The sequence below is a fragment of the Anomaloglossus baeobatrachus genome, chromosome 2 (assembly GCF_048569485.1).
Source record: "Anomaloglossus baeobatrachus isolate aAnoBae1 chromosome 2, aAnoBae1.hap1, whole genome shotgun sequence".
NCBI lineage: Eukaryota > Metazoa > Chordata > Amphibia > Anura > Aromobatidae > Anomaloglossus > Anomaloglossus baeobatrachus.
In genome coordinates this window covers 344416584-344488672 of record NC_134354.1, presented here as the reverse complement: position 1 = coordinate 344488672, position 72089 = coordinate 344416584, and the positions used below count along the sequence as shown (strand labels likewise).

The 72089-nt window shown below is 41.4% G+C and overlaps 17 non-coding genes across 17 annotated transcripts; all 17 read right to left on the bottom strand.

Moving 5' to 3' along the window:
• Positions 1-6168: 6168 nt before the first annotated feature.
• Positions 6169-6241, bottom strand: TRNAA-AGC (transfer RNA alanine (anticodon AGC)). Its single transcript has one exon. It is a non-coding gene; the product is annotated as a tRNA-Ala (tRNA).
• A 1648-nt stretch (positions 6242-7889) lies between these two features.
• TRNAI-AAU (transfer RNA isoleucine (anticodon AAU)) lies at positions 7890-7984 on the bottom strand. Its single transcript has 2 exons — positions 7948-7984; positions 7890-7925 (listed from the first exon to the last, which is right to left on the bottom strand). It is a non-coding gene; the product is annotated as a tRNA-Ile (tRNA).
• Positions 7985-20203: 12219 nt separating this feature from the next.
• TRNAV-GAC (transfer RNA valine (anticodon GAC)) lies at positions 20204-20276 on the bottom strand. The gene has a single exon. It is a non-coding gene; the product is annotated as a tRNA-Val (tRNA).
• A 653-nt stretch (positions 20277-20929) lies between these two features.
• On the bottom strand, positions 20930-21002 carry TRNAV-CAC (transfer RNA valine (anticodon CAC)). The gene has a single exon. It is a non-coding gene; the product is annotated as a tRNA-Val (tRNA).
• Positions 21003-52361: 31359 nt separating this feature from the next.
• TRNAV-CAC (transfer RNA valine (anticodon CAC)) lies at positions 52362-52434 on the bottom strand. Its single transcript has one exon. It is a non-coding gene; the product is annotated as a tRNA-Val (tRNA).
• A 171-nt stretch (positions 52435-52605) lies between these two features.
• TRNAV-AAC (transfer RNA valine (anticodon AAC)) lies at positions 52606-52678 on the bottom strand. The gene has a single exon. It is a non-coding gene; the product is annotated as a tRNA-Val (tRNA).
• A 3845-nt stretch (positions 52679-56523) lies between these two features.
• On the bottom strand, positions 56524-56596 carry TRNAV-CAC (transfer RNA valine (anticodon CAC)). The gene has a single exon. It is a non-coding gene; the product is annotated as a tRNA-Val (tRNA).
• A 1124-nt stretch (positions 56597-57720) lies between these two features.
• Positions 57721-57793, bottom strand: TRNAV-CAC (transfer RNA valine (anticodon CAC)). The gene has a single exon. It is a non-coding gene; the product is annotated as a tRNA-Val (tRNA).
• An 895-nt stretch (positions 57794-58688) lies between these two features.
• Positions 58689-58761, bottom strand: TRNAG-ACC (transfer RNA glycine (anticodon ACC)). Its single transcript has one exon. It is a non-coding gene; the product is annotated as a tRNA-Gly (tRNA).
• Positions 58762-58807: 46 nt separating this feature from the next.
• Positions 58808-58880, bottom strand: TRNAV-CAC (transfer RNA valine (anticodon CAC)). The gene has a single exon. It is a non-coding gene; the product is annotated as a tRNA-Val (tRNA).
• Positions 58881-59772: 892 nt separating this feature from the next.
• TRNAV-AAC (transfer RNA valine (anticodon AAC)) lies at positions 59773-59845 on the bottom strand. Its single transcript has one exon. It is a non-coding gene; the product is annotated as a tRNA-Val (tRNA).
• A 1016-nt stretch (positions 59846-60861) lies between these two features.
• Positions 60862-60934, bottom strand: TRNAV-CAC (transfer RNA valine (anticodon CAC)). The gene has a single exon. It is a non-coding gene; the product is annotated as a tRNA-Val (tRNA).
• A 2683-nt stretch (positions 60935-63617) lies between these two features.
• On the bottom strand, positions 63618-63690 carry TRNAV-CAC (transfer RNA valine (anticodon CAC)). Its single transcript has one exon. It is a non-coding gene; the product is annotated as a tRNA-Val (tRNA).
• Positions 63691-64692: 1002 nt separating this feature from the next.
• Positions 64693-64765, bottom strand: TRNAV-CAC (transfer RNA valine (anticodon CAC)). The gene has a single exon. It is a non-coding gene; the product is annotated as a tRNA-Val (tRNA).
• A 1012-nt stretch (positions 64766-65777) lies between these two features.
• TRNAV-CAC (transfer RNA valine (anticodon CAC)) lies at positions 65778-65850 on the bottom strand. The gene has a single exon. It is a non-coding gene; the product is annotated as a tRNA-Val (tRNA).
• Positions 65851-66852: 1002 nt separating this feature from the next.
• On the bottom strand, positions 66853-66925 carry TRNAV-CAC (transfer RNA valine (anticodon CAC)). The gene has a single exon. It is a non-coding gene; the product is annotated as a tRNA-Val (tRNA).
• Positions 66926-67936: 1011 nt separating this feature from the next.
• On the bottom strand, positions 67937-68009 carry TRNAV-CAC (transfer RNA valine (anticodon CAC)). Its single transcript has one exon. It is a non-coding gene; the product is annotated as a tRNA-Val (tRNA).
• Positions 68010-72089: the final 4080 nt, after the last annotated feature.

Sequence of the window (72089 nt, the reverse complement as noted above, 5' to 3'; positions counted from 1 at the left end):
AGGTAACCTGGGACTCGACGGGCCAGAGGCTGCAACACCGAATCAATCCATTGTCCAAGCCTCTCACCCACCGAGCTAATACCTGACATTATAGGCCGCATGGGAGGTGGATTTTCCCCTTTGTGTGTTTTAGGTAACCCGTATAAAATGGGTATTTTGGGGGTATCAACTTCTAAATATTCAGCATGTTTTTTACTATAACAACCAAGGGAGGCCCCTTCACTTATTAACTTGTGAATTTTTTTGTTGATGGTAAGGGTGGGATCGGTGGCAACAGGGGCATATGTATTATTATCTGATAACAAAAGATACATCCAATCAATATAATCAGTCTTATCCATTAGTACCACCGATCCCCCATTATCAGATTTTTTGATGATAATATTACTATTATTATTTAGTTGATGCAGTGCCTCCCTCTGCTGGACATTCAAGTTATTGAGATTGGTGTTTTTGCCCGAATCATGTAGTAATCTCAAATCCCTTTCCATATTTTTTTGAAAATCAACTATGGCTTCACATCTTTCATTTAAGGGATAAAAATCTGGATTGGGGACTCGAGCTGCAATATTGCTATCAAAGGGGGACTCTGGTTTGTGTTGATTATCTAGGTCTTCCAATGACAATAATGCAAGTTGTTCTCTAAAATTAAAATTTGCATACACATTTTCATGCTTAGCCTTATTAGTGTTTAATTGTGCATCAGCCTCTTCTTTATAACAGCATTACGAACAAATCTATTGATATCACACAATGTACCAAAAAAAAATCAAAATTGTTTGTTGGGGCAAAATTTAAACCTAGTGCAAGAAGTGCTCTTTGTGTTTCTGACACATTATGTGACGACAAATTAATGACATCAAAATTGGCATCTAGGTCTAAGTCCTTTTTGGACGTAGGGCATAACCTTTTGGATTTATGCTTCCTACCTCCTCTTCTGCATTTCTTTTGAAATTTTTCTGTTTTCTGTAGTAGTTTTTGAAGGTTGAAATGTTGATTCAACAGATGATTCATCAGTAGTGTATCCCATAGAAGTGTCCAGATCAGAGGAACCAAATGAGACTTTAGATTTCATTTTGGGAGTTTTTAGTATGGAGCGCAGGCTTTTCCATTTATTTGCATTCTCCCATCTGCCCCATTCATAGACTTGGTTAGATGAATAGTCATGTAAGTCCCTATTAAGCTTGCGTTTTTTCATGTGCATAATACTTGATTCAATTTTATCAACAGATTTTTGTATGCGATTAATAGTTTCCAGAAAATCTTCTTCCGAAACAGTAGATTTAAATGTAGATTTTGCTTCATCCAAACTTGTCTGGGTCTCTTTAAGTGTGATCTCTTCATGTTCGATAATTAGACCCATGAGCTTCAGAGAGCAAAAAGATAATAAAACATTCCATTTGGAGACAAATTCTTCAGAATAGACTGTGTTGGGAATTTTTTTCAGGCGTAAGCCCCTTGGAATAATAGACTTTTCAGCATAGTTCTTTAAGGTGGTTACATTCCACCAAATTCTATTTTCTTTTTCTGCCAATTTTTGCAATATTTTCACAGATTCATCGCTTGATGCAGAAATGGCAGGTGCATGCGTGTTTGTAGCACCAAATAGTAACTTAGCTTTATCTAGGCGTTGGCTACGGCCATTCATCTTACTGGTTAGATGAACAAAATGGGTTAAGTCCAGAAAGGTAACAACGTTGTATGCTCAATTAGTATGGAAAGCAAAGCCACAGGAGTCCCGAAAGGCAGAAAATAATCCAGTAATATATATCAGCTCACCGTGTGTAGGCACACTCCTGGTTGTCCCCTGGAGCACAGACAGGCACTGCCATAGCCTAGTATTGCAAATAAAAAAGAAAGGATGTCGAGCTCTTCAGGCAGAGAAACCAAGGTCTTTAATTCATCACGCAGATACAATGAAAAACATGACCAGCACTACACATTTCAGATGAAACACTTATTTCAACACCATGAAGAGATTGGTTTTACTGGGAATTGAACCTAGTACATTTTGCATGTTAAGCAGACGTAATGACTGCTACACTATGAAACCTGATGGAAAGTTACTGTGTATTGGCTAGCAGAGAAAAATTGTGACTGACAGGGCCTTTTTATTGCTGAAGAAAAGTGTTTTTGGTTAATGAAACATTTACAATTTTTATTACATATTTTACCAGTTTTATTCCTACAAAGGGATTTTGCTTAAATTCAAGTTTATATTGAATGTGTTACTTTTTTCTACATAGTTTAGTTGTTTGCTTTTGTATTTATGGGAACAATATATTTTGAAAAAAACAGGATTTTTATAATATGGGATTATGTTTTCTGCTAAAAGGTCAATAAAAAAGAAACCCAAAATCGTAGTTCTCTTGGTGATGGAAGCCAAAATGTATTGTCATTTGGCAATGAAACCAATAATTTCATATATTACAAGTCGATAGGAAATAACTTCAACTCCAAAAACGGATTGGTTTCACTAGGGAATAAACCCAGAATACTCTGCATGTGAAGCAGACTTGATGAACACCACACTAGAAAACCTGGGAAATCCTGCAAAGTAATGGCAATTAGAGACGAGTTTTGACTGCCAGGGGAAAAAAAAAAAATTATTTGTATTTCTGTTGGTGATGGAAGCCAAAACATCACACCATTCGGCAACAAAGCCAAGAACTTCATATTTTCTAGTTTGATAGGGTATTATTTCAACACCAAGAACAGATTGGTTTTACTGGGGATTGAACCAAGGACCTTCTGCATGTTAAACAGATGTGATGACCACTACACTATGAAACCTGATAAAAAGTTACTGTGTATTAGCTTGCAGAGCAGAATTGTGACTGACGGGGCCTTTCTATTGCTGAAGGAAAGTATTTTTGGTTAATGAAACATTTACAATTTTTATTACATATTTTACCAGTTTTATTCCTACAAATGGATTTTGCTTAAATTGAAGTTTACATTGAATGTGTTATTTTTTTTCTACATAGTTTAGTCGTTTGCTTTTGTATTTATGGGAACTATATATTTTAAAACAAACAGGATTTTTATAATATGGGATTATGTTTTCTGCTAAAATGGTCAATAAAATAGAAACCCAAAATCGTAGTTCTCTTGGTGATGGAAGCCAAAATGTATTGTCATTTGGCAACGAAACCAATAATTTCATATATTACAAGTCAATAGAAAATAACTTCAACTACGAAAACGGATAGGTTTCAGTGGGGATTGAACCCAGGACCTTCTGCATGTGAAGCAGACTTGAGGATCACCACACTAGAAAACCTGTGAAATACTGCAAAGTAATATCAATTAGAGATGAGTTTTGACTGCCAGGAAAAAAAAAAAAAAAATAATTCGTAGTTTTGTTGGTGTTGGAAGCCAAAACATCCCATCATTCGGCAACAAAGCCAAGAACTTCATATTTTGTAGTTTGATAGGTTATAATTTCAACATCAAGAACAGATTGGTTTTACAGGGGATAGAACCGAGGACCTTCTGCGTGTTAAACAGACGTGATGACCACTACACTATGAAACCTGATGGAAAGTTACTGTGTATTGCTTTGCAGAGCAGAATTGTGACTGACGGGGCCTTTTTATTGCTGAAGGAAAGTATTTTTGGTTAATGAAACATTTACAATTTTTATTACATATTTTACCAGTTTTATTCCTACAAACGGATTTTGCTTAAATTGAAGTTTACATTGAATGTGTTTTTTTTTCTACATAGTTTAGTCGTTTGCTTTTGTATTTATGGGAACCATATATTTTAAAACAAACAGGATTTTTATAATATGGGATTATGTTTTCTGCTAATTTCATATATTACAAGTCGATTGGAAATAACTTGAACTCCGAAAACGTATTGGTTTCAGTGGAGATTGAACCCAGTACGTTCTGCATGTGAAGCAGACTTGATGATCACCACACTAGAAAACCTGTGAAATCCTGCAAAGTAACATCAATTAGAGACGAGTTTTGACCGCCAGGAAAAAAAAAAATAAATAATTCGTAGTTCTGTTGTTGATGGAAGCCAAAACATTCTGTTATTTGGCAACAAAGCCAAGAACTTTATATATTGCAGGTTGATAGGGTATTATTTCAATACCAAGAACAGATGGGTTTAACTGGGGATTGAACCCAGGACCTTCTGTGTGTAAAGCAGACGTGATTACCACTACACTATGAAACATGACAAAAAATTATAGAGTGTTGGCTATCGGAGCAGAATTGTGACTGACGGGGCCTTTTTATTGCTGAAGAAAAGTGTTTTTGGTTAATGAAACATTTACAATTTTTATTACATATTTTACTAGTTTTATTCCTACAAATGGATTTTGCTTAAATTGAAGTTTACATTGAATGTGTTATTTTTTTCTACATAGTTTAGTCGTTTGCTTTTGTATTTATGGGAACTATATATTTTAAAACAAACAGGATTTTTATAATATGGGATTATGTTTTCTGCTGAAATGGTCAATAAAAAAGAAACCCAAAATCGTAGTTCTCTTGGTGATGGAAGCCAAAATGTATTGTCATTTGGCAACGAAACCAATAATATCATATATTACAAGTCAATAGGAAATAACTTCAACTCCGAAAACGGATAGGTTTCAGTGGGGATATAACCCAGGACCTTCTGCATGTGAAGCAGACTTGATGATCACCACACTAGAAAACCTGTGAAATACTGCAAAGTAATGTCAATTAGAGACGAGTTTTGACCGCCAGGAAAAAAAAAAAATAATTCGTAGTTCTGTTGGTGATGGAAGCCAAAACATCCCATCATTCGGCAACAAAGCCAAGAACTTCATATATTGTAATTGGATAGGGTATTATTTCAACACAAAGAACGGATTGGTTTCACTGGGGATTGAACCCAGGACTTTCTGCGTGTTAAGCAGATGTGATGCCCACTACACTATGAAACCTGATGAAAAGTTACTGTGTATTGCTTTGCAGAGCAGAATTGTGACTGACGGGGCCTTTTAATTGATGAAGGAAATTATTTTTGATTAATGAAACATTTACAATTTTTATTAAATATTTTACCAGTTTTATTCCTACAAAGGGATTTTGGTTAAATTAAAGTTTACATTGAATGTGTTATTTTTTTCTACATAGTTTAGTCGTTAGTTAGTTAGTTGATAGGAAATTACTTCAACACCGAAAACAGGTTGGTTTCACTGGGGATTGAACCCAGAACTTACTGCATGTGTAGCAGACTTGATGACAACCACACTAGAAAACCTGTAAAATGCTGCACAGTAATGGCGATTAGAGACGAGTTTTGACCGCCAGGGGAAAAAAAATAAATAATTCGTAGTACAGTTGGTGATGGAAGACAAAACATCCCATTATTCGTGAACAAAGCCAAGAAATTTTTATATTGCATGTTGATAGAGTATTACTTCAACACCAAGAACAGATAAGTTTCACTGGGGATTGAAACAGGACCTTCTGCATGCAAAGCACACATGATTACCACTACACTATGAAACCTAACAAAAAAATTATAGAGTATTGGCTATCGGAGCAAAATTGTGACTGACGGGGCCTTTATATTGCTGAAGAAAAGTATTTTTGGTAATGAAAAATTTACAATTTTTATTACATACTTTACCAGTTTTATTCCTACAAAGGTATATTGATTAAATTGAAGTTTACATTGAATGTGTTACTTTTTTCTACACAGTTTAGTCGTTTGCTTTTGTATTTATGGGAACTAAATATTTTGAAACAAAAAGGATTTTTATAATATGTGATTATGTTTTCTGCTAAATTGGTCAATAAAATAGAAACCCAAAATCGTAGTTCTCTTTGTGATGGAAGCCAATATGTATAGTCATTTGGCAACGAAACCAAGAATTTCATATACTACAGGTTGAGAGCAAATTACTTTAACACCGAAAAAAGATTGGTTTCACTGGGGATTGAACCCAGAACGTTTTGCATGTGAAGCAGACTTGATGACCACCACCCTTGAAAACCTGTGAAATCCTGCAAAGTAATGGTAATTAGAGACGAGTTTTGACCGCCAGGGGCAAAAAAAAAATAATTCATAGTTCTGTTGGTTATGGAAGCCAAAACATCCCGTCATTCGGCAACAAAGCCAAGAACTTCATATATTGTAGTTGGATGGGGTACTATTTCAACACCAAGAACAGATTGGATTCACTGGGGATTGAACTGAGGACATTCTGCATGCTAAGCAGATGTGATGACCACTACACTATGAACCCTGATAAAAAGTTACTGTGTATTGGCTAGCAGAGCAGAATTGTGACTGACGTGGCCTTTATATTGCTGAAGGAAAGTATTTTTGGTAATGAAACATTTACAATTTTTATTACATATTTTACCAGTTTTATTCCTACAAAGGGATATTGCTTAAATTGAAGTTTACATTGAATGTGTTACTTTTTTCTACACAGTTTAGTCGTTAGCTTTTGTATTTATGGGAACTATATATTTTGAAACAAACATGATTTTTATAATATGGGATTATGTTTTCTGTTAAAATGGACAATAAAAAAGAAACCCAAAATCGTAGTTCTCTTTGTGATGGAAGCCAAAATGTATTGTCATTTGGCAACGAAACCAAGAATTTTATATATTACAGGTTGATAGCAAATTACTTCAACAGCGAAAACGGCTTGTTTTTAGTAGGGATTGAACCCAGGACCTGCATGTTAAGCAGACGTGATGACCAGTACACTATGATACTTGATGGAAAATTACTATGTATTGGCAAGCAGAGAAGAATTGTGACTGACGGGGCCTTTTTATTGCTGAAGGAAAGTATTTTTGGTTAATGAAACATTTACAATTTTTATTACATATTTGACCAGTTTTATTTCTACAAAGGGATTTTGCTTAAATTGAAGTTTACATTGAATGTGTTACTTTTTTCCACAAAGTTTAGTCGTTTGCTTTTGTATTTATGGGAACTATATATTTTGAAACAAACAGGTTTTTTTATAATATTGGATTATGTTTTCTGCTAAAATGTTCAATAAAAAAGAAACCCAAAATCGTAGTTCTCCTTGTGATAGAAGCCAAAATGTATTGTCATTTGGCAACGAAACCAAGAATTTCATACTTTAAAGGTTGATAGGAAATGACTTTAACACCGAAAACAGATTGGTTTCACTGGGGATTGAACCCAGAACGTTCTGCATGTGATGCAGACTTGATGACCACCACACTTTAAAATCTGAGAAATCCTGCAAAGTAATGGCAATTAGAGACGAGTTTTGACTGCCAGGAAAAAAAAAATAATTCGTAGTTCTGTTGGTTATGGGAACCAAAACGTCCCGTCATTCAGCAACAAAGCCAAGAACTTTATGTATTGTAATTGCATAGGGTATTATTTCAACACCAAGAACAGATTTATTTCACTTGGGATTATACCCAGAACCTTCAGCGTGTTAAGCAGACGTGATGACCACTACACTTTGAAACCTGTGAAATTCTGCAAAGTAATGGAAATTAGAGACGAGTTTTGACCACCAGGGAAAAAAAAAAAATAATTCGTAGTTCTATTGGTAATGGAAGCCAAAACATCCCGTCATTCGGCAACAATGCCAAAAACTTCATATATTGTAGTTGGATAGGGTATTATTTCAACACCAAGAACAGATTGGTTTCACTGTGGATTGAATTAAGGAACTTCTGCGTGTTAAGCAGACATGATGATCACTACACTATGAAACCTGTGAAATCCTGCAAAGCAATGGCAATTGGAGACGAGTTTTGACCGCCAGGGGAAAAAAAAAATTCGTAGTTCTGTTGGTGATGGAAGCCAAAAGATCCTGTTATTCGACAACAAAGCCAAGAACTTCATATATTGCTGGTTGATAGGGTATTATTTCAACATTAAGACCAGATTGGTTTCACTGGGGATTGAACCCAGGACCTTCTGCATGTTAACTCAGGACCTTTTGCGTATTAAGCAGACGTGATGACCACTACACTTTGAAACCTGTGAAATCCTGCAAAGTAATGGCAATTAGAGACGAGTTTTGACCACCAGGGAAAAAAAATAATAATTCGTAGTTCTATTGGTGATGGAAGCCAAAACATCCCATCATTCGGCAACAATGCCAAGAACTTCATATATTGTAGTTGGATAGGGTATTATTTCAACACCAAGAACAGATTGGTTTCACTGGGGATTGAACCCAGGAACTTCTGCGTGTTAAGCAGACATGATGATCATTACACTATGAAACCTGTGAAATCCTGCAAAGCAATGGCAATTGGAGACGAGTTTTGACCGCCAGGGGAAAAAAAAATAATATGTAGTTCTGTTGATGATGGAAGCTAAAACATCTCATCATTCGGCAACAATGCCAAGAACTTCATATATTGTAGTTTGATAGGTTATTATTTCAACACCAAGAACAGATTGGTTTTACTGGGGATTGAACCCAGGACCTTCTGCATGTTAAGCAGACGTGATGACCACTACACTATGAAACCTGTGAAATCTTACAAAGCAATGGCAATTGGAGACGAGTTTTGACCGCCAGGGAAAAAAAAATAAATTCTTAGTTCTGTTGGTGATGGAAGCCAAAACATCCCATCATTCGGCAAGAAAGCCAAGAACTTCATATATTGTAGTTTGATAGGGTATTATTTCAACACCAAGAACAGATTGGTTTTACTGGGTTTTGAACCCAGGACCTTCTGCGCGTTATGGAGACGTGATGACCACTACACTATGAAACATGATGAAAAGTTACTGTGTATTGGCTAGCAGAGCAGAATTGTGACTGACGGGGCCTTTTTATTGCTGATGGAAAGTATTTTTGGTAATTAAACATTTACAATTTTTATTACATATTTTACCAGTTTTATTCCTACAAAGGGATATTGCTTAAATTGAAATTTACATTGAATGTGTTACTTTTTTCTACACAGGTTAGTCGTTTGCTTTTTTATTTATGGGAACTATATATTTTAAAACAAACAGGATTTTTATAATATGGGATTATGTTTTCTGCTAAAATGGTCAATAAAAAAGAAACCCAAAATCGTAGTTTTCTTTGTGATGGAAGCCAAAATGTATTGTCATTTGGCAACGAAACCAAGAATTTTTTGTATATTACTGGTTGATAGCAAATTACTTCAACAGCGAAAACAGCTTGTTTTTACTGGGGATTGAACCCAGGACCTTCTGTGTGTGAAGCAGACATGATTACCACTACACTATGAAACCTGCAAAATTCTGCAAAGTAATGGCACTTAGAGACGAGTTTTGACCACGAGGGGAAAAAAAAAATAATTCGTAGTTCTGTTGGTGATGGAAGCCAAAACAACCCATCATTCGGCAACAAAGCCAAGAACTTCATATATTGTAGTTTGATAGGGTATTATCTCAACACCAAGAACAGATTGGTTTTACTGGGTATTGAACCCAGGACCTTTTACATGTTAAGCAGACGTGATGACCACTACACTATGAAACCTGATGAAAAGTTGCTGTGTATTGGCTAGCAGAGCAGAATTGTCACTGACGGGGCCTTTTTATTGCTGATGGAAAGTATTTTTGGTAATGAAACATTTACAATTTTTATTACATATTTTACCAGTTTTATTCCTACAAAGGGATATTGCTTAAATTGAAGTTTACATTGAATGTGTTACTTTTTTCTACACAGTTTAGTCGTTTGCTTTTGTATTTATGGGAACTATATATTTTGAAACAAACAGGATTTTTATAATATGGGATTATGTTTTCTGCTAAAATGGTCAATAAAAAAGTAACTCAAATTCGTAGTTCTCTTTGTGATGGAAGCCAAAATGTATTGTCATTTGGCAACAAAACCAAGAATTTCATTTCTTACAGGTTGATAGGAAATTACTTCAACACCGAAAACAGGTTGGTTTCACTGGGGATTGAACCCAGAACTTACTGCATGTGAAGCAGACTTAATGACAACCACACTAGAAAACATATGAAATCCTGCACAGTAATGGCAATTTGAGACGAGTTTTGACTAGACTTGAGCGCGGTTCGTGGTTCGTGGTTCTCCAGTTCGCGGCTCGAGTGATTTTGGGGGCTGTCTTAGATCGATCTAGAACTCGAGCTTTTTGATAAAAGCTCGATAGTTCTAGATACGTTCGAGAACGGTTCTAGCAGCAAAAAAACCAGCTAATTCCTAGCTGGCTTTCCGCTGTAATAGTGTAAGTCACTCTGTGACTCACACTATTATGACATTTCAGTGTATAGTGTGCGGGAACAGCGCGTTCAGATCACTGCTAAATGGATAATGCCGATCGCCATTTTTTTTTTTTCCTTGTCTTCCTTCCCTAAGCGCGCGCGTGTAGTGGGGAGGGCCAGCATGTCAGCCAATCCCAGACACACACACAGCTAAGTGGACTTTTAGCCAGAGAAGCAACGGCATGTGTGATAGGATGTCCATGTCACATGTCCCTGCATTATAAAACCGGACATTTTCCTCCAGCACGCCATTATCTGCCTTCTGCGTCCTTGGTGTCAGACATCACTCTCGCAGCTCCTATCGCCGATACAGCTGTATACGCTCCATACACAGCGCTGGGCAGCATAGGGATAGCACTTTCTATCAGTCCTTTTAAGGGCTCATACCGGCAGGGTCAGAGCCATAGGTGACAGGTCCTGAAAACAGAGTTTAACAGCTACACAAGATGACAGCGTCTGTGTAGCTAAGGTCAGGGATTTCCTCGCTGCATTTCCCCATTAGGAGGGATAGAAAGGCTGGCTTCCTTTCCTCTACCCAGAGACCCACAACCCTGCCACTGTACCCTCCTGCCCTTTGCACACTCCAACTCATTGTTACTAAGCCATTATACTAGCAAACACTGATTGAACTTAGTGGCATCCTAAACGTGGCTATTGGACTTCTGTATAGTTCCAGTAGTGCACAGATATTTGCAGCACCTCTGCCTGCATTGCACACTCAAACTCATTGTTACTAATCCATTATACTAGCAAACACTGAGTGAACCTAGTGGCATCCTAAACGTGGCTATTGGATTTCTGTATAGTCCCACTAGTGCAAAGATATTTGCAGCACGTCGGCCTGCATTGCACACTCAAACTCATTGTTACTAAGCCATTATACTAGCAAATAATGAGTGAACTTAGTGGCATCCTAAACGTGGCTATTGGACTTCTGTATAGTCCCAGTAGTGCACAGATATTTGCAGCACCTCTGCCTGCATTGCACATTCAAACTCATTGTTACTAAGCCATTATACTAGCAAACACTGAGTGAACCTAGTGGCATCCTAAACGTGGCTATTGGACTTCTGTATAGTCCCAGTAGTGCACAGATATTTGCAGCACGTCTGCCTGCATTGCACACTCAAACTCATTGTTTCTAAGCCTTTATACTAGCAAACACTGAGTGAACCTAGTGGCATCCTAAACGTGGCTATTGGACTTCTGTATAGTCCCACTAGTGCAAAGATATTTGCAGCACGTCTGCCTGCATTGCACACTCAAACTCATTGTTACTAAGCCATTATACTAGCAAACACTGAGTGAACCTAGTGGCATCCTAAACGTGGCTATTGGACTTCTGTATAGTCCCACTAGTGCACAGATATTTGCAGCACGTCTGCCTGCATTGCACACTGAAACTCATTGTTACTAAGCCATTATACTAGCAAACTCTGAGTGAAACTAGTGGCATCCTAAACGTGGCTATTGGACTTCTGTATAGTCCCACTAGTGCAAAGATATTTGCAGCACGTCTGCCTGCATTGCACACTCAAACTCATTGTTACTAAGCCATTATACTAGCAAACAATGAGTGAACCTAGTGGCATCCTAAACGTGGCTATTGGACTTCTGTATAGTCCCACTAGTGTAAAGATATTTGCAGCACGTCTGCCTGCATTGCACACTCAAACTCATTTTTACTAAGCCATTATACTAGCAAACACTGAGTGAACCTAGTGGCATTCTAAACGTGGCTATTGGACTTCAGTATAGTCCCAGTAGTGCACAGATATTTGCAGCACGTCTGCCTGCATTGCACACTCAAACTCATTGTTACTAAGCCATTATACTAGCAATCACTGAGTGAACTTAGCGCCATCATAAAAGTGGCTTTTGGACTTCTGTATTGTCCCACTGGTGCAAAGATATTTGCAGCACGTCTGCCTGCATTGCACACTCAAACTCATTGTTACTAAGCCATTATACTAGCAAACACTGAGTGAACCTAGTGGCATCTTAAACGTGGCTATTGGACTTCTGTATAGTCTCACTAGTGCGAAGATATTTGCAGCACGTCTGCCTGCATTGCACACTCAAACTCATTCTTACTAAGCCATTATACTAGCAAACACTGAGTGAACCTAGTGGCATCCTAAACGTGGCTATTGGACTTCTGTATAGTCCCACTAGTGCAAAGATATTTGCAGCACGTCTGCCTGCATTGCACACTCAAACTCATTGTTACTTACTAAGACATTATAATACCAAAAATTGAGTAAACTTAGTGGCATACAAGAAGTGGCTGTTGTACTCAATTAGTGGCCCATTGGTGCAAATCTATGTGCAGCACCTGTGCAGGACACCCTCCTGCTCTGTTTTTAATAAGCTATAATGATAGCAAAATATACTGCCATTTAGTGGCATCATAGAACTGGATGTTGTATTCCATTATTGTCCCACTGGTGCCAAGCTATTTCTAGTACCTGTGCAGGACACCCTCCTGCCCTGTTTTTAATAAGCTATATTGATAGCAAAAAATACTGCCATTTAGTGGCATTATAGAACTGGATGTTGTATTCCATTATTGTCCCACTGGTGCCAAGCTATTTCTAGCACCTGTGCAGGACACCCTCATGCACATTTTGCTACGCTAATGTTATAGCAAACTCAGGGAATTCATTGCTGCATTTGATAATTCGGAGGGATAGAAAGTGAGGCTTTCTTTAGCTTTTCCTTCTGTTTATAGACAGCATCTCCAAGTCCACACCCGAAGAGCAATTTCTCCTCCACTTGTAAGTGTGGAGAGGCAGCTAGTGCGCATGCGTGTGCCGATTTACCCCAGCTGCAGCCTAACTACAGTGTTTCGCCTAGTGAGTATGCTCTGCCTGACTGTGCCATTCCTGACGCTAAGTCTTCATTTCGGGATACAGCGCATGCTCCCACACTTAGTGTGAAAAGCCTCTTTGCACAGGTACTTGCATTCCGTGCCGGGTCTAAGTCCTGTTTTGTGCCGAGACACCATGCTAAAGCTGATATTCTTTTTTCAGAGACTCTATTTCATGCAACTGACCATGCTCAGGCACTTACTGCATCAGAAACTAGGTCCGGTAATGAACTCTTTGGCCCTGCCCCTGATGTGGGGGGGCCCATATAGACCACAGGGCATCAGGTGTCCTGACGATGTGGCCAGGCCACTCCCAAATGGCTTGCAGAGGCCCGCCCCTATGCCTTGTCACCTCATTATTGATGGTCAGACGATGACTGGTGAGGTGTTTGTGTTGTGGCAGCCATGAGGTCATTATTGAAGTTGTGGTTCCAAATAGGACGCTAGTTATGCCACTCATGACGTGTCACTCTGCTTTTGTCTCCAGGAGGTGCATTGTGGTCCACCCTGGTTTGGGGCGGACCCAGGTTATAAAACGGACTGGAGCCAACAAGGAGGTGCGCAGTCTTCTATTATGCTCCGAAAGAGCACACCTCCATGTGTTGAACCCATTGCGGCTTTAGGCCAGAGGTAGGCAGGGATAGGGCGTCGATGCAGGCCGCCACCACAGTTGGTAACGCAGAACGGTTAAGACCAGCTCCTGTCCTTCAAGTCCTGCTTGTGCAGCCCAGTGGCATTAACAGGCCTGCTGCTGCTGATGCGCCTGCTGTCCACAGGTGTGGCCCCAATGCACACGGTCAGCGTACTCAATGGCCCCTGTGATGTAAACAGGGAGTTCCTGGGCTGGGTGGGCATGTGGACCCTGTGACGCTAACAGGGCTCCCAGTCTCAAGATCCGAGTGGCGTCTAACTCGGTTCAGGCAACTATTAGTTTCATAGCCACACAGATCTGTATCCTCCACCAAACCTTCCATTTGCCAACCTCTCCTTTTCCATCTGGGAGCACGGTGGACATTGACTGCTGATGGGGATATATACCTTTCTCTTTCTTTTCTTATTAATTTTCGTTATATACCGGTAACATAGTATATACCACCTTATCCAAATCTGCCAGTCCCACCGTAACAGATGGTGTTTCTTCATCAAATGTTACTTTTGCTTAACCACCAAACCCACTCACAAAAACTTTTTTCCCCTTTCCAACACACCTGTTCCCCTTTCCACCAGCATTTGTCCTTTTTCAACTCATTTGGTATATGACCAAAAGTGCAACTCTGCAGGGACACCGTACTCAATGCCATCTCAGCCCAGCAGCCAGCCCTCGGTCCCTCAGATGTGGACAAGTAAAAGCCCATTTCCTCCTATCCATGACAAAGCGTTGAGATTCACTCTGTGCAGCACTGGTGTTTACTGGAAAAGCAGATCGAAGAATCTGTACCACCTTCTGCAGATACTCCTGTATACGTGCGTCCCTTTCTATGGCTGATATTATTTCGCCAAATTTTGTCTTGTACCGGGGATCTAACAGTGTGGCAACCCAGTAGTTAGCATTACTTCGAATTCGTACAATCCGAGGGTCATGTTGTAGGTAGTGCAGCAAGAAGGCGCTCATGTGTCTTGTGCATCCAGGAGGACCAAGTCCTGGTTTATTGGTGGCAGAGAGGTGAGAATCGTGCCTCCTTCCTCTGCCCTCTCCCCCCAACCTCGCACAACCGAAATGTGAGCAAGCTCTCACTCATCTGCTGAGTCTTTCATGCCCATCGCAAGTTCGTCCTACATTTCTTCATGGGCTCCTGCACCTTCCTCAACAATTTTTGCTGATACTATGCGCCCTTGTTAATCCCTATCCCCCACCATGACTGCCGCCTAGGTGCCGCTCAACGTATGGACCTTGTACATCTTATTATGCCTTCTGCATATGACTCCTCCTGTACTTCCTCCCCTTCCTCTTGGACCAACACCTGACTCCGAATAATGCTTACAGTGTGCTCCATCTTGTAGATGACCAGAATTGTCACGCTGAGAATGGCATCGCTAGTGCTAAACATCTTCGTCGACATTTGTAAACTGTGTAGAAGGGTGCATAGGTCCTTGATCTCACACCACTCCAGCAGCGTGATCTGCACCACCTCTGGATCAAGTTAGCCCAGGGTATACATCATACCGTATTTCAGCAGGGCTCTGCGGTGCTTCCACAGACGCTGCAACATGAGCAGATTCCAATTCCTGCGTGTCGGAACATCGCATTTCCGGCGTTTAACCGCCAGACCCTAAGACTTCAGGAGCGATGAAAGTTGTTGAGCTGCTGGGTGCGAAGGATGAAAGTGAGCACATAGCAGCGTGCCCGCTGCACAAGGCCATGTAGGCCGGGATGGTATTTTAAAAATTGCTGGAGAATCAGATTCAACACGTGAGCCATACAAGGCACGTGTGTCACATTGCCCTGACGAAGGGCCGCAGACAGGTTTGCATCATTGCCGCACACGGCTGTTAAGTCACCAACGTAGTCCACTCAATCAATTTGTACTCCGGTCGCCAGGTGACAACGTGTTCCTTTCGTGCATAGTGCTGATGAGGGGAAAGGAGTCCATGCCTGCGGCGCAGGTGGACGCAGGTTATGGTCACCCACTGGGTTGCGTTACCTTGACAGATACAAAGCCACAGACTGAATGTAGGTGGTGGGTATCTCACAGATGAAGTACCATCATTCAGCTACAACCAATGGGAAGACACCACACCCTTTTTTAGGCCCCTACTGTCTGCAGACCACTGCCAGACAAAGCTATGAACCTTTTGTTACTATTACCCCCAGTTCAGTTTTATGAGTTTGTGTGCTTGTTACCTGACTACTTTTCCTGCTTGCTGTTTATGTACCTCGGTGGCCGATCCGCATTTCACCTCTGCTTGTTTTCTGATTAAATCCTGGCCATCCCATTCTGTTCCTCTTCCTCAATTAATGTTTTTGACCCTGCATGACTACTATTCTCTGGAACTGCAGCCTTCCACATGTATTGATCAACTTGGGCCCTTTGTAATTCCAAATCACTGTATAGGGGTTAAAGGGTTTCAGGGTTCTGGGTGTCCAGCTTGGTGAGTGGCTTGCCTCTAGCCTATCCTTTACAGCCCATCTGAGTGTGTCGATCCAGGCAGGCGTTACACCGTGCCCTCTGCAGAAGGCCATGTAGGCCGGGATAGTGTTTTAAAAATTGCTGGACAACCAGGTTCAACACGTGAGCCATACAAAGCACGTGTGCCACATTGCCCTGAAAAAGGGTCGCAGATTGGTTTGCATCATTGTCGCACCCGACCTTCCTTGGCTGCTGGTTGAGTGGAGACAACCATTGATGAAACTCGGTCTCACTCTCCAGAGCTAACCGTCCACAATTCCTCAGCGGTGTCTCACATTTCCCCTACATTTCAAAGTAAACATTTGACCGCCTGATGGCCTTGAGCTCTGCTGCCAGCATAGTAAGGAGGTGTCTGGGATTCCTTGGGCGCAGTTACAAGGAAGGGTGGACTGACCACACAGGGTTTGGGCCGAGGTGGAGGACCCACACGAGGTTGAGGAGGCAGAAGCAGTGGAGGAACTTGTACATACAGAGGAAGGATTGACACACAAGTCGTGGGGACGGCAAGACTTGTACAGCAAACCCTTCTCCATCTCTCACCATAGTTACCCAGTGCCCAGTCAGCAACATGTAACTCCCCTGTCCATGCTTACTGGTCCAAGTATCTGTGGTGAAATGCACCCTGTCACACACAGAGTTTCTCAAGGAATCGGTGAGGTTGTGTGCGATCTACTGTGGTAGCGCGGGCACGCCTTTCTTGGAGAAGGAGTGACGACTGGCCATCGGCTCTTGGGGCACTACAATGGGCATAAGGTCTCGAAAATCCTCGGTCTCAAAAGGGTGTAAAGGCAGCCTTTCTGTTGCCAACAAGTTGCAGATGATGAAACTCAACCTCTTAGGCATGTCATGCCCTTCGAAAATCATGTAAAACACAGCGAGGGGACTCCAACCACAGTCTCCCTCGTTTCCACTAATTGGGCCCCACACACCCCACTTGACTGGCATCACTTGATCCCCCTTTTCAAAATTAAAACGATGCTTTGCATGAAGCACTCTCAAAAATACGTGTGCCTTTCCCGTCCCCTGGATGACCCAGGGGAAGAAACGTCCTCTGAGAACCACGACTTGTTCATCTTGGTTCTTTTAGAAACACAGCGAGGGGACTCCAACCACAGTCTCACTCGTTGCCACTAATTGGGCCACACACACCCCACTTGACTGGCATCAGTTGACCCCCTTTTGAAAAAGAAAAAGATGCTTTGCATGAAGCACTCTCAAAAATACGCATGCCTTTCCCATCCCCTGGCTGACCCAGGGGAAGAAAAGTCCTCTGAGAGCCAAAACTTGTTCATCTTGGTTCTTTTAGAAAAACAGCGCGGGGACTCCAACCACAGTCGCCCTCGTTGCCACTAATTGGGCCACACACACCCCACTTGACTGGCATCAGTTGACCCCCCTTTTGAAAAAGAAAAAGATGCTTTGCATGAAGCACTCTCAAAAATACGCGTGCCTTTCCCATCCCCTGGCTAACCCAGGGGAAGAAAAGTCCTCTGAGAGCCATGACTTGTTCATCTTGGTTCTTTTAGAAACACAGCAAGGGCACGCCAACCACAGTCTCCCTCGTTGCCACTAATTGGGCCACACACACCCCACTTGACTGGCATCAGTTGACCCCCCTTTTGAAAAAGAAAAAGATGCTTTGCATGAAGCACTCTCAAAAATACGCGTGCCTTTCCCGTCCCCTGACTGACCCAGGGGAAGAAAAGTCCTCTGAGAGCCATGACTTGTTCATCTTGGTTCTTTTAGAAACACAGTGAGGGGACTCCAACCACAGTCTCCCTCGTTGCCACTAATTGGGCCACACACACCCCACTTGACTGGCATCAGTTGACCCCCCTTTTGAAAAAGAAAAAGATGCTTTGCATGAAGCACTCTCAAAAATACGTGTGCCTTTCCCATCCCCTGGATGACCCAGGGGAAGAAAAGTCCTCTGAGAACCACGACTTGTTCATCTTGGTTCTTTTAGAAACACAGCGAGGGGACTCCAACCACAGTCTCACTCGTTGCCACTAATTGGGCCACACACCCCACTTGACTGGCATCAGTTGACCCCCTTTTGAAAAAGAAAAAGATGCTTTGCATGAAGCACTCTCAAAAATACGCATGCCTTTCCCATCCCCTGGCTGACCCAGGGGAAGAAAAGTCCTCTGAGAGCCAAAACTTGTTCATCTTGGTTCTTTTAGAAACACAGCGAGGGGACTCCAACCACAGTCTCCCTTGTTGCCACTAATTGGGCCACACACACCCCACTTGACTGGCATCAGTTGACCCCGCTTTTGAAAAAGAAAAAGATGCTTTGCATGAAGCACTCTCAAAAATAAGCGTGCCTTTCCCATCCCCTGGCTAACCCAGGGGAAGAAAAGTCCTCTGAGAGCCATGACTTGTTCATCTTGGTTCTTTTAGAAACACAGCGAGGGGACGCCAACCACAGTCTCCCTCGTTGACACTAATTGGGCCACACACACCCCACTTGACTGGCATCAGTTGACCCCCCTTTTGAAAAAGAAAAAGATGCTTTGCATGAAGCACTCTCAAAAATAAGCGTGCCTTTCCCGTCCCTTGGGTGACCCAGGGGAAGAAAAGTCCTCTAAGAGCCATGTCCACATTGTCAGTGGACAGACACGTGTGCTTATCTGCCAGCAGACCTTCAGCAGCACTGAAGAAAGGTTCCGAGAGAACGCTGGCTGCAGGACACGACAAGATCCCCAAGGCGTACGTGGCAATCTCAGGCAATTTATCCAGATTGGAAGCCTAAAATGAGCAGGGCTCAAGTTGCACAGTAATGGCATCGATGTTTCCTTGCATATACTCATATATCTGTGTGTCCTCCTCTTTTTCCTTGTCCACCACTTTTGTTTTCGCATGAGTATATGTCCTTGTCACTTTCCCATGTGTTTGTTATGTGTTGTGAGTTGTTTGTCACCTTTTGGACACCATTGAGGGTGTTTTCTATGTGTTTTTATGTGTTTGTGAATGCCTGCCATTGTTTCCTATGCAGTTCGAGTTCGGTTCGTCGAACGTTCGACGAACCGAACTCGAACGGGAGCTCCATTCGGCGAACCGACCTCGAGCCGAACCACGACCGGTTCGCTCATCTCTAGTTTTGACCGCCAGGGGAAAAAAAAAAATAATTCGTAGTACTGTTGGTGATGGAAGACAAAACACCCCGTTATTCGTGAACAAAACCAAGAACTTTTTATATTGCAGGTTGATAGAGTATTACCTCAACACCAAGAACAGATAGGTTTCACTGGGGATTGAAGCAGGACCTTCTGCATGTAAAGCACACATGATAACCACTACACTATGAAACCTGACAAAAAATTATAGAGTATTGGCTATCGGAGCAAAATTGTGACTGACAGGGCCTTTTTATTGCTGAAGAAAAGTATTTTTGGTAATGAAAAATTTATAATTTTTATTCCATATTTTACCAGTTTTATTCCTACATAGGGATATTGCTTAAATTGAAGTTTACATTGAATGTGTTACTTTTTTCTACACAGTTTAGTCGTTTGCTTTTGTATTTATGGGAACTATATATTTTGAAACAAAAAGGATTTTTATAATATGGGATTATGTTTTCTGCTAAAATGGTCAATAAAAAAGAAACCCAAAATCGTAGTTCTCTTTGTGATGGAAGCCAAAATGTATTGTCATTAGGCAACGAAACCAAGAATTTTGTATATAAAAGATTGATAGCAAATTACTTCAACAGCAAAAACAGCTTGTTTTTACTGGGGACTGAACCCAGGACCTTCTGAGTGTGAAGCAGACGTGATGACTACTGCACTTTGAAGCATGTGAAATCCTGCAAAGTAATGGCAATTAGAGACGAGTTTTGACCACCAGGGGAAAAAAAAAATAATTCGTTGTTCTATTGGTGATGGAAGCCAAAACCTCACGTCATTCGGCAACTAAGCCAAGAACTTCATATATTGTAGTTCGATAGAGTATTATTTCAACTCTAAGAACAGATTGGTTTCACTGAGGATTGAACCCAGGACCTTCTGCGTGTCAAGCAAATGTGATGACCACTACACTTTGAAACCTGTGAAATCCTGCAAAGTAATGGCAATTAGAGACGAGTTTTGACCGCCAGGGGAAAAAAAAATAATTCGTAGTTCTGTTGGTTATGGAAACCAAAACATCCTGTTTTTCGGCAACAAAGCCAAGAACTTAATATATTGCAGGTTGATAGGGTATTATTTCAACACCAAGAACAGATTGCTTTTACTGGGGATAGAACCAGTGTTAAGCAGACGTGATGACTACTACACTATGAAATCTGACAGAATATTATAGAGTATTGGCTATCGGATCTGAATTGTAACTGATGGGGCCTTTTTATTGCTGAAGAAAAGTGTATTTGGTTAATGAAACATTTACAATTTTTATTACATATTTTACCAGTTTTATTCCTACAAAGGGATATTGCTTAAATTGAAGTTTACATTGAATGTGTTACTTTTTTCTACACAGTTTAGTCGTTTGCTTTTGTATTTATGGGAACTATATATTTTTAAACAAACAGGATTTTTATAATATGGGATTATGTTTTCTGCTAAAATGGACAATAAAAAAGAAACCCAAAATAGTAGTCCTCTTTGTGATGGAAGCCAAAATGTATTGTCATTTGGCAACGAAACCAAGAATTTTATATATTACAGGTTGATAGCAAATTACTTCAACAGCGAAAACAGATTGGTTTCACTGGGGATTGAACCCAGGACCTTCTGCGTGTGAAGCAGACGTGATGACCACTACACTATGAAACCTGTGAAATCCTGCAAAGCAATGGCAATTGAAAACGAGTTTTGACCGCCAGGGGAAAAAAATTATTAGTTCTGTTGGTGATGGAAGCCAAAACATCCCATCATTCGGCAACAAAGTCAAGAACTTCATATAGTGTAGTTTGATAGGGTATTATTTCAACACCAAGAACAGATTGCTTTTACTGGGGATTGAACCAGTGTTAAGCAGATGTGATGACTACTACACTATGAAACCTTCTGGAAAGTTACTGTGTATTGGCAAGCAGAGCAGAATTGTAACTGATGGGGCCTTTTTATTGCTGAAGAAAAGTGTTTTTGGTAATGAAACATTTACAATTTTTATTACATATTTTACCAGTTTTATTCCTACAAAGGGATATTGCTTAAATTGAAGTTTACATTGAATGTGTTACTTTTTTCTACACAGTTTAATCGTTTGCTTTTGTATTTATGGGAACTATAAATTTTGAAACAAACAGGATTGTTATAATATGGGATTATGTTTTCTGCTAAAATGTTCAATAAAAAAGAAACGCAAAATCGTAGTTCTCCTTGTGATAGAAGCCAAAATGTATTGTCATTTGGCAACGAAACCAAGAATTTCATACTTTACAGGTTGATAGGAAATTATTTCAACACCGAAAACAGATTGGTTTCACTGGGTATTGAACCCAGAATGTTCTGCATATGAAGCAGGCTTGATGACCACCACACTTTGAAACCTGTGATTCCTGCAAAGTAATGGCAATTAGAGACGAAATTTGACTGCCAGGAAAAAAAATAATTCGTAGTTCTGTTGGTGATGGAAGCCAAAACATCCCATCATTCTGCAACAAAGCCAAGAACTTCATATATTGTAGTTTGATAGGGTATTATTTCAACAACAAGAACAGACTGGTTTTACTGGGGATTAAACCCAGAACCTTCTACGTGTTAAGCAGACATGATGACCACTACACTATGAATCCTGATGAAAGGTTACTGTGTATTGGCTAGCAGAGCAGAATTGTGACTGACAGGGCCTTTTTATTGCTGAAGGAAAGTATTTTTGGTAATGAAACATTTCCAATTTTTATTACATATTTTACGAGTTTTATTCCTACAAAGGGATATTGCTTAAATTGAACTTTACATTGAATGTGTTACTTTTTTCTACACAGTTTAGTCGTTTGCTTTTGTATTTATGGGAACTATATATTTTAAAACAAACAGGTTTTTTTATAATATGGGATTATGTTTTCTGCTAAAATGTTCAATAAAAAAGAAACCCAAAATCGTAGTTCTTGTGATAGAAGCCAAAATGTATTGTCATTTGGCAACGAAACCAAGAATTTCATACTTTACAGATTGATAGGAAATTACTTCAACACCGAAAACAGCTTGGTTTAACTGGGTATTGAATCCAGAACGTTCTGCATATGAAGTAGACTTGATGACCACCACAATTTAAAACTTGTGAAATTCTGCAAAGTAATGGCAATTAGAGACGAGTTTTGACTGCCAGGAAAAAAAAAAAATTCGTAGTTCTGTTGGTTATGGAAGCTAAAACATCCCGTCATTCGGCAACAAAGCCAAGAACTTCATGTATTGTAGTTGGATAAGGTATTATTTCAACACCAAGAACAGACTGGTTTTACTGGGGATTAAACCCAGGACTTTCTGCGTGTTAAGCAGACGTGATGACCACTACACTATGAATCTTAATGAAAAGTTACTGTGTATTGGCTAGCAGAGCAGAATTGTGACTGACGGGGCCTTTTTATTGCTGAAGGAAAGTATTTTTGGTAATGAAACATTTACAATTTTTATTACATATTTTACCAGTTTTATTCCTACAAAGGGATATTGCTTAAATTGAAGTTTACATTGAATGTGTTACTTTTTTCTACACAGTTTAATCGTTTGCTTTTGTATTTATGGGAACTATAAATTTTGAAACAAACAGGATTGTTATAATATGGGATTATGTTTTCTGCTAAAATGTTCAATAAAAAAGAAACCCAAAATCGTAGTTCTCCTTGTGATAGAAGCCAAAATGTATTGTCATTTGGCAACGAAACCAAGAATTTCATACTTTACAGGTTCATAGGAAATTACTTGAACACCGAAAACAGATTGGTTTCACTGGGTATTAAACCCAGAACGTTCTGCATATGAAGCAGACTTGATGACCACCACACTTTAAAACCTGTGATTCCTGCAAAGTAATGGCAATTAGAGACGAAATTTGACTGCCAGGAAAAAAAAAAAAATTCGTAGTTCTGTTGGTTATGGAAGCTAAAACATCCCGTCATTCGGCAACAAAGCCAAGAACTTCATGTATTGCAGTTGGATAGGGTATTATTTTAACACCAAGAACAGACTGGTTTTACTGGGGATTAGAGTTGAGCGCGGTTCGTGGTTCGTGGTTCTCCAGTTCGCGGCTCGAGTGATTTTGGGGCATGTTCTAGATCGAACTAGAACTCGAGCTTTTTGCAAAAGCTCGATAGTTCTAGAAACGTTCGAGAACGGTTCTAGCAGCCAAAAAACAGCTAAATCCTAGCTTGGTTTCTGCTGTAATAGTGTAAGTCACTCTGTGAATCAAACTATTATCACATTTCAGTGTATAGTGTGCGTGAACAGCGCCTTCAGATCACTGCTGTTTCTATAATGGCGATCGCCATTTTTTTTTTTTTTTTTCTTGTCTTCCTTCCCTAAGCGCGCGCGTCTTGTGGGGCGGGCCAGCATGTCAGCCAATCACAGACACACACACACCTAAGTGGACTTTGAGCCAGAGAAGCAACGGCATGTGTGATAGGATCTGCATGTCACATGTCCCTGCATTATAAAACCGGACATTTTCTTCACGAACGCCATTATCTGCCTTCTGCGTCTTTGGTGTCAGACATCAGTGTCGCAGCTCCGTCCTCCTGAGTCCTATAGCCGATACAGCTGTATGCGCTGCATACACAGCGTTAGACAGCTTAGGGAGAGCACATTCTAGCAGTCCTTTTAAGGGCTCAAAGCGGCAGGGTCAGAGAGCCATAAGTGACAGGTCCTGCAAACAGCAACAGCGTCTGTGTAGCCCAGGTCAGGGATTTCCTCCCTGCATTTCACCATTAGGAGGGAATAGAAAGGCAGGCTTCCATTCCTCTACCCAGAGCACCACAATCCTGCCACTGTACCCTCTTGTCCTCTGCACACTCCAACTCATTCTAAGTAAGCCATTATACTAGCAAACACTCAGTGTACCTAGTGGCATCCTAAACGTGGCTATTGGACTTTGCTATAGTCCCACAAGTGCAAAGACATTAGCAGAGCACATCTGCCTGCATTGCACACTCCAAGTTTTTTAAACTAAGCAATTTTACTAGCAAACACTCAGTGTACCTAGTGGCATCCTATACGTGGCTATTGGACTTTGCTATAGTCCCACTAGTGCAAAGACATTTGCAGAGCACGTCTGCCTGCATTGCACACTACAACTTTTTTAAACTATGCAATTTTACTAGCAAACACTCAGTGTACCTAGTGGCATCCTATACGTGGCTATTGGACTTTGCTATAGTCCCACTAGTGCAAAGACATTTGCAGAGCACGTCTGCCTGCATTGCACACTACAACTTTTTTAAACTAAGCAATTTTACTAGCAAACACTCAGTGTACCTAGTGGCATCCTATACGTGGCTATTGGACTTTGCTATAGTCCCACTAGTGCCAAGACATTTGCAGAGCGCATCTGCCTGCGTTGCACACTCCAACTAATTATAACGAAGCCATTATACTAGCAAACACTCAGTGTACCTAGTGGCATCCTATACGTGGCTATTGGACTTTGCTATAGTCCCACTAGTGCAAAGACATTAGCAGAGCACATCTGCCTGCATTGCACACTCCAAGTTTTTTAAACTAAGCAATTTTACTAGCAAACACTCAGTGTACCTAGTGGCATCCTATACGTGGCTATTGGACTTTGCTATAGTCCTACTAGTGCAAAGACATTTGCAGAGCACGTCTGCCTGCATTGCACACTACAACTTTTTTAAACTAAGCAATTTTACTAGCAAACACTCAGTGTACCTAGTGGCATCCTATACGTGGCTATTGGACTTTGCTATAGTCCCACTAGTGCAAAGACATTTGCAGAGCACGTCTGCCTGCATTGCACACTACAACTTTTTTAAACTAATCAATTTTACTAGCAAACACTCAGTGTACCTAGTGGCATCCTAAACGTGGCTATTGGACTTTGCTATAGTCCCACTAGTGCAAAGACATTAGCAGAGCACATATGCCTGCATTGCACACTCCAAGTTTTTTAAACTAAGCAATTTTACTAGCAAACACTCAGTGTACCTAGTGGCATCCTATACGTGGCTATTGGACTTTGCTATAGTCCCACTAGTGCAAAGACATTTGCAGAGCACGTCTGCCTGCATTGCACACTACAACTTTTTTAAACTAAGCAATTTTACTAGCAAACACTCAGTGTACCTAGTGGCATCCTATACGTGGCTATTGGACTTTGCTATAGTCCCACCAGTGCAAAGACATTTGCAGAGCACGTCTGCCTGCATTGCACACTACAACTTTTTTAAACTAAGCAATTTTACTAGCAAACACTCAGTGTACCTAGTGGCATCCTATACGTGGCTATTGGACGTTGCTATAGTCCCACTAGTGCCAAGACATTTGCATAGCGCATCTGCCTGCGTTGCACACTCCAACTAATTATAACGAAGCCATTATACTAGCAAACACTCAGTGTACCTAGTGGCATCCTATACGTGGCTATTGGACTTTTGTCAATTCACAGTATTGGAACGTTATTTGCATGACATCTGCCTGCATTGCACACTCTAACTTTTTTAAACTCAGCCATTATACTAGCAAACACTCACTGTACCTAGTTGTATCCTAAACGTGGCTATTGTACTTTTGTCAATTCACAGTATTGGAACGTTATTTGCAGGACATCTGCCTGCATTGCACACTCAAACTTTTTTAAACTCAGCCATTATACTAGCAAACACTCACTGTACCTAGTTGTATCCTAAACGTGGCTATTGTACTTTTGTCAATTCACAGTATTGGAACGTTATTTGCAGGACATCTGCCTGCCTTGCACACTCAAACTTTTTTAAACTCAGCCATTATACTAGCAAACACTCACTGTACCTAGTTGTATCCTAAACGTGGCTATTGTACTTTTGTCAATTCACAGTATTGGAACGTTATTTGCAGGACATCTGCCTGCATTGCACACTCAAACTTTTTTAAACTCAGCCATTATACTAGCAAACACTCACTGTACCTAGTTGTATCCTAAACGTGGCTATTGTACTTTTGTCAATTCACAGTATTGGAACGTTATTTGCAGGACATCTGCCTGCCTTGCACACTCAAACTTTTTTAAACTCAGCCATTATACTAGCAAACACTCACTGTACCTAGTTGTATCCTAAACGTGGCTATTGTACTTTTGTCAATTCGCAGTATTGGAACGTTATTTGCAGGACATCTGCCTGCATTGCACACTCAAACTTTTTTAAACTCAGCCATTATACTAGCAAACACTCACTGTACCTAGTTGTATCCTAAACGTGGCTATTGTACTTTTGTCAATTCACAGTATTGGAACGTTATTTGCAGGACATCTGCCTGCCTTGCACACTCAAACTTTTTTAAACTCAGCCATTATACTAGCAAACACTCACTGTACCTAGTTGTATCCTAAACGTGGCTATTGTACTTTTGTCAATTCACAGTATTGGAACGTTATTTGCAGCACGTCTGCCTGCATTGCACACTCAAACTTTTTTAAACTCAGCCATTATACTAGCAAACACTCACTGTACCTAGTTGTATCCTAAACGTGGCTATTGTACTTTTGTCAATTCACAGTATTGGAACGTTATTTGCAGCACGTCTGCCTGCATTGCACACTCAAACTTTTTTAAACTCAGCCATTATACTAGCAAACACTCACTGTACCTAGTTGTATCGTAAACGTGGCTATTGTACTTTTGTCAATTCACAGTATTGGAACGTTATTTGCAGGACATCTGCCTGCCTTGCACACTCAAACTTTTTTAAACTCAGCCATTATACTAGCAAACACTCACTGTACCTAGTTGTATCCTAAACGTGGCTATTGTACTTTTGTCAATTCACAGTATTGGAACGTTATTTGCAGGACGTCTGCCTGCATTGCACACTCAAACTTTTTTAAACTCAGCCATTATACTAGCAAACACTCACTGTACCTAGTTGTATCCTAAACGTGGCTATTGTACTTTTGTCAATTCACAGTATTGGAACGTTATTTGCAGCACGTCTGCCTGCATTGCACACTCAAACTTTTTTAAACTCAGCCATTATACTAGCAAACACTCACTGTACCTAGTTGTATCCTAAACGTGGCTATTGTACTTTTGTCAATTCACAGTATTGGAACGTTATTTGCAGGACATCTGCCTGCCTTGCACACTCAAACTTTTTTAAACTCAGCCATTATACTAGCAAACACTCACTGTACCTAGTTGTATCCTAAACGTGGCTATTGTACTTTTGTCAATTCACAGTATTGGAACGTTATTTGCAGGACATCTGCCTGCATTGCACACTCAAACTTTTTTAAACTCAGCCATTATACTAGCAAACACTCACTGTACCTAGTTGTATCCTAAACGTGGCTATTGTACTTTTGTCAATTCACAGTATTGGAACGTTATTTGCAGGACATCTGCCTGCCTTGCACACTCAAACTTTTTTAAACTCAGCCATTATACTAGCAAACACTCACTCTACCTAGTTGTATCCTAAACGTGGCTATTGTACTTTTGTCAATTCACAGTATTGGAACGTTATTTGCAGGACATCTGCCTGCATTGCACACTCAAACTTTTTTAAACTCAGCCATTATACTAGCAAACACTCACTGTACCTAGTTGTATCCTAAACGTGGCTATTGTACTTTTGTCAATTCACAGTATTGGAATGTTATTTGCAGGACATCTGCCTGCCTTGCACACTCAAACTTTTTTAAACTCAGCCATTATACTAGCAAACACTCACTGTACCTAGTTGTATCCTAAACGTGGCTATTGTACTTTTGTCAATTCACAGTATTGGAACGTTATTTGCAGGACGTCTGCCTGCATTGCACACTCAAACTTTTTTAAACTCAGCCATTATACTAGCAAACACTCACTGTACCTAGTTGTATCCTAAACGTGGCTATTGTACTTTTGTCAATTCACAGTATTGGAACGTTATTAGCAGCACGTCTGCCTGCATTGCACACTCAAACTTTTTTAAACTCAGCCATTATACTAGCAAACACTCACTGTACCTAGTTGTATCCTAAACGTGGCTATTGTACTTTTGTCAATTCACAGTATTGGAACGTTATTTGCAGGACGTCTGCCTGCATTGCACACTCAAACTTTTTTAAACTCAGCCATTATACTAGCAAACACTCACTGTACCTAGTTGTATCCTAAACGTGGCTATTGTACTTTTGTCAATTCACAGTATTGGAACGTTATTTGCAGCACGTCTGCCTGCATTGCACACTCAAACTTTTTTAAACTCAGCCATTATACTAGCAAACACTCACTGTACCTAGTTGTATCCTAAACGTGGCTATTGTACTTTTGTCAATTCACAGTATTGGAACGTTATTTGCAGGACATCTGCCTGCATTGCACACTCAAACTTTTTTAAACTCAGCCATTATACTAGCAAACACTCACTGTACCTAGTTGTATCCTAAACGTGGCTATTGTACTTTTGTCAATTCACACTACTGCAAATCTATGTGCAGCACCTCTGCATGACAACCTCGTGCTCTGTTTTTAATAAGCTATAATGATAGCACAAAATACTGCCATTTTGTGGCATCATAGAACTGGCTGTTGTATTCCATTAGTGCCCCACTGGTGACAAGCTATTTCTAGCACCTCTACATCACACCCTCATGCACATTTTGCTACGCTAATGTTATAGCAAACTCATGGAATTCATTGCTGCATTTCATAATTCGGAGGGATAGAAAGTCAGGCTTCCTTTAGCTTTTCCTTCTGTTCATAGACAGCATCTCCAAGACAAATTTCCCCTCCACGTCTAAGTGTGGAGAGGCAGCTAGTGCGCATGCGTGTGCCGATGTACCCCAGCTGCAGCATAATTACAGTGTTTCGCCTAGTGAGTATGCTCAGCCTGACTGTGCCATTCCTGACGCTAAGTTTTCATTTCGGGATACAGCGCATGCTCCCACACTAAGTGTGAAAAGCCTCTTTGCACAGGTGCTTGCATTCCGTGCCGGGTATAAGTCCTGTTTTGGGCATAGACACCATGCTAAAGCTGATAGTCTTTTTTCAGAGACTGTATTTCATGCTACTGAGCATGCTCAGGCACTTCCTGCATCAGAGACTAGGTCCGGTAATGAACTCTTTGGCCCTGGCCCTGATGTGGGGGTCCCATATAGACCACAGGGCATCAGGTGTCCTCCCAAATGGCTTGCAGAGGCCCACACCTATGACTTGTCACCGCATTATTGATGCTCAGACGATGACTGGTGAGGTGTTTGGGTCATGGCAGCCATGAGGTCATCATTGAAGTTGCGTTTCCAAATAGGACGCTAGTTATGCCACTCATGACGTGTCACTCTACTTTTGTCTCCAGGAGGTGCATTGTGGTTCACCCTGGTTTGGGGCGGACCCAGGTTATAAAAGGGGCTGGAGCCAACAAGGAGGTGCGCAGTCTTCTATTATGCTCCGAAAGAGCACACCTCCATGTGTTGAACCCATTGCGGCTTTAGGCCAGAGGTAGGCAGGGATCGGGTGGTGGATGCAGGCCACCACCACAGTTGGTAACGCAGAACGGTTAAGACCAGCTCCTGTCCTAACAGTCCTGCTTGTGCAGCCCAGTGGCATTAACAGGCCTGCTGCTGCTGATGCGCCTGCTGTCCACAGGTGTGGCCACTACGCACACGGTCAGCGTACTCAATGGCCCCTGTGTTGTTAACAGGGAGTTCCTGGGCTGGGTGGGCATGTGGACCCTGTGACGCTAACAGGGCTCACAGTCTCCAGATCCGAATGGCGTCTAACTCGGTTCAGGCTACTATTAGTTTCATAGCCACACAGCTCTGTATCCTCCACCAAACCTTCAAGTTGCCAACCTCTCCTTTTCCAACTGGGAGCACGGTGGACACTGACTGCTGATGGGGATATATACCTTTCTCTTTCTTTTCTTATTAATTTTCGTTATATAGCGGTCACAGATTATATACCACTTTATCCAAATCTGCCAGTCCCACTGTAACAGATGTTGTTTCTTCAGCAAATGTTACAGTTGCTTAACCACCAAATCCACGGACCAAAACTTTTTTCCCCTTTCCAACACACCTGTTCCCCTTTCCAACAGCATCTGTCCTTTTTCAACTCATTTTGGGATATGACCAAAAGTGCAACTGTGCAGGGACACCGTACTCAACGCCATCTCAGCACAGCAGCCATCCCTCGGTCCCTCCGATGTGGACAAGTAAAAGACCATTTCCTCCTATCCATGACAAAGCGTTGAGATTCACTCTGTGCAGCACTGGTGTTTAGTGGACAAGTAGATCTAAGATTGCGTACCACATTCTGCAGATACTCCTGTATACGTGCGTCTATTTCTATGGCAGGAATTAGTTCGCCAAATTTTGTCTTGTACCGGGGATCTAACAGTGTGGCAACCCAGTATTCAGGATTAGTTCAAATTCATACAATCCGAGGGTCATGTAGGTAGTGCAGCAAGAAGGCGCTCATGTGTCTTGTGCATCCAGGAGGACCAAGTCCTTGGTGTGTTGGTGGCAGAGAGGTGAGAATCGTGCATCCTTCCTCTGCCCTCTCCCCCCAACCTCGCACAACCGAAATGTGAGCAAGCTCTCACTCATCTGCTGAGTCTTCCATGCCCATCGCCAGTTCGTCCTCCATTTCTTCATGGGCTCCTGCACTTTCATCAACACTTTTTGCTGATACTATGCGCCCTTGTTAATCCCTCTCCCTCACCATGACTGCCGCATAGGTGCCGCTGACCATCTGGACCTCGTAGATCTTGTTATCCCTTCCGCATATGACTCCTCCTGTACTTCCTCCCCTTCCTCTTGTCCCAACACCTGACTCCGAATAATAATTACAGTGTGCTCCATCATGTAGATGACCAGAATTGTCACGCTGAGAATGACATTGCCAGTGCTAAACATCTTCGTCGACATTTCAAAACTGTGTAGCAGGGTGCATAGGTCCTTGATCTGACACCACTCCAGCAGCGTGATCTGCACCACCTCTGGATCAAGTTATCCCAGGCTATATGTCTTACCGTATTTCAGCAGGGCTCTGCGGTGCTGCCACACACGCTGCAACATGTGCAGATTCCAATTCCTGCGTGTCGAAACATCGCATTTACGGCGTTTAACTGCCAGACCCTAAGACTTCCGGAGTGATGAAAGTTGTTGAGCTGCTGTGTGCGCACGATGGAAGTGAGCACATAGCGAGCGTGCCCACTGCACAAGGCCATGTAGGCCGTGATGGTGTTTTAAAAATTGCTGGCGAATTCGGTTCAACACGTGAGCCCTAAAAGGCACGTGTGTCACATTGCCCTGAGGATGGCCCGCAGCCAGGTTTGCATCATTGCCGCACACGGCTGTTAAGTCACCAACGGAGTCCGCTCCGTCAATTTGTACTCCGGTCGCCAGGTGACAACGTGTTCCTTTCATGAATAGTGCTGATGATTAGAGTTGAGCGCGGTTCGTGGTTCGTGGTTCTCCAGTTCGCGGCTCGAGTGATTTTGGGGCATGTTCTAGATCGAACTAGAACTCGAGCTTTTTGCAAAAGCTCGGTAGTTCTAGAAACGTTCGAGAACGGTTCTAGCAGCCAAAAAACAGCTAAATCATAGCTTGGTTTCTGCTGTAATAGTGTAAGTCACTCTGTGAATCAAACTATTATCACATTTCAGTGTATAGTGTGCGTGAACAGCGCCTTCAGATCACTGCTGTTTCTATAATGGCGATCGCCATTTTTTTTTTTTTTTTTTCTTGTCTTCCTTCCCTAAGCGCGCGCGTCTTGTGGGGCGGGCCAGCATGTCAGCCAATCCCAGACACACACACAGCTAAGTGGACTTTGAGCCAGAGAAGCAACGGCATGTGTGATAGGATCTGCATGTCACATGTCCCTGCATTATAAAACCGGACATTTTCTTCACGGACGCCATTATCTGCCTTCTGCGTCTTTGGTGTCAGACATCACTGTCGCAGCTCCGTCTTCCTGAGTCCTATAGCCGATACAGCTGTATGCGCTGCATACACAGCGTTAGACAGCTTAGGGAGAGCACTTTATAGCAGTCCTTTTAAGGGCTCCAACCGGCAGGGTCAGAGAGCCATAGGTGACAGGTCCTGCAAACAGCAACAGCGTCTGTGTAGCCCAGGTCAGGGATTTCCTACCTGCATTTCACCATTAGGAGGGAATAGAAAGGCAGGCTTCCATTCCTCTACCCAGAGCACCACAATCCTGCCACTGTACCCTCTTGTCCTCTGCACACTCCAACTGATAACTAAGCCATTATACTAGCAAACACTCAGTGTACCTAGTGGCATCCTATACGTGGCTATTGGACTTTGCTATAGTCCCACTAGTGCAAAGACATTTGCAGAGCGCGTCTGCCTGCATTGCACACTACAACTCATTCTAACCAAGCCATTATACTAGCAAACACTCAGTGTACCTAGTGGCATCCTATACGTGGCTATTGGACTTTGCTATAGTCCCACTAGTGCAAAGACATTTGCAGAGCGCGTCTGCCTGCATTGCACACTACAACTCATTCTAACCAAGCCATTATACTAGCAAACACTCAGTGTACCTAGTGGCATCCTATACGTGGCTATTGGACTTTGCTATAGTCCCACTAGTGCAAAGACATTTGCAGAGCGCGTCTGCCTGCATTGCACACTCCAACTCATTAAAACCAAGCCATTATACTAGCAAACACTCAGTGTACCTAGTGGCATCCTATACGTGGCTATTGGACTTTGCTATAGTCCCACTAGTGCAAAGACATTTGCATAGCGCGTCTGCCGGCATTGCACACTCAAACTCATTTTAACTAAGCCATTATACTAGCAAACACTCAGTGTACCTAGTGGCATCCTATACGTGGCTATTGGACTTTGCTATAGTCCCACTAGTGCAAAGACATTAGCAGAGCACATCTGCCTGCATTGCACACTACAACTCATTCTAACCAAGCCATTATACTAGCAAACACTCAGTGTACCTAGTGGCATCCTATACGTGGCTATTGGACTTTGCTATAGTCCCACTAGTGCAAAGACATTTGCATAGCGCGTCTGCCTGCATTGCACACTCAAACTCATTTTAACTAAGCCATTATACTAGCAAACACTCAGTGTACCTAGTGGCATCCTATACGTGGCTATTGGACTTTGCTATAGTCCCACTAGTGCAAAGACATTAGCAGAACACATCTGCCTGCATTGCACACTACAACTCATTCTAACCAAGCCATTATACTAGCAAACACTCAGTGTACCTAGTGGCATCCTATACGTGGCTATTGGACTTTGCTATAGTCCCACTAGTGCAAAGACATTTGCAGAGCGCGTCTGCCTGCATTGCACACTCCAACTCATTAAAACCAAGCCATTATACTAGCAAACACTCAGTGTACCTAGTGGCATCCTATACGTGGCTATTGGACTTTGCTATAGTCCCACTAGTGCAAAGACATTTGCAGAGCGCGTCTGCCTGCATTGCACACTCCAACTTTTTTAAACTAAGCAATTTTACTAGCAAACACTCAGTGTACCTAGTGGCATCCTAAACGTGGCTATTGGACTTTGCTATAGTCCCACTAGTGCAAAGACATTTGCAGAGCACGTCTGCCTGCATTGCACACTACAACTCATTGTTACTAAGCCATTATACTAGCAAACACTCAGTGTACCTAGTTGTATCCTAAACGTGGCTATTGTACTTTTGTCTATTCACAGTATTGGAACGATATTTGCAGCACGTCTGCCTGCATTGCACACTCTAACTTTTTTAAACTCAGCCATTTATAGTAGCAAACACTCAGTGTACCTAGTTGTATCCTAAACGTGGCTATTGTACTTTTGTCAATTCACAGTATTGGAACGTTATTTGCAGCACGTCTGCCTGCATTGCACACTCAAACTTTTTTAAACTCAGCCATTTATAGTAGCAAACACTCAGTGTACCTAGTTGTATCCTAAACGTGGCTATTGTACTTTTGTCTATTCACAGTATTGGAACGATATTTGCAGCACGTCTGCCTGCATTGCACACTCTAACTTTTTTAAACTCAGCCATTATACTAGCAAACACTCAGTGTACCTAGTGGCATCCTATACGTGGCTATTGGACTTTGCTATAGTCCCACTAGTGCAAAGACATTTGCATAGCGCGTCTGCCTGCATTGCACACTCAAACTCATTTTAACTAAGCCATTATACTAGCAAACACTCAGTGTACCTAGTGGCATCCTATACGTGGCTATTGGACTTTGCTATAGTCCCACTAGTGCAAAGACATTAGCAGAGCACATCTGCCTGCATTGCACACTACAACTCATTCTAACCAAGCCATTATACTAGCAAACACTCAGTGTACCTAGTGGCATCCTATACGTGGCTATTGGACTTTGCTATAGTCCCACTAGTGCAAAGACATTTGCAGAGCGCGTCTGCCTGCATTGCACACTCCAACTCATTAAAACCAAGCCATTATACTAGCAAACACTCAGTGTACCTAGTGGCATCCTATACGTGGCTATTGGACTTTGCTATAGTCCCACTAGTGCAAAGACATTTGCATAGCGCGTCTGCCTGCATTGCACACTCAAACTCATTTTAACTAAGCCATTATACTAGCAAACACTCAGTGTACCTAGTGGCATCCTATACGTGGCTATTGGACTTTGCTATAGTCCCACTAGTGCAAAGATATTAGCAGAGCACATCTGCCTGCATTGCACACTCCAACTTTTTTAAACTAAGCAATTTTACTAGCAAACACTCAGTGTACCTAGTGGCATCCTAAACGTGGCTATTGGACTTTGCTATAGTCCCACTAGTGCAAAGACATTTGCAGAGCACGTCTGCCTGCATTGCACACTACAACTCATTGTTACTAAGCCATTATACTAGCAAACACTCAGTGTACCTAGTTGTATCCTAAACGTGGCTATTGTACTTTTGTCTATTCACAGTATTGGAACGATATTTGCAGCACGTCTGCCTGCATTGCACACTCTAACTTTTTTAAACTCAGCCATTTATAGTAGCAAACACTCAGTGTACCTAGTTGTATCCTAAACGTGGCTATTGTACTTTTGTCAATTCACAGTATTGGAACGTTATTTGCAGCACGTCTGCCTGCATTGCACACTCAAACTTTTTTAAACTCAGCCATTTATAGTAGCAAACACTCAGTGTACCTAGTTGTATCCTAAACGTGGCTATTGTACTTTTGTCTATTCACAGTATTGGAACGATATTTGCAGCACGTCTGCCTGCATTGCACACTCTAACTTTTTTAAACTCAGCCATTATACTAGCAAACACTCAGTGTACCTAGTGGCATCCTATACGTGGCTATTGGACTTTGCTATAGTCCCACTAGTGCAAAGACATTAGCAGAGCACATCTGCCTGCATTGCACACTACAACTCATTCTAACCAAGCCATTATACTAGCAAACACTCAGTGTACCTAGTGGCATCCTATACGTGGCTATTGGACTTTGCTATAGTCCCACTAGTGCAAAGACATTTGCAGAGCGCGTCTGCCTGCATTGCACACTCCAACTCATTAAAACCAAGCCATTATACTAGCAAACACTCAGTGTACCTAGTGGCATCCTATACGTGGCTATTGGACTTTGCTATAGTCCCACTAGTGCAAAGACATTTGCATAGCGCGTCTGCCTGCATTGCACACTCAAACTCATTTTAACTAAGCCATTATACTAGCAAACACTCAGTGTACCTAGTGGCATCCTATACGTGGCTATTGGACTTTGCTATAGTCCCACTAGTGCAAAGATATTAGCAGAGCACATCTGCCTGCATTGCACACTCCAACTTTTTTAAACTAAGCAATTTTACTAGCAAACACTCAGTGTACCTAGTGGAATCCTAAACGTGGCTATTGGACTTTGCTATAGTCCCACTAGTGCAAAGACATTTGCAGAGCACGTCTGCCTGCATTGCACACTACAACTCATTGTTACTAAGCCATTATACTAGCAAACACTCAGTGTACCTAGTTGTATCCTAAACGTGGCTATTGTACTTTTGTCTATTCACAGTATTGGAACGATATTTGCAGCACGTCTGCCTGCATTGCACACTCTAACTTTTTTAAACTCAGCCATTTATAGTAGCAAACACTCAGTGTACCTAGTTGTATCCTAAACGTGGCTATTGTACTTTTGTCTATTCACAGTATTGGAACGATATTTGCAGCACGTCTGCCTGCATTGCACACTCTAACTTTTTTAAACTCAGCCATTATACTAGCAAACACTCAGTGTACCTAGTTGTATCCTAAACGTGGCTATTGTACTTTTGTCAATTCACAGCATTGGAACGTTATTTGCAGCACGTCTGCCTGCATTGCACACTCAAACTTTTTTAAACTCAGCCATTTATAGTAGCAAACACTCAGTGTACCTAGTTGTATCCTAAACGTGGCTATTGTACTTTTGTCAATTCACAGTATTGGAACGTTATTTGCAGCACGTCTGCCTGCATTGCACACTCAAACTTTTTTAAACTCAGCCATTTATAGTCGCAAACACTCAGTGTACCTAGTTGTATCCTAAACGTGGCTATTGTACTTTTGTCTATTCACAGTATTGGAACGTTATTTGCAGCACGTCTGCCTGCATTGCACACTCTAACTTTTTTAAACTCAGCCATTATACTAGCAAACACTCAGTGTACCTAGTTGTATCCTAAACGTGGCTATTTTACTTTTGTCTATTCACAGTATTGGAACGATATTTGCAGCACGTCTGCCTGCATTGCACACTCTAACTTTTTTAAACTCAGCCATTATACTAGCAAACACTCACTGTACCTAGTTGTATCCTAAACGTGGCTATTGTACTTTTGTCAATTCACAGTATTGGAACGTTATTTGCAGCACGTCTGCCTGCATTGCACACTCAAACTTTTTTAAACTCAGCCATTATACTAGCAAACACTCACTGTACCTAGTTGTATCCTAAACGTGGCTATTGTACTTTTGTCAATTCACAGTATTGGAACGTTATTTGCAGCACGTCTGCCTGCATTGCACACTCAAACTTTTTTAAACTCAGCCATTATACTAGCAAACACTCACTGTACCTAGTTGTATCCTAAACGTGGCTATTGTACTTTTGTCAATTCACAGTATTGGAACGTTATTTGCAGCACGTCTGCCTGCATTGCACACTCAAACTTTTTTAAACTCAGCCATTTATAGTAGCAAACACTCAGTGTACCTAGTTGTATCCTAAACGTGGCTATTGTACTTTTGTCTATTCACAGTATTGGAACGTTATTTGCAGCACGTCTGCCTGCATTGCACACTCTAACTTTTTTAAACTCAGCCATTATACTAGCAAACACTCAGTGTACCTAGTTGTATCCTAAACGTGGCTATTTTACTTTTGTCTATTCACAGTATTGGAACGTTATTTGCAGCACGTCTGCCTGCATTGCACACTCAAACTTTTTTAAACTCAGCCATTATACTAGCAAACACTCAGTGTACCTAGTTGTATCCTAAACGTGGCTATTTTACTTTTGTCTATTCACAGTATTGGAACGATATTTGCAGCACGTCTGCCTGCATTGCACACTCAAACTTTTTTAAACTCAGCCATTATACTAGCAAACACTCACTGTACCTAGTTGTATCCTAAACGTGGCTATTGTACTTTTGTCTATTCACAGTATTGGAACGTTATTTGCAGCACGTCTGCCTGCATTGCACACTCTAACTTTTTTAAACTCAGCCATTATACTAGCAAACACTCAGTGTACCTAGTTGTATCCTAAACGTGGCTATTGTACTTTTGTCTATTCACAGTATTGGAACGTTATTTGCAGCACGTCTGCCTGCATTGCACACTCAAACTTTTTTAAACTCAGCCATTATACTAGCAAACACTCACTGTACCTAGTTGTATCCTAAACGTGGCTATTGTACTTTTGTCAATTCACAGTATTGGAACGATATTTGCAGGACATCTGCCTGCATTGCACACTCAAACTTTTTTAAACTCAGCCATTATACTAGCAAACACTCACTGTACCTAGTTGTATCCTAAACGTGGCTATTGTACTTTTGTCTATTCACACTACTGCAAATCTATGTGCAGCACCTCTGCATGACAACCTCGTGCTCTGTTTTTAATAAGCTATAATGATAGCACAAAATACTGCCATTTTGTGGCATCATAGAACTGGCTGTTGTATTCCATTAGTGCCCCACTGGTGACAAGCTATTTCTAGCACCTCTACATCACACCCTCATGCACATTTAGCTACGCTAATGTTATAGCAAACTCATGGAATTCATTGCTGCATTTCATAATTCGGAGGGATAGAAAGTCAGGCTTCCTTTAGCTTTTCCTTCTGTTCATAGACAGCATCTCCAAGACAAATTTCCCCTCCACGTCTAAGTGTGGAGAGGCAGCTAGTGCGCATGCGTGTGCCGATGTACCCCAGCTGCAGCATAATTACAGTGTTTCGCCTAGTGAGTATGCTCAGCCTGACTGTGCCATTCCTGACGCTAAGTCTTCATTTCGGGATACAGCGCATGCTCCCACACTAAGTGTGAAAAGCCTCTTTGCACAGGTGCTTGCATTCTGTGCCGGGTCTAAGTCCTGTTTTGTGCCTAGACACCATGCTAAAGCTGATAGTCTTTTTTCAGAGACTGTATTTCATGCTACTGAGCATGCTCAGGCACTTCCTGCATCAGAGACTAGGTCCGGTAATGAACTCTTTGGCCCTGGCCCTGATGTGGGGGTCCCATATAGACCACAGGGCATCAGGTGTCCTCCCAAATGGCTTGCAGAGGCCCACACCTATGACTTGTCACCGCATTATTGATGGTCAGACGATGACTGGTGAGGTGTTTGGGTCATGGCAGCCATGAGGTCATCATTGAAGTTGCGTTTCCAAATAGGACGCTAGTTATGCCACTCATGACGTGTCACTCTGCTTTTGTCTCCAGGAGGTGCATTGTGGTTCACCCTGGTTTGGGGCGGACCCAGGTTATAAAAGGGGCTGGAGCCAACAAGGAGGTGCGCAGTCTTCTATTATGCTCCGAAAGAGCACACCTCCATGTGTTGAACCCATTGCGGCTTTAGGCCAGAGGTAGGCAGGGATAGGGTGGTGGATGCAGGCCACCACCACAGTTGGTAACGCAGAACGGTTAAGACCAGCTCCTGTCCTAACAGTCCTGCTTGTGCAGCCCAGTGGCATTAACAGGCCTGCTGCTGCTGATGCACCTGCTGTCCACAGGTGTGGCCCCTACGCACACGGTCAGCGTACTCAATGGCCCCTGTGTTGTTAACAGGGAGTTCCTGGGCTGGGTGGGCATGTGGACCCTGTGACGCTAACAGGGCTCACAGTCTCCAGATCCGAATGGCGTCTAACTCGGTTCAGGCTACTATTAGTTTCATAGCCACACAGCTCTGTATCCTCCACCAAACCTTCAAGTTGCCAACCTCTCCTTTTCCAACTGGGAGCACGGTGGACACTGACTGCTGAAGGTGATATATACCTTTCTCTTTCTTTTCTTATTAATTTTTGTTATATAGCGGTCACAGATTATATACCACTTTATCCAAATCTGCCAGTCCCACTGTAACAGATGTTGTTTCTTCAGCAAATGTTACAGTTGTTTAACCACCAAATCCACGGACCAAAATTTTTTTCCCCTTTCCAACACACCTGTTCCCCTTTCCAACAGCATCTGTCCTTTTTCAACTCATTTTGGGATATGACCAAAAGTGCAACTGTGCAGGGACACCGTACTCAACGCCATCTCAGCACAGCAGCCATCCCTCGGTCCCTCCGATGTGGACAAGTAAAAGACCATTTCCTCCTATCCATGACAAAGTGTTGAGATTCACTCTGTGCAGCACTGGTGTTTAGTGGAAAAGTAGATCTAAGATTGCGTACCACATTCTGCAGATACTCCTGTATACGTGCGTCTATTTCTATGGCAGGAATTAGTTCGCCAAATTTTGTCTTGTACCGGGGATCTAACAGTGTGGCAACCCAGTATTCAGGATTACTTCAAATTCATACAATCCGAGGGTCATGTAGGTAGTGCAGCAAGAAGGCGCTCATGTGTCTTGTGCATCCAGGAGGACCAAGTCCTTGGTGTGTTGGTGGCAGAGAGGTGAGAATCGTGCATCCTTCCTCTGCCCTCTACCCACAACCTCGCACAACCGAAATGTGAGCAAGCTCTCACTCATCTGCTGAGTCTTCCATGCCCATCGCCAGTTCGTCCTCCATTTCTTCATGGGCTCCTGCACTTTCATCAACACTTTTTGCTGATACTATGCGCCCTTGTTAATCCCTCTCCCTCACCATGACTGCCGCATAGGTGCCGCTGACCATCTGGACCTCGTAGATCTTGTTATCCCTTCCGCATATGACTCCTCCTGTACTTCCTCCCCTTCCTCTTGTCCCAACACCTGACTCCGAATAATAATTACAGTGTGCTCCATCATGTAGATGACCAGAATTGTCACGCTGAGAATGACATTGCCAGTGCTAAACATCTTCGTCGACATTTCAAAACTGTGTAGCAGGGTGCATAGGTCCTTGATCTGACACCACTCCAGCAGCGTGATCTGCACCACCTCTGGATCAACTTATCCCAGGCTATATGTCTTACCGTATTTCAGCAGGGCTCTGCGGTGCTGCCACACACGCTGCAACATGTGCAGATTCCAATTCCTGCGTGTCGGAACATCGCATTTCCGGCGTTTAACTGCCAGACCCTAAGACTTCCGGAGTGATGAAAGTTGTTGAGCTGCTGTGTGCGCACGATGGAAGTGAGCACATAGCGAGCGTGCCCGCTGCACAAGGCCATGTAGGCCGTGATGGTGTTTTAAAAATTGCTGGAGAATTCGGATCAACACGTGAGCCATAAAAGGCACGTGTGTCACATTGCCCTGAGGATGGCCCGCAGCCAGGTTTGCATCATTGCCGCACACGGCTGTTAAGTCACCAACGGAGTCCGCTCCGTCAATTTGTACTCCGGTCGCCAGGTGACAACGTGTTCCTTTCATGAATAGTGCTGATGATGGGAGAGTAGTCGATGCCAGCGGCGCAGGTGGACGCAGGTTATGCTCACCCACTGGGCTGCATTACCTTGACAGATGCAGAATCTCTGGCTGAATGTAGCTGGTGGGTATCTCACAGATGAAATACAATCATTCAGCTACAACCAATGGGAAGACACCACACCCTTTTTTATGCCCATCCTGTCTGCAGACCACTGCCAGACATAGCTATGAACCTCTGGTTAATTTTACCCCCAGTTCAGTTTTATGATTTTGTGTGCTTGTTACCTGACTACTTTTCCTGCTTGCTGTTTATGTACCTTGTTGGCCGATACGCATTTCACCTCTGCTTGTTTTCTGATTAAGTCCTGGCCGTCCCATTCTGTTCCTGTTCCTCAATTAATGTTTTGACCCTGCCTGACTACTATTCTCTGTAATAGCGGTGTGACTCACATTTCCCATACATTTCAAAGTAAAACTTTGACCGCCTGATGGCATTGAGCTCTGCTGCCAGCATAGTAAGGAGGTGTGTGGTAGTCCTTGTGCGCAGTTGCAAGGAAGGGTGGCCTGACCACACAGGGTTTGCGCCAAGGTAGAGGACCCACACGAGGTTGAAGAGGCAGAAGCAGTGTATTAACTTCTACATACAGAACAAGGATTGAAACAACTCGTGGGGACGGCAAGACTTGTACAGCAGACCCTTCTCCATCTCTCACCATAGTTTGCCAGTGCCCAGTCAGTGACATGTAATGACCCTGTCTATGCTTACTGGTCCAAGTATCTGTGTTGAAATGCACCCTGTCGCACACAGATTTTCTCAAGGAAGTGGTGATGTTGTGTGCGACATGCTGGTGTAGCGCGGGCATGCTTTTCTTGGAGAAGCAGTGGTGATTGGGCATCTGGTACTGGGGCACAGCGACAGACATAAGGTCTGTAAAATCCTGTGTGTCCACTACGCGTAAAGGCAGCATTTCGGTAGCCAACAGCTTACAGAGGGATAGAGTCAACCACTTAGCTTTGTCATGGGTCGCAGTAAGTGGCCTTTTATTTGACCACATCTGAGGGACAGAGATCTGGCTGCTGTCTGTAGACGGTGTTGAGTAGGGTGTCCCTGGAAAAATGCAGGTTTGTGAGAAAAGTGCAGGCGGAGACATGATGTTGCCTTCATCTTGCCTTCAGATCTGTTCATCTTGTATCATTTTTAAAAAACACAGCAAGCAAGGGTTACTCCAAGCGGAGTCTACCTTTTTTCCCCAAATTGGGCACACAGACACCCCATCAGTGGCAGGACTTGTGCCCTAGTTGCAAACAGGATGTTTTGATTTGCATCAAGCACATTCCAAATCCACAAGCATTTACTCTCCCCAGGATGACACAGGGGTAGTAAATTCCTTCTGGATCCATGACTTGTTCATTTTGATGAACGTCAGTCTGTCCACATTGTCACTGGACAGACGCGTGCGCTTATCTGTCAGCACACACCCAGCAGCACTGAAGACACGTTCAGAGACAACGCTGGCAGCTGGACACGACAAAATCTTCAAGGCGTAACTGGAGAGCTCTTGACATTTTTCTAGATTTGAAGCACAAAAGGAGCAAGGCTCCATTTGCAAAGTCATTGCATCGATGTTCATTTGGAGATACTCCTGTATCATCCTCTCCATCCGTTGACTATGTGACACACTTGATGTCTCTGGTGGCCTTGCAAAGGAGGGTCTAAAAAAATTATGAAAAGATTCCATAAAATTGCTGTTACCAGCACCAGATACGGTCCTACTGGTACGGGTAGACTGTTGAAGATGACGAGGCCGTCCCATGTTTGTCAAGTTACAACTGGGAGAATCACTCCCTTCACCTGCACGGTTGTTTGGTGGAAAAGCCGAGCTAAGATCGAGTAACAGCTTCTGCTGATACTCCTGCATACGTGCGTCCCTTTCTATGGGTGGAATTATGTCACAAAATTTGGACTTGTCCCGGGGATCTAATAGTGTGGCAAGCCAGTAGTCATCATCACTTCTAATTTTGACAATACGAGGGTCATGTTGGAGGTAGTGCAACAAGAAGGCACTCATGTGTCTTGCGCAGCCATGCGGACCAAGTCCACGCTGTGTTTGTGGTATAGAGGTGCTAACCGTTCTTTCTTCCTCTGTCATCTCCCCCCAACCTCTTTCAACTTAAATTTGACCAAGGTCCCCCTCATCAGCTGAGTCTTCCATGTCCATGGACAGTTCGTCCTCCATATCTTCATGTCCTCCTGCACCTTCCTCAACATCTCGCCTGCTACCATGCGCCCTTGTTGATCCCTGTCCCCCATGGTCCCATGCCTGCCGCGTTGGTGATGATGAACGTCTGGACCTTGGTGATGTTGTTGTGTCTTGCGCATATGAATCCTCCTGTAGTTCCTCTTCTTCCTGTTGTCCCACCCCCTGACTCCGAATAGTGTTTAGCGTGTGCTCCAGCATGTAAATGACTGGAATCGTCATGCTGATAATGGCATTGTCAGCGCTAAACATATTCGTCGCCATGTCGAAACTGTGCAGAAGGGTGCATAGGTCCGTGATCTGAGATCACTCCATCAGGGTGATCTGCCCCACCTCTGCATCTCGTTGGCCCAGGCTATACGTCATGACGTATTGCACCAGGGCTCTGCGGTGCTGCCACAGTCGCTGTAACATGTGGAGAGTTGAATTCCAGCGTGTCGCCACATCGCATTTCAGGCGATGAACCGGCAGGCCGAAAGACTTCTGGAGCGATGCAAGTCGCTCAGCTGCGGCGCTTGAACGGCGGAAGTGAGCACTGCAGACAGTTTCCGTGCCCTGGTCAGAAGGCCATCTAGGCCGGGATAGTGTGTTAAAAATTGCTGGACAACAAGGTTCAACACGTGAGCCATACAAGGCACGTGTGTCACCTTGCCCAGGCGAAGGGCCGCACCCAGGTTTGCAGCATTGTCGCACACGGCCTTACCAGGCTGCAGGTTGAGTGGAGACAACCATTTATTAAACTCGGACCGCAGAGCTGACCACAACTCCTCAGCTGTGTGACTCTTATTCCCAAGACATGTCAAGCTAAAGACCGCCTGATGCCGTTGCGCTCTGCTGCCAGCATAGTAATGAGGGGTGCGTGATTCCTTCTGCGCAGTGAGAACGCTGGTGGCCTGACCAGGCAGGCTTGGGGCGGAGGTGGAGGACCCAGATGAGGTGGAGGATGCAGAAGCAGTGGCGGAACTTGGACAGACAGAGGATTGACACACAAGTCGTGGGGACGGCAAGACTTGTGCAGCAGACCCTTCACCATCTATCACCATAGTTACCCAGTGCCCAGTCAGCGACATGTAACGTCCCTGTCCATGCTTACTGGTCCAAGTATCGGTGCTGAAATTCACCCGTTCACACACAGAGTTTCTCAAGGAAGCGGTGATATTGTGTGCGACATGCTGGTGTAGCGCGGGCACACCTTTCTTAGAGAAGTAGTGGCGACTAGGCATCTGGTACTGGGGCACAGCGACAGATATAAGGTCTCTAAAATCCTGTGTGTCCACTAGGCGGAAAGGCAGCATTTCTGTAGCCAACAGCTTACAGAGGGATAGAGTCAACCTCTTCGCTTTGTCATGGGTCGAAGGAAGTGGCCTTTTATTTGACCACATCTGAGGGACAGAGATCTGGCTGCTGTGTGTAGACGGTGTTGAGTAGGGTGTCCCTGGAAAAATGCAGCTTTGGGAGGAAAGTGCAGGCGGAGACATGATGTTGCCTTCATCCAAAGTTGGTGCTATCGATGTCTGAGAGAGCTGTACACACTCACTTGTTTCCCCTTCCAAACCAACTGACGACCTACCAAGCAAACTGCCTGTTGCGGTTACAGTGGTGGAAGTTGTGGGTGGAAAAACAGGTGTGACAGCTGTCCCCACAGTCCTAGAAGATGACGAGCGCGCGGATGCCCTGGAAGGGGCAGGCGGTGGATGGTTGGCTCCACTAGGCCGCATTGCAGCACGGTGAGCTTCCCACCAGGCCATATGATATTTATTCATGTGACGATTCATGGAAGAAGTTGTCAAACTGCTGAGGTTTTGACCTCTACTAAGATAACCATGGCAAATGTTACAGATCACATAATTTGACCGATCTTTTTTTATGTCAAAAAAGGACCAGGCTAGGCAAGGCTTAGAGGCCATGCGACCTGTTGATCCACCCCGAATAATGCTCAGAGGCAGAGTGGTGGCTGAGGATGCAGTTGTAGACGTGCTACCAGTGCTCCGACTGTGTCCAGGAAGGCGCCAGGTTACTTCGACGTCGGTTGCATCCTCCTCCACCGCCTCTATTGACCTCCTCGAGTGTCTGACTGTGGGTTGACAGTAGTTGGGATCTAGAACTTCATCATCAATTGTTGTGTTTGCACTCCCCTCCCCCTCAGACCGAGTTTCTTCTTGCCCTGACCGAATATTTAAGTTGTCATCCCAATCGGGTATCTGCGTCTCATCTTCATCAGTATGTTCCTCATTGCCTATAACCACAGTTGTTGGAAAGGCAGCATTTTGGTAGCCAACAGTTTGCATTTTATGAAAGTCAACCTCCAAGCCATGTCATGCCCTTCTAAAAGCATGTATAACACAGCGAGGGGACTCCAACCACAGTCTCCCTCGTTGCCACTCACTGGGCCACACACACCCCACTTGACTGGCATCGGTTGAGCCCCCTTTTGAAAAAGAAAAAGATGCTTTGCATGAAGCACTCTCAAAAATACGCGTGCCTTTCCCGTCCCCTGGCTGACCCCGGGGAAGAAAAGTCCTCTGAGAGCCATGACTTGTTCATCTTGGTTCTTTTAGAAACACAGCGAGGGGACTCCAACCACAGTCTCCCTCGTTGCCACTCACTGGGCCACACACACCCCACTTGACTGGCATCGGTTGAGCCCCCTTTTGAAAAAGAAAAAGATGCTTTGCATGAAGCACTCTCAAAAATACGCGTGCCTTTCCCGTCCCCTGGCTGACCCCGGGGAAGAAAAGTCCTCTGAGAGCCATGACTTGTTCATCTTGGTTCTTTTAGAAACACAGCGAGGGGACTCCAACCACAGTCTCCCTCGTTGCCACTCACTGGGCCACACACACCCCACTTGACTGGCATCGGTTGAGCCCCCTTTTGAAAAAGAAAAAGATGCTTTGCATGAAGCACTCTCAAAAATACGCGTGCCTTTCCCGTCCCCTGGCTGACCCCGGGGAAGAAAAGTCCTCTGAGAGCCATGACTTGTTCATCTTGGTTCTTTTAGAAACACAGCGAGGGGACTCCAACCACAGTCTCCCTCGTTGCCACTCACTGGGCCACACACACCCCACTTGACTGGCATCGGTTGAGCCCCCTTTTGAAAAAGAAAAAGATGCTTTGCATGAAGCACTCTCAAAAATACGCGTGCCTTTCCCGTCCCCTGGCTGACCCCGGGGAAGAAAAGTCCTCTGAGAGCCATGACTTGTTCATCTTGGTTCTTTTAGAAACACAGCGAGGGGACTCCAACCACAGTCTCCCTCGTTGCCACTCACTGGGCCACACACACCCCACTTGACTGGCATCGGTTGAGCCCCCTTTTGAAAAAGAAAAAGATGCTTTGCATGAAGCACTCTCAAAAATACGCGTGCCTTTCCCGTCCCCTGGCTGACCCCGGGGAAGAAAAGTCCTCTGAGAGCCATGACTTGTTCATCTTGGTTCTTTTAGAAACACAGCGAGGGGACTCCAACCACAGTCTCCCTCGTTGCCACTCACTGGGCCACACACACCCCACTTGACTGGCATCGGTTGAGCCCCCTTTTGAAAAAGAAAAAGATGCTTTGCATGAAGCACTCTCAAAAATACGCGTGCCTTTCCCGTCCCCTGGCTGACCCCGGGGAAGAAAAGTCCTCTGAGAGCCATGACTTGTTCATCTTGGTTCTTTTAGAAACACAGCGAGGGGACTCCAACCACAGTCTCCCTCGTTGCCACTCACTGGGCCACACACACCCCACTTGACTGGCATCGGTTGAGCCCCCTTTTGAAAAAGAAAAAGATGCTTTGCATGAAGCACTCTCAAAAATACGCGTGCCTTTCCCGTCCCCTGGCTGACCCCGGGGAAGAAAAGTCCTCTGAGAGCCATGACTTGTTCATCTTGGTTCTTTTAGAAACACAGCGAGGGGACTCCAACCACAGTCTCCCTCGTTGCCACTCACTGGGCCACACACACCCCACTTGACTGGCATCGGTTGAGCCCCCTTTTGAAAAAGAAAAAGATGCTTTGCATGAAGCACTCTCAAAAATACGCGTGCCTTTCCCGTCCCCTGGCTGACCCCGGGGAAGAAAAGTCCTCTGAGAGCCATGACTTGTTCATCTTGGTTCTTTTAGAAACACAGCGAGGGGACTCCAACCACAGTCTCCCTCGTTGCCACTCACTGGGCCACACACCCCACACTTGACTGGCATCGGTTGAGCCCCCTTTTGAAAAAGAAAAAGATGCTTTGCATGAAGCACTCTCAAAAATACGCGTGCCTTTCCCGTCCCCTGGCTGACCCCGGGGAAGAAAAGTCCTCTGAGAGCCATGACTTGTTCATCTTGGTTCTTTTAGAAACACAGCGAGGGGACTCCAACCACAGTCTCCCTCGTTGCCACTCACTGGGCCACACACACCCCACTTGACTGGCATCGGTTGAGCCCCCTTTTGAAAAAGAAAAAGATGCTTTGCATGAAGCACTCTCAAAAATACGCGTGCCTTTCCCGTCCCCTGGCTGACCCCGGGGAAGAAAAGTCCTCTGAGAGCCATGTCCACATTGTCAGTGGACAGACACGTGTGCTTATCTGCCAGCAGACCCACAGCAGCACTGAAGACAGGTTCCGAGAGAACGCTGGCTGCAGGACACGACAAGATCCCCAAGACGTACGTGGCGAGCTCAGGAAATTTATCAAGATTGGAAGCCAAGAATGAGCAGGGCTCAAGTTGCACAATAATGGCATGTTTCCTTGCATATACTCATATATCTGTGTGTCCTCCTCTTTTTCCTTGTCCAGCTCTTTTGTTTTCGCATGAGTATATGTCCTTGTCACTTTCCCATGTGTTGTGAGTTGTTTGTGACCTTTTGGACACCTTTGAGGGTGTTTTCTAGGTGTTTTTCTGTGTTTGTGATTGCCTGCCATTGTTTCCTATGCAGTTCGAGTTCGGTTTGTCGAACGTTCGACGAACCGAACTCGAACGGGAGGTCCGTTCGGCGAACCAACCTCGAGCCGAACCGCGACCGGTTCGCTCATCTCTACTGGGGATTAAACCCAGGACCTTCTGCTTGTGAAGCAGACGTGATGACCACTACACTATGAAACCTGTGAAATTCTGCAAAGCAATGGCAATTGAAAACGAGTTTTGACCACCAGGGGAAAAAAATTATTAGTTCTGTTGGTGATGGAAGCCAAAATATCCCATCATTCGGCAACAAAGCCAAGAACTTCATATATTGTAGTTTGATAGGGTATTATTTCAACACCGAGAACAGATTGCTTTTACTGGGGATTGAACCAGTGTTAAGCAGACGTGATGACTACTACACTATGAAACCTTCTGGAAAGTTACTGTGTATTGGCAAGCAGAGCAGAATTGTAACTGATGGGGCCTTTTTATTGCTGAAGAAAAGTGTTTTTGGTAATGAAACATTTACAATTTTTATTACATATTTTACCAGTTTTATTCCTACAAAGGGATATTGCTTAAATTGAAGTTTACATTGAATGTGTTACTTTTTTCTACACAGTTTAATCGTTTGCTTTTGTATTTATGGGAACTATAAATTTTGAAACAAACAGGATTGTTATAATATGGGATTATGTTTTCTGCTAAAATGTTCAATAAAAAAGATTGAACCCAGGACCTTCTGCGTGTGAAGCAGACGTGATGACCACTACACTATGAAACCTGTGAAATCCTGCAAAGCAATGGCAATTGAAAACGAGTTTTGACCGCCAGGGGAAAAAAATTATTAGTTCTGTTGGTGATGGAAGCCAAAACATCCCATCATTCGGCAACAAAGCCAAGAACTTCATATATTGTAGTTTGATAGGGTATTATTTCAACACCAAGAACAGATTGCTTTTACTGGGGATTGAACCAGTGTTAAGAAGACGTGATGACTACTACACTATGAAACCTTCTGGAAAGTTACTGTGTATTGGCAAGCAGAGCAGAATTGTAACTGATGGGGCCTTTTTATTGCTGAAGAAAAGTGTTTTTGGTAATGAAACATTTACAATTTTTATTACATATTTTACCAGTTTTATTCCTACAAAGGGATATTGCTTAAATTGAAGTTTACATTGAATGTGTTACTTTTTTCTACACAGTTTAATCGTTTGCTTTTGTATTTATGGGAACTATAAATTTTGAAACAAACAGGATTGTTATAATATGGGATTATGTTTTCTGCTAAAATGTTCAATAAAAAAGAAACGCAAAATCGTAGTTCTCCTTGTGATAGAAGCCAAAATGTATTGTCATTTGGCAACGAAACCAAGAATTTCATACTTTACAGGTTGATAGGAAATTATTTCAACACCGAAAACAGATTGGTTTCACTGGGTATTGAACCCAGAACGTTCTGCATATGAAGCAGGCTTGATGACCACCACACTTTGAAACCTGTGATTCCTGCAAAGTAATGGCAATTAGAGACGAAATTTGACTGCCAGGAAAAATAAATAATTCGTAGTTCTGTTGGTGATGGAAGCCAAAACATCCCATCATTCTGCAACAAAGCCAAGAACTTCATATATTGTAGTTTGATAGGGTATTATTTCAACACCAAGAACAGACTGGTATTACTGGGGATTAAACCCAGGACCTTCTACATGTTAAGCAGACATGATGACCACTACACTATGAATCCTGATGAAATGTTACTGTGTATTGGCTAGCAGAGCAGAATTGTGACTGACAGGGCCTTTTTATTGCTGAAGGAAAGTATTTTTGGTAATGAAACATTTCCAATTTTTATTACATATTTTACGAGTTTTATTCCTACAAAGGGATATTGCTTAAATTGAAGTTTACATTGAATGTGTTACTTTTTTCTACACAGTTTAGTCGTTTGCTTTTGTATTTATGGGAACTATATATTTTAAAACAAACAGGTTTTTTTATAATATGGGATTATGTTTTCTGCTAAAATGTTCAATAAAAAAGAAACCCAAAATCGTAGTTCTCCTTGTGATAGAAGCCAAAATGTATTGTCATTTGGCAACGAAACCAAGAATTTCATACTTTACAGATTGATAGGAAATTACTTCAACACCGAAAACAGATTGGTTTAACTGGGTATTGAATCCAGAACGTTCTGCATATGAAGTAGACTTGATGACCACCACACTTTAAAACCTGTGAAATTCTGCAAAGTAATGGCAATTAGAGACGAGTTTTGACTGCCAGGAAAAAAAAAAAATTCGTAGTTCTGTTGGTTATGGAAGCTAAAACATCCCGTCATTCGGCAACAAAGCCAAGAACTTCATGTATTGTAGTTGGATAAGGTATTATTTCAACACCAAGAACAGACTGGTTTTACTGGGGATTAAACCCAGGACTTTCTGCGTGTTAAGCAGACGTGATGACCACTACACTATGAATGTTAATGAAAAGTTACTGTGTATTGGCTAGCAGAGCAGAATTGTGACTGACGGGGCCTTTTTATTGCTGAAGGAAAGTATTTTTGGTAATGAAACATTTACAATTTTTATTACATATTTTACCAGTTTTATTCCTACAAAGGGATATTGCTTAAATTGAAGTTTACATTGAATGTGTTACTTTTTTCTACACAGTTTAATCGTTTGCTTTTGTATTTATGGGAACTATAAATTTTGAAACAAACAGGATTGTTATAATATGGGATTATGTTTTCTGCTAAAATGTTCAATAAAAAAGAAACCCAAAATCGTAGTTCTCCTTGTGATAGAAGCCAAAATGTATTGTCATTTGGCAACGAAACCAAGAATTTCATACTTTACAGGTTCATAGGAAATTACTTGAACACCGAAAACAGATTGGTTTCACTGGGTATTGAACCCAGAACGTTCTGCATATGAAGCAGACTTGATAACCACCACACTTTAAAACCTGTGATTCCTGCAAAGTAATGGCAATTAGAGATGAAATTTGACTGCCAGGAAAAAAAAAAATTCGTAGTTCCGTTGGTTATGGAAGCTAAAACATCCCGTCATTCGGCAACAAAGCCAAGAACTTCATGTATTGCAGTTGGATAGGGTAATATTTCAACACCAAGAAGAGACTGGTCTCACTGGGGATTGAACCTAGGACCTTCTGCGTGTTAAGCAGACGTGATAACCACTACACTATGAAACCTGTGAAATCCTGCAAAGCAATGGCAATTGGAGACGAGTTTTGACCGCCAGGGAAAAAAAAAAAAATTTAAAGTTCTGTTGGTGATGGAAGAAAAAACATCCTGTTATTCAGCAACAAAGCCAAGAAATTCATATATTGCAGTTGGATAGGGTATTATTTCAACACCAAGAAGAGATTGGTTTCACTGGGGATTGAACCCAGGACCTTCTGCGTGTTAAACAGACGTGATGCCCACTACACTATGAAACCTGATGAAAAGTTACTGTGTATTGGCTAGCAGAGCAGAATTGTGACTGACGGGGCCTTTTTATTGCTGAAGGAAAGTATTTTTGGTAATGAAACATTTACAATTTTTATTACATATTTTACCAGTTTTATTCCAACAAAGGGATATTGCTTAAATTGAAGTTTACATTGAATGTGTTACTTTTTTTCTACACAGTTTAGTCGTTTGCTTTTGTATTTATGGAAACTATATATTTTTAAACAAACAGGATTTTTATAATATGGGATTATGTTTTCTGCTAAAATGAAAAAGAAACCCAAAATAGTAGTTCTCTTTGTGATGGAAGCCAAAATGTATTGTCATTTGGCAACGAAACCAAGAATTTTATATATTACAGGTTGATAGCAAATTACTTCAACAGCGAAAACAGATTGGTTTCACTGGGGATTGAACCCAGGACCTTCTGCGTGTGAAGCAGACGTGATGACCACTACACTATGAAACCTGTGATATCTTGCAAAGCAATGGCAATTGAAAACGAGTTTTGACAGCCAGGGGAAAAAAAATATTAGTTCTGTTGGTTATGGAAGCTAAAACATCCCGTCATTCGGCAACAAAGCCAAGAACTTCATGTATTGCAGTTCGATAGGGTATTATTTCAACACCAAGAAGAGACTGGTTTCACTGGGGATTGAACCCAGGCCCTTCTGCGTGTTAAGCAGACGTGATGACCACTACACTATGAAACCTGTGAAATCCTGCAAAGCAATGGCAATTGGAGACGAGTTTTGACCGCCAGGAAAAAAAAAAATTCAAAGTTCTGTTGGTAATGGAAGACAAAACATCCTGTTATTCGGCAACAAAGCCAAGAAATTCATATATTGTAGTTGGATAGGGTATTATTTCAGCACCAAGAAGAGATTGGTTTCACTGGGGATTGAACCCAGGACTTTCTGCGTGTTAAGCAGACGTGATGACCACTACACTATGAAACCTGATGAAAAGTTACTGTGTATTGGCTAGCAGAGCAGAATTGTGACTGACGAGGCCTTTTTATTGCTGAAGGAAAGTATTTTTGGTAATGAAACATTTACAATTTTTATTACATATTTTACCAGTTTTATTCCTACAAAGGGATATTGCTTAAATTGAAGTTTACATTGAATGTGTTACTTTTTTCTACACAGTTTAGTCGTTTGCTTTTGTATTTATGGGAACTATATATTTTTAAACAAACAGGATTTTTATAATATGGGATTATGTTTTCTGCTAAAATGTTCAATAAAAAAGAAACCCAAAATCGTAGTTCTCCTTGTGATAGAAGCCAAAATGTATTGTCATTTGGCAACGAAACCAAGAATTTCATACTTTACAGGTTGATAGGAAATTACTTCAACACCGAAAGCAGATTGGTTTAACTGGGTATTGAATCCAGAACGTTCTGCATATGAAGCAGACTTGATGACCACCACACTTCAAAACCTGTGAAATCCTGCAAAGTAATGGCAATTAGAGACGAGTTTTGACTGCCAGGAAAAAAAAAAATTCGTAGTTCTGTTGGTTATGGAAGCTAAAACATCCCGTCATTCGGCAACAAAGCCAAGAACTTCATGTATTGTAGTTGGATAAGGTGTTATTTCAACACCAAGAACAGACTGGTTTTACTGGGGATTAAACCCAGGACTTTCTACGTGTTAAGCAGACGTGATGAGTGATGACAACTACACTATGAATCTTAATGAAAAGTTACTGTATATTGGCTAGCAGAGCAGAATGGTGACTGACGGGGCCTTTTTATTGCTGAAGGAAAGTATTTTTGGTAATGAAACATTTACAATTTTTATTACATATTTTACCAGTTTTATTCCTACAAAGGGATATTGCTTAAATTGAAGTTTACATTGAATGTGTTACTTTTTTCTACACAGTTTAATCGTTTGCTTTTGTATTTATGGGAACTATAAATTTTGAAACAAACAGGATTGTTATAATATGGGATTATGTTTTCTTCTAAAATGTTCAATAAAAAAGAAACCCAAAATCGTAGTTCTCCTTGTGATAGAAGCCAAAATGTATTGTCATTTGGCAACGAAACCAAGAATTTCATACTTTACAGGTTGATAGGAAATTACTTCAACACCGAAAACAGATTGGTTTCACTGGGTATTGAACCCAGAACGTTCTGCATATGAAGCAGACTTGATGACCACCACACTTTAAAACCTGTGATTCCTGCAAAGTAATGGCAATTAAAGACGAAATTTGACTGGGGATTAAACCCAGGACCTTCTGCGTGTTAAGCAGACGTGATGACCTTCTACGTGTTAAGCAGACATGATGACCACTACACTATGAATCCTGATGAAAAGTTACTGTGTATTGGCTAGCAGAGCAGAATTGTGACTGACAGGGCCTTTTTATTTCTGAAGGAAAGTATTTTTGGTAATGAAACATTTACAATTTTTATTACATATTTTACCAGTTTTATTCCTACAAAGGGATATTGCTTAAATTGAAGTTTACTTTGAATGTGTTACTTTTTTCTACACAGTTTAGTCGTTTGCTTTTGTATTTATGGGAACTATATATTTTTAAACAAACAGGATTTTTATAATATGGGATTATGTTTTCTGCTAAAATGGACAATAAAAAAGAAACCCAAAATAGTAGTTCTCTTTGTGATGGAAGCCAAAATGTATTGTCATTTGGCAACGAAACCAAGAATTTTATATATCACAGGTTGATAGCAAATTACTTAAACAGCGAAAACATATTGGTTTCACTGGGGATTGAACCCAGGACCTTCTGCGTGTGAAGCAGACGTGAAGACCACTACACTATGAAACCTGTGAAATCCTGCAAAGCAATGGCAATTGAAAACGAGTTTTGACAGCCAGGGGAAAAAAATTATTAGTTCTGTTGGTGATGGAAGCCAAAACATCCCATCATTCGGCAACAAAGCCAAGAACTTCATATATTGTAGTTTGATAGGGTATTATTTCAACACCAAGAACAGATTGCTTTTACTGGGGATTGAACCAGTGTTAAGCAGACGTGATGACTACTACACTATGAAACCTTCTGGAAAGTTACTGTGTATTGGCAAGCAGTGCAGAATTGTAACTGACGGGGCCTTTTTATTGCTGAAGAAAAGTGTTTTTGGTAATGAAACATTTACAATTTTTATTACATATTTTACCAGTTTTATTCCTACAAAGGGATATTGCTTAAATTGAAGTTTACATTGAATGTGTTACTTTTTTCTACACAGTTTAGTCGTTTGCTTTTGTATTTATGGGAACTATATATTTTTAAACAAACAGGATTTTTATAATATGGGATTATGTTTTCTGCTAAAATGTTCAATAAAAAAGAAACCCAAAATCGTAGTTCTCCTTGTGATAGAAGCCAAAATGTATTGTCATTTGGCAACGAAACCAAGAATTTCATACTTTACAGGTTGATAGGAAATTACTTCAACACCGAAAACAGATTGGTTTAACTGGGTATTGAATCCAGAACGTTCTGCATATGAAGCAGACTTGATGACCACCACACTTCAAAACCTGTGAAATCCTGCAAAGTAATGGCAATTAGAGACGAGTTTTGACTGCCAGGAAAAAAAAAAATTCGTAGTTCTGTTGGTTATGGAAGCTAAAACATCCCGTCATTCGGCAACAAAGCCAAGAACTTCATGTATTGTAGTTGGATAAGGTGTTATTTCAACACCAAGAACAGACTGGTTTTACTGGGGATTAAACCCAGGACTATCTACGTGTTAAGCAGACGTGATGACAACTACACTATGAATCTTAATGAAAAGTTACTGTATATTGGCTAGCAGAGCAGAATGGTGACTGACGGGGCCTTTTTATTGCTGAAGGAAAGTATTTTTGGTAATGAAACATTTACAATTTTTATTACATATTTTACCAGTTTTATTCCTACAAAGGGATATTGCTTAAATTGAAGTTTACATTGAATGTGTTACTTTTTTCTACACAGTTTAATCGTTTGCTTTTGTATTTATGGGAACTATAAATTTTGAAACAAACAGGATTGTTATAATATGGGATTATGTTTTCTTCTAAAATGTTCAATAAAAAAGAAACCCAAAATCGTAGTTCTCCTTGTGATAGAAGCCAAAATGTATTGTCATTTGGCAACGAAACCAAGAATTTCATACTTTACAGGTTGATAGGAAATTACTTCTACACCGAAAACAGATTGGTTTCATTGGGTATTGAACCCAGAACGTTCTGCATATGAAGCAGACTTGATGACCGCCACACTTTAAAACCTGTGATTCCTGCAAAGTAATGGCAATTAGAGACGAAATTTGACTGCCAGGAAAAAAAAAAAATTCGTAGTTCTGTTGGTTATGGAAGCTAAAACATCCCGTCATTCGGCAACAAAGCCAAGAACTTCATGTATTGCAGTTGGATAGGGTATTTTTTTTAACACCAAGAACAGACTGGTTTTGCTGGGGATTAAACCCAGGACCTTCTGCGTGTTAAGCAGACGTGATGACCACTACACTATGAAACCTGTGAAATCCTGTTGATAGCAAATTACTTCAACAGCGAAAACGGATTGGTTTCACTGGGGATTGAACCCAGGACCTTCTGCGTGTGAAGCAGACGTGATGACCACTACACTATGAAACCTGTGAAATCCTGCAAAGCAATGGCAATTGAAAACGAGTTTTGACCGCCAGGGGAAAAAAATTATTAGTTCTGTTGGTGATGGAAGCCGAAACATCCCATCATTCGGCAACAAAGCCAAGAACTTCATATATTGTAATTTGATAGGGTATTATTTCAACACCGAGAACAGATTGCTTTTACTGGGGATTGAACCAGTGTTAAGCAGATGTGATGACTACTACACTATGAAACCTTCTGGAAAGTTACTATGTATTGGCAAGCAGAGCAGAATTGTAACTGACGGGGCCTTTTAATTGCTGAAGAAAAGTGATTTTGGTAATGAAACATTTACAATTTTTATTACATATTTTACCAGTTTTATTCCTACAAAGGGATATTGCTTAAATTGAAGATTACATTGAATGTGTTACTTTTTTCTACACAGTTTAATCGTTTGCTTTTGTATTTATGGGAACTATAAATTTTGAAACAAACAGGATTGTTATAATATGGGATTATGTTTTCTGCTAAAATGTTCAATAAAATAGATTGAACCCAGGACCTTCTGCGTGTGAAGCAGACGTGATGACAACTACACTTTAAAACCTGTGATTCCTGCAAAGTAATAGCAATTAGAGATGAAATTTGACTGCCAGGAAAAAAAAAATTCGTAGTTCTGTTGGTTATGGAAGCTAAAACATCCCGTCATTCGGCAACAAAGCCAAGAACTTCATGTATTGCAGTTGGATAGGGTATTATTTCAACACCAAGAAGAGACTGGTTTCACTGGGGATTGAACCCAGGACCTTCTGCGTGTTAAGCAGTCGTGATGACCACTACACTATGAAACCTGTGAAATCCTGCAAAGCAATGGCAATTGAAAACGAGTTTTGACCGCCAGGGAAAATAAAAAAATTCTTAGTTCTGTTGGTGATGGAAGCCAAAACATCCCATCATTCTGCAACAAAGCCAAGAACTTCATATATTGCAGTTGGATAGGGTATTATTTCAACACCAAGAACAGACTGGTTTTACTGGGGAATAAACCCAGGACCTTCTGCGTGTTAAGCAGACGTGATGACCACTACACTATGAAACCTGTGAATTCCTGTTGATAGCAAATTACTTCAACAGCGAAAACGGATTGGTTTCACTGGGGATTGAACCCAGGACCTTCTGCGTGTGAAGCAGACGTGATGACCACTACACTATGAAACCTGTGAAATCCTGCAAAGCATTGGCAATTGAAAACGAGTTTTGACCGCCAGGGGAAAAAAATTATTAGTTCTGTTGGTGATGGAAGCCAAAACATCCCATCATTCGGCAACAAAGCCAAGAACTTCAGATATTGTAGTTTGATAGGCTATTATTTCAACACCAAGAACAGATTGCTTTTACTGGGGATTGAACCAGTGTTAAGCAGATGTGATGACTACTACACTATGAAACCTTCTGGAAAGTTACTGTGTCTTGGCAAGCAGAGCAGAATTGTAACTGATGGGGCCTTTTTATTGCTGAAGAAAAGTGTTTTTGGTAATGAAACATTTACAATTTTTATTACATATTTTACCAGTTTTATTCCTACAAAGGGATATTGCTTAAATTGAAGTTTACATTGAATGTGTTACTTTTTTCTACACAGTTTAATCGTTTGCTTTTGTATTTATGGGAACTATAAATTTTGAAACAAACAGGATTGTTTTAATATGGGATTATGTTTCTTGCTAAAATGTTCAATAAAAAAAAAAAACCAAAATCGTAGTTCTCCTTGTGATAGAAGCCAAAATGTATTGTCATTTGGCAACGAAACCAAGAATTTCATACTTTACAGTTTGATAGGAAATTACTTCAACACCGAAAACAGATTGGTTTCACTGGGTATTGAACCCAGAACGTTCTGCATATGAAGCAAACTTGATGACCACCACACTTTAAAACCTGTGATTCCTGCAAAGTAATGGCAATTAGAGACGAAATTTGACTGCCAGGAAAAAAAAAATAATTCGTAGTTCTGTTGGTTATGGAAGCTAAAACATCCCGTCATTCGGCAACAAAGCCAAGAACTTCATGTATTGCAGTTGGATAGGGTATTATTTCAACACCAAGAACAGACTGGTTTTACTGGGGATTAAACCCAGGACCTTCTGCGTGGTAAGCAGACGTGATGACCACTACACTATGAAACCTGTGAAATCCTGTTGATAGCAAATTACTTCAACAGCAAAAACAGATTGGTTTCACTGGGGATTGAACCCAGGACCTTCTGCGTGTGAAGCAGACGTGATGACCACTACACTATGAAACCTGTGAAATCCAGCAAAGCAATGGCAATTGAAAACGAGTTTTGACCGCCAGGGGAAAAAAATTATTAGTTCTGTTGGTGATGGAAGCCAAAACATCCCATCATTCGGCAACAAAGCCAAGAACTTCATATATTGTAGTTTGATAGGGTATTATTTCAACACCAAGAACAGATTGCTTTTACTGGGGATTGAACCAGTGTTAAGCAGATGTGATGACTACTACACTATGAAACCTTCTGGAAAGTTACTGTGTATTGGCAAGCAGAGCAGAATTGTAACTGATGGGGCCTTTTTATTGCTGAAGAAAAGTGTTTTTGGTAATGAAACATTTACAATTTTTATTACATATTTTACCAGTTTTATTCCTACAAAGGGATATTGCTTAAATTGAAGTTTACATTGAATGTGTTACTTTTTCTACACAGTTTTATCGTTTGCTTTTTTATTTATGGGAACTATAAATTTTGAAACAAACAGGATTGTTATAATATGGGATTATGTTTTCTGCTAAAATGTTCAATAGAAAAGAAACCCAAAATCGTAGTTCTCCTTGTGATAGAAGCCAAAATGTATAGTCATTTGGCAACGAAACCAAGAATTTCATACTTTACAGGTTGATAGGAAATTACTTCAACACCGAAAACAGATTGGTTTCACTGGGTATTGAACCCAGAACGTTCTGCATATGAAGCAGACTTGATGACCACCACACTTTAAAACCTGTGATTCCTGCAAAGTAATGGCAATTAGAGACGAAATTTGACTGCCAGGAAAAAAAAAAAATTCGTAGTTCTGTTGGTTATGGAAGCTAAAACATCCCGTCATTCGGCAACAAAGCCAAGAACTTCATGTATTGCAGTTGGATAGGGTATTATTTCAACACCAAGAAGTGACTGGTTTCACTGGGGATTGAACCCAGGACCTTCTGCGTGTTAAGCAGACGTGATGACCACTACACTATGAAACCTGTGAAATCCTGCAAAGCAATGGCAATTGGAGACGAGTTTTGACCGCCAGGGAAAAAAAAAAAATTCTTAGTTCTGTTGGTGATGGAAGCCAAATCATCCCATCATTCTGCAACAAAGCCAAGAACTTCATATATTGCAGTTGGATAGGGTATTATTTCAACACCAAGAACAGATTGCTTTTACTGGGGATTGAACCAGTGTTAAGCAGATGTGATGACTACTACACTATGAAACCTTCTGGAAAGTTACTGTGTCTTGGCAAGCAGAGCAGAATTGTAACTGATGGGGCCTTTTTATTGCTGAAGAAAAGTGTTTTTGGTAATGAAACATTTACAATTTTTATTACATATTTTACCAGTTTTATTCCTACAAAGGGATATTGCTTAAATTGAAGTTTACATTGAATGTGTTACTTTTTTCTACACAGTTTAATCGTTTGCTTTTGTATTTATGGGAACTATAAATTTTGAAACAAACAGGATTGTTATAATATGGGATTATGTTTTCTGCTAAAATGTTCAATAAAAAAGAAATCCAAAATCGTAGTTCTCTTTGTGATAAAAGCCAAAATATATTGTCATTTGGCAACGAAACAAAGAATTTCATACTTTACAGGTTGATAGGAAATTACTTCAACACCGAAAACAGATTGGTTTCACTGGGTATTGAACCCAGAACGTTCTGCATATGAAGCAAACTTGATGACCACCACACTTTAAAACCTGTGATTCCTGCAAAGTAATGGCAATTAGAGACGAAAGTTGACTGCCAGGAAAAAAAAATAATTCGTAGTTCTGTTGGTTATGGAAGCTAAAACATCCCGTCATTCGGCAACAAAGCCAAGAACTTCATGTATTGCAGTTGGATAGGGTATTATTTCAACACCAAGAACAGACTGGTTTTACTGGGGATTAAACCCAGGACCTTCTGCGTGTTAAGCAGACGTGATGACCACTACACTATGAAACCTGTGAAATCCTGTTGATAGCAAATTTCTTCAACAGCGAAAACGGATTGGTTTCACTGGGGATTGAACCCAGGACCTTCTGCGTGTGAAGCAGACGTGATGACCACTACACTATGAAACCTGTGAAATCCTGCAAAGCAATGGCAATTGAAAACGAGTTTTGACCGCCAGGGGAAAAAAATTATTAGTTCTGTTGGTGATGGAAGCCAAAACATCCCATCATTCGGCAACAAAGCCAAGAACTTCATATATTGTAGTTTGATAGGGTATTATTTCAACACCGAGAACAGATTGCTTTTACTGGGGATTGAACCAGTGTTAAGCAGACGTGATAACTACTACACTATGAAACCTTCTGGAAAGTTACTACGTATTGGCAAGCAGAGCGGAATTGTAACTGACGGGGCCTTTTTATTGCTGAAGAAAAGTGTTTTTGGTAATGAAACATTTACAATTTTTATTACATATTTTACCAGTTTTATTCCTACAAGGGGATATTGCTTAAATTGAAGATTACATTGAATGTGTTACTTTTTTCTACACAGTTTAATCGTTTGCTTTTGTATTTATGGGAACTATAAATTTTGAAACAAACAGGATTGTTATAATATGGGATTATGTTTTCTGCTAAAATGTTCAATAAAAAAGATTGAACCCAGGACCTTCTGCGTGTGAAGCAGACGTGATGACCACTACACTATGAAACCTGTGAAATCCTGCAAAGCAATGGCAATTGAAAACGAGTTTTGACAGCCAGGGGAAAAAAATTATTAGTTCTGTTGGTGATGGAAGCCAAAACATCCCATCATTCGGCAACAAAGCCAAGAACTTCATATATTGTAGTTTGATAGGGTATTATTTCAACACCAAGAACAGATTGCTTTTACTGGGGATTGAACCAGTGTTGAGCAGACGTGATGACTACTACACTATGAAACCTTCTGGAAAGTTACTGTGTATTGGCAAGCAGAGCAGAATTGTAACTGATGGGGCCTTTTTATTGCTGAAGAAAAGTGTTTTTGGTAATGAAACATTTACAATTTTTATTACATATTTTACCAGTTTTATTCCTACAAGGGGATATTGCTTAAATTGAAGATTACATTGAATGTGTTACTTTTTTCTACACAGTTTAATCGTTTGCTTTTGTATTTATGGGAACTATAAATTTTGAAACAAACAGGATTGTTATAATATGGGATTATGTTTTCTGCTAAAATGTTCAATGAAAAAGAAACCCAAAATCGTAGTTCTCCTTGTGATAGAAGCCAAAATGTATTGTCATTTGGCAACGAAACCAAGAATTTCATACTTTACAGGTTGATAGGAAATTACTTCAACACCGAAAACAGATTGTTTTCACTGGGTATTGAACCCAGAACGTTCTGCATATGAAGCAGACTTGATAACCACCACACTTTAAAACCTGTGATTCCTGCAAAGTAATGGCAATTAGAGACGAAATTTGACTGCCAGGAAAAAAAAAAAATTCGTAGTTCTGTTGGTTATGGAAGCTAAAACATCCCGTCATTCGGCAACAAAGCCAAGAACTTCATGTATTGCAGTTGGATAGGGTATTATTTCAACACCAAGAACAGACTGGTTTTAATGGGGATTAAACCCAGGACCTTCTGCGTGTTAAGCAGACGTGATGACCACTACACTATGAAACCTGTGAAATCCTGTTGATAGCAAATTACTTCAACAGCGAAAACGGATTGGTTTCACTGGGGATTGAACCCAGGACCTTCTGCGTGTGAAGCAGACGTGACGACCACTACACTATGAAACCTGTGAAATCCTGCAAAGCAATGGCAATTGAAAATGAGTTTTGACCGCCATGGGAAAAAAATTATTAGTTCTGTTGGTGATGGAAGCCAAAACATCCCATGATTCGGCAACAAAGCCAAGAACTTCATATATTGTAGTTTGATAGGGTATTATTTCAACACCAAGAACAGATTGCTTTTACTGGGGATTGAACCAGTGTTAAGCAGATGTGATGACTACTACACTATGAAACCTTCTGGAAAGTTACTGTGTATTGGCAAGCAGAACAGAATTGTAACTGATGGGGCCTTTTTATTGCTGAAGAAAAGTGTTTTTGGTAATGAAACATTTACAATTTTTATTACATATTTTACCAGTTTTATTCCTACAAAGGGATATTGCTTAAATTGAAGTTTACATTGAATGTGTTACTTTTTTCTACACAGTTTAATCGTTTGCTTTTGTATTTATGGGAACTATAAATTTTGAAACAAACAGGATTGTTATAATATGGGATTATGTTTTCTGCTAAAATGTTCAATAAAAAAGAAACGCAAAATCGTAGTTCTCCTTGTGATAGAAGCCAAAATGTATTGTCATTTGGCAACGAAACCAAGAATTTCATACTTTACAGGTTGATAGGAAATTACTTCAACACCGAAAACAGATTGGTTTCACTGGGTATTGAACCCAGAACGTTCTGCATATGAAGCAAACTTGATGACCACCACAATTTAAAACCGGTGATTCCTGCAAAGTAATGGCAATTAGAGACGAAATTTGACTGCCAGGAAAAAAAAAAATTCGTAGTTCTGTTGGTTATGGAAGCTAAAACATCCCGTCATTCGGCAACAAAGCCAAGAACTTCATGTATTGCAGTTGGATAGGGTATTATTTCAACACCAAGAACAGACTGGTTTTTACTGGGGATTAAACCCAGGACCTTCTGCGTGTTAAGCAGACGTGATGACCACTACACTATAAAACCTGTGAAATCCTGTTGATAGCAAATTACTTCAACAGCGAAAACAGATTGGTTTCACTGGGGATTGAACCCAGGACCTTCTGCGTGTGAAGCAGACGTGATGACCACTACACTATGAAACCTGTGAAATCCTGCAAAGCAATGGCAATTGAAAACGAGTTTTGACAGCCAGGGGAAAAAAATTATTAGTTCTGTTGGTGATGGAAGCCAAAACATCCCATCATTCGGCAACAAAGCCAAGAACTTCATATATTGTAGTTTGATATGGTATTATTTCAACACCAAGAACAGATTGCTTTTACTGGGGATTGAAGCAGACGTGATGACTACTACACTATGAAACCTTCTGGAAAGTTACTGTGTATTGGCAAGCAGAGCAGAATTGTAACTGATGGGGCCTTTTTATTGCTGAAGAAAAGTGTTTTTGGTAATGAAACATTTACAATTTTTATTACATATTTTACCAGTTTTATTCCTACAAAGGGATATTGCTTAAATTGAAGATTACATTGAATTTGTTACTTTTTTCTACACAGTTTAATCGTTTGCTTTTGTATTTATGGGAACTATAAATTTTGAAACAAACAGGATTGTTATAATATGGGATTATGTTTTCTGCTAAAATGTTCAATAAAAAAGAAACCCAAAATCGTAGTTCTCCTTGTGATAGAAGCCAAAATGTATTGTCATTTGGCAACGAAACCAAGAATTTCATACTTTACAGGTTGATAGGAAATTACTTCAACACGGAAAACAGATTGGTTTCACTGGGTATTGATCCCAGAAGGTTCTGCATATGAAGCAGACTTGATGACCACCACACTTTAAAACCTGTGATTCTTGCAAAGTAATGGCAATTAGAGACGAAATTTGACTGCCAGGAAAAAAAAAAAATTCGTAGTTCTGTTGGTTATGGAAGCTAAAACATCCCGTCATTCGGCAACAAAGCCAAGAACTTCATGTATTGCAGTTGGATAGGGTATTATTTCAACACCAAGAACAGACTGGTTTTACTGGGGATTAAACCCAGGACCTTCTGCGTGTTAAGCAGACGTGATGACCACTACACTATGAAACCTGTGAAATCCTGTTGATAGCAAATTACTTCAACAGCGAAAACTGATTGGTTTCACTGGGGATTGAACCCAGGACCTTCTGCGTGTGAAGCAGACGTGATGACCACTACACTATGAAACCTGTGAAATCCTGCAAAGCAATGGCAATTGAAAACGAGTTTTGACCGCCAGGGGAAAAAAATTATTAGTTCTGTTGGTGATGGAAGCCAAAACATCCCATCATTCGGCAACAAAGCCAAGAACTTCATATATTGTAGTTTGATAGGGTATTATTTCACCACCAAGAACAGATTGCTTTTACTGGGGATTGAACCAGTGTTAAGCAGATGTGATGACTACTACACTATGAAACCTTCTGGAAAGTTACTGTGTATTGGCAAGCAGAGCAGAATTGTAACTGATGGGGCCTTTTTATTGCTGAAGAAAAGTGTTTTTGGTAATGAAACATTTACAATTTTTATTACATATTTTACCAGTTTTATTCCTACAAAGGGATATTGCTTAAATTGAAGTTTACATTGAATGTGTTACTTTTTTCTACACAGTTTAATCGTTTGCTTTTGTATTTATGGGAACTATAAATTTTGAAACAAACAGGATTGTTATAATATGGGATTATGTTTTCTGCTAAAATGTTCAATAAAAAAGAAACGCAAAATCGTAGTTCTCCTTGTGATAGAAGCCAAAATGTATTGTCATTTGGCAACGAAACCAAGAATTTCATACTTTACAGGTTGATAGGAAATTACTTCAACACCGAAAACAGATTGGTTTCACTGGGTATTGAACCCAGAACGTTCTGCATATGAAGCAAACTTGATGACCACCACAATTTAAAACCGATGATTCCTGCAAAGTAATGGCAATTAGAGACGAAATTTGACTGCCAGGAAAAAAAAAAATTCGTAGTTCTGTTGGTTATGGAAGCTAAAACATCCCGTCATTCGGCAACAAAGCCAAGAACTTCATGTATTGCAGTTGGATAGGGTATTATTTCAACACCAAGAACAGACTGGTTTTTACTGGGGATTAAACCCAGGACCTTCTGCGTGTTAAGCAGACGTGATGACCACTACACTATAAAACCTGTGAAATCCTGTTGATAGCAAATTACTTCAACAGCGAAAACAGATTGGTTTCACTGGGGATTGAACCCAGGACCTTCTGCGTGTGAAGCAGACGTGATGACCACTACACTATGAAACCTGTGAAATCCTGCAAAGCAATGGCAATTGAAAACGAGTTTTGACAGCCAGGGGAAAAAAATTATTAGTTCTGTTGGTGATGGAAGCCAAAACATCCCATCATTCGGCAACAAAGCCAAGAACTTCATATATTGTAGTTTGATATGGTATTATTTCAACACCAAGAACAGATTGCTTTTACTGGGGATTGAAGCAGACGTGATGACTACTACACTATGAAACCTTCTGGAAAGTTACTGTGTATTGGCAAGCAGAGCAGAATTGTAACTGATGGGGCCTTTTTATTGCTGAAGAAAAGTGTTTTTGGTAATGAAACATTTACAATTTTTATTACATATTTTACCAGTTTTATTCCTACAAAGGGATATTGCTTAAATTGAAGATTACATTGAATTTGTTACTTTTTTCTACACAGTTTAATCGTTTGCTTTTGTATTTATGGGAACTATAAATTTTGAAACAAACAGGATTGTTATAATATGGGATTATGTTTTCTGCTAAAATGTTCAATAAAAAAGAAACCCAAAATCGTAGTTCTCCTTGTGATAGAAGCCAAAATGTATTGTCATTTGGCAACGAAACCAAGAATTTCATACTTTACAGGTTGATAGGAAATTACTTCAACACGGAAAACAGATTGGTTTCACTGGGTATTGATCCCAGAAGGTTCTGCATATGAAGCAGACTTGATGACCACCACACTTTAAACCCTGTGATTCTTGCAAAGTAATGGCAATTAGAGACGAAATTTGACTGCCAGGAAAAAAAAAAAATTCGTAGTTCTGTTGGTTATGGAAGCTAAAACATCCCGTCATTCGGCAACAAAGCCAAGAACTTCATGTATTGCAGTTGGATAGGGTATTATTTCAACACCAAGAACAGACTGGTTTTACTGGGGATTAAACCCAGGACCTTCTGCGTGTTAAGCAGACGTGATGACCACTACACTATGAAACCTGTGAAATCCTGTTGATAGCAAATTACTTCAACAGCGAAAACGGATTGGTTTCACTGGGGATTGAACCCAGGACCTTCTGCGTGTGAAGCAGACGTGATGACCACTACACTATGAAACCTGTGAAATCCTGCAAAGCAATGGCAATTGAAAACGAGTTTTGACCGCCAGGGGAAAAAAATTATTAGTTCTGTTGGTGATGGAAGCCAAAACATCCCATCATTCGGCAACAAAGCCAAGAACTTCATATATTGTAGTTTGATAGGGTATTATTTCACCACCAAGAACAGATTGCTTTTACTGGGGATTGAACCAGTGTTAAGCAGACGTAATGACTACTACACTATGAAACCTTATGGAAAGTTACTGTGTATTGGCAAGCAGAGCAGAATTGTAACTGATGGAGCCTTTTTATTGCTGAAGAAAAGTGTTTTTGGTAATGAAACATTTACAATTTTTATTACATATTTTACCAGTTTTATTCCTACAAAGGGATATTGCTTAAATTGAAGTTTACATTGAATGTGTTACTTTTTTCTACACAGTTTAATCGTTTGCTTTTGTTTTTATGGGAACTATAAATTTTGAAACAAACAGGATTGTTATAATATGGGATTATGTTTTCTGCTAAAATGTTCAATAAAAAAGAAACCCAAAATCGTAGTTCTCCTTGTGATAGAAGCCAAAATGTATTTTCATTTGGCAACGAAACCAAGAATTTCATACTTTACAGGTTAATAGGAAATTACTATAACACCGAAAACAGATTGGTTTCACTGGGTATTGAACCCAGAACGTTCTGCATATGAAGCAAACTTGATGACCACCACACTTTAAAACCGGTGATTCCTGCAAAGTAATGGCAATTAGAGACGAAATTTGACTGCCAGGAAAAAAAAAATTCGTAGTTCTGTTGGTTATGGAAGCTAAAACATCCCGTCATTCGGCAACAAAGTCAAGAACTTCATGTATTGCAGTTGGATAGGGTATTATTTCAACACCAAGAACAGACTGGTTTTTACTGGGGATTAAACCCAGGACCTTCTGCGTGTTAAGCAGACGTGATGACCACTACACTATAAAACCTGTGAAATCCTGTTGATAGCAAATTACTTCAACAACGAAAACAGATTGGTTTCACTGGGGATTGAACCCAGGACCTTCTGCGTGTGAAGCAGATGTGATGACCACTACACTATGAAACCTGTGAAATTCTGCAAAGCAATGGCAATTGAAAACGAGTTTTGACCACCAGGGGAAAAAAATTATTAGTTCTGTTGGTGATGGAAGCCAAAACATCCCATCATTCGGCAACAAAGCCAAGAACTTCATATATTGTAGTTTGATAGGGTATTATTTCACCACCAAGAACAGATTGCTTTTACTGGGGATTGAACCAGTGTTAAGCAGACGTGATGACTACTACACTATGAAACCTTCTGGAAAGTTACTATGTATTGGCAAGCAGAGCAGAATTGTAACTAACGGGGCCTTTTTATTGCTGAAGAAAAGTGTTTTTGGTAATGAAACATTTTCAATTTTTATTACATATTTTACCAGTTTTATTCCTACAAAGGGATATTGCTTAAATTGAAGTTTACATTGAATGTGTTACTTTTTTCTACACAGTTTAATCGTTTGCTTTTGTATTTATGGGAACTATAAATTTTGAAACAAACAGGATTGTTATAATATGGCATTATGTTTTCTGCTAAAATGTTCAATAAAAAAGATTGAACCCAGGACCTTCTGAGTGTGAAGCAGACGTGATGTCCACTACACTATGAAACCTGTGAAATCCTGCAAAGCAATGGCAATTGAAAACGAGTTTTGACAGCCAGGGGAAAAAAATTATTAGTTCTGTTGGTGATGGAAGCCAAAACATCCCATTCATTCGGCAACAAAGCCAAGAACTTCATATATTGTAGTTTGATAGGGTATTATTTCAACACCAAGAACAGATTGCTTTTACTGGGGATTGAACCAGTGTTAAGCAGATGTGATGACTACTACACTATGAAACCTTATGGAAAGTTACTGTGTATTGGCAAGCAGAGCAGAATTGTAACTGATGGGGCCTTTTTATTGCTGAAGAAAAGTGTTTTTGGTAATGAAACATTTACATATTTTATTACATATTTTACCAGTTTTATTCCTACAAAGGGATATTGCTTAAATTGAAGTTTACATTGAATGTGTTACTTTTTTCTACACAGTTTAATCGTTTGCTTTTGTATTTATGGGAACTATAAATTTTGAAACAAACAGGATTGTTATAATATGGGATTATGTTTTCTGCTAAAATGTTCAATAAAAAAGAAACGCAAAATCGTAGTTCTCCTTGTGATAGAAGCCAAAATGTATTGTCATTTGGCAACGAATTCAAGAATTTCATACTTTACAGGTTAATAGGAAATTACTTCAACACTAGAGATGAGCGAACCGGTCCCGGTTCGGCTCGAGGTCGGTTCGCCGAACAGAGGTCCCGTTCGAGTTCGGCTCGTCGAACGTTCGACGAACCGAACTCGAACTGCATAGGAAACAATGGCAGGCAATCACAAACACAGTAAAACACCTAGAAAACACCCTCAAAGGTGTCCAAAAGGTGACAAACAACTCAAACACATGGGAAAGTGACAAGGACATATACTCATGCGAAAACAAAACAGCTGGACAAGGAAAAAGAGGAGGACACACAGATATAGGCATGGCACGCCATTCTAAAATCATGTAAAACACCGCAAGGTGACTCCAAGCGTAGTCTCCCTTTTTTTCCAAAAATTGGGCCCCACACACACCCACCAATTCAGTGGCAGCAGTTGGGCCCCAGTTGTACACTTCACAGCTAGATTTGCATCAAGCACATTCAAAAATACGCCATTCTTATCCGTCCCCAGGATGACACCGGGGTAGGTAGATAAAGTGTTTGCTGACCCATGACTTGTTCATCTTGGCTTCTTTTAAAAACAATGTAAGCAAGGGTTACTCCAAGCGGAGTCTCCCTTTTTTCCAAAAATTGGGCCACACAGACACCCACCCCATCAGTGGCAGCACTTGGGCCCTAGTTGCAAACAGGATGTTTTGATTTGCATCAAGCACATTCAAAAATACGCCATTCTTATCCGTCCCCAGGATGACACCGGGGTAGGTAGATAAAGTCTTTGCTGACCCATGACTTGTTCATCTTGGCTTCTTTTAAAAACAATGTAAGCAAGGGTTACTCCAAGCGGAGTCTCCCTTTTTTCCAAAAATTGGGCCACACAGACACCCACCCCATCAGTGGCAGCACTTGGGCCCTAGTTGCAAACAGGATGTTTTGATTTGCATCAAGCACATTCAAAAATACGCCATTCTTATCCGTCCCCAGGATGACACCGGGGTAGGTAGATAAAGTCTTTGCTGACCCATGACTTGTTCATCTTGTCTTCTTTTAAAAACAATGTAAGCAAGGGTTACTCCAAGCGGAGTCTCCCTTTTTTCCAAAAATTGGGCCACACAGACACCCACCCCATCAGTGGCAGCACTTGGGCCCTAGTTGCAAACAGGATGTTTTGATTTGCATCAAGCACATTCAAAAATACGCCATTCTTATCCGTCCCCAGGATGACACCGGGGTAGGTAGATAAAGTCTTTGCTGACCCATGACTTGTTCATCTTGGCTTCTTTTAAAAACAATGTAAGCAAGGGTTACTCCAAGCGGAGTCTCCCTTTTTTCCAAAAATTGGGCCACACAGACACCCACCCCATCAGTGGCAGCACTTGGGCCCTAGTTGCAAACAGGATGTTTTGATTTGCATCAAGCACATTCAAAAATACGCCATTCTTATCCGTCCCCAGGATGACACCGGGGTAGGTAGATAAAGTCTTTGCTGACCCATGACTTGTTCATCTTGGCTTCTTTTAAAAACAATGTAAGCAAGGGTTACTCCAAGCGGAGTCTCCCTTTTTTCCAAAAATTGGGCCACACAGACACCCACCCCATCAGTGGCAGCACTTGGGCCCTAGTTGCAAACAGGATGTTTTGATTTGCATCAAGCACATTCAAAAATACGCCATTCTTATCCGTCCCCAGGATGACACCGGGGTAGGTAGATAAAGTCTTTGCTGACCCATGACTTGTTCATCTTGTCTTCTTTTAAAAACAATGTAAGCAAGGGTTACTCCAAGCGGAGTCTCCCTTTTTTCCAAAAATTGGGCCACACAGACACCCACCCCATCAGTGGCAGCACTTGGGCCCTAGTTGCAAACAGGATGTTTTGATTTGCATCAAGCACATTCAAAAATACGCCATTCTTATCCGTCCCCAGGATGACACCGGGGTAGGTAGATAAAGTCTTTGCTGACCCATGACTTGTTCATCTTGGCTTCTTTTAAAAACAATGTAAGCAAGGGTTACTCCAAGCGGAGTCTCCCTTTTTTCCAAAAATTGGGCCACACAGACACCCACCCCATCAGTGGCAGCACTTGGGCCCTAGTTGCAAACAGGATGTTTTGATTTGCATCAAGCACATTCAAAAATACGCCATAATTAACCGTCCCCAGGATGACACCAGGGTAGGTAGCAAAGTCTTTCCTGATCCCAGCTCTGTTCATCTTGGCTTCTTTTAAAAACACAGCAAGCAAGGGTTACTCCAAGCGGAGTCTCCCTTTTTTCCAAAAATTGGGCCACACAGACACCCACCCCATCAGTGGCAGCACTTGGGCCCTAGTAGCAAACAGGATGTTTTGATTTGCATCAAGCACATTCAAAAATACGCCATAATTAACCGTCCCCAGGATGACACCGGGGTAGGTAGCAAAGTCTTTCCTGATCCCAGCTCTGTTCATCTTGGCTTCTTTTAAAAACACAGCAAGCAAGGGTTACTCCAAGCGGAGTCTCCCTTTTTTCCAAAAATTGGGCCACACAGACACCCACCCCATCAGTGGCAGCACTTGGGCCCTAGTTGCAAACAGGATGTTTTGATTTGCATCAAGCACATTCAAAAATACGCCATTCTTATCCGTCCCCAGGATGACACCGGGGTAGGTAGCAAAGTCTTTCCTGATCCCAGCTCTGTTCATCTTGGCTTCTTTTAAAAACACAGCAAGCAAGGGTTACTCCAAGCGGAGTCTCCCTTTTTTCCAAAAATTGGGCCACACAGACACCCACCCCATCAGTGGCAGCACTTGGGCCCTAGTTGCAAACAGGATGTTTTGATTTGCATCAAGCACATTCAAAATCAACAAGCATTTACTCTCCCCAGGATGACACAGGGGTAGTAAATTCCTTCTGGATCCATGACTTG